The 72089-nt window shown below is 37.1% G+C and overlaps 2 protein-coding genes across 2 annotated transcripts; one reads left to right on the top strand and one right to left on the bottom strand.

Moving 5' to 3' along the window:
- Positions 1 to 11328: 11328 nt before the first annotated feature.
- LOC136235771 (probable protein phosphatase 2C 27) lies at positions 11329 to 15597 on the top strand. Its single transcript, XM_066025780.1, has 4 exons — positions 11329 to 12098; positions 12314 to 12508; positions 13619 to 13824; positions 14705 to 15597. Exons 1-4 carry the CDS (start codon positions 11874 to 11876, stop codon positions 15261 to 15263), a joined length of 1185 nt encoding a protein of 394 aa, XP_065881852.1. The 5' UTR covers positions 11329 to 11873; the 3' UTR covers positions 15264 to 15597.
- Positions 15598 to 20668: 5071 nt separating this feature from the next.
- Positions 20669 to 28615, bottom strand: LOC136200778 (uncharacterized). The gene is made up of 9 exons (XM_065991220.1): positions 28456 to 28615; positions 28180 to 28206; positions 27975 to 28054; positions 27097 to 27169; positions 26722 to 26779; positions 26358 to 26409; positions 25875 to 25899; positions 25716 to 25804; positions 20669 to 21000 (listed from the first exon to the last, which is right to left on the bottom strand). Exons 1-9 carry the CDS (start codon positions 28558 to 28560, stop codon positions 20904 to 20906), a joined length of 606 nt encoding a protein of 201 aa, XP_065847292.1. The 5' UTR covers positions 28561 to 28615; the 3' UTR covers positions 20669 to 20903.
- Positions 28616 to 72089: the final 43474 nt, after the last annotated feature.

Below are 72089 nucleotides of genomic sequence, written 5' to 3' on the forward strand. Positions count from 1 at the left end.
GAATAGGTCCTGAAATGAACTTAGAATAGATTGCTCTGACTAAGAGAAACAATCTTATTCGCAAAACGACTGACAAAACTACTCTAACAGTATTAAAAGAAGAATAAAAACTTTTGCAATCATCTAACATAAGTTCATAGACTAGTCGAAAAGAATTTTATTAAAGATGCTCAGTGAATAATTGCATCTGATTCAACCATAACATTATCAAACATCTTACTCTTTAACTAATTAAGAGCCTCATATGAATCCTTATTATCTCATCTTCTTTGAGTAAAAAAAAAAAAAATTATAGCATAAGACAAAAACCACCATAGAAATCTCCATCGTTGTTATGAATATATATATATATATATATATATATATATATATATATATATATATATTTAAGTTGTGACAATGGACTTATTGTATGACATAACAAAACTACGTAGTTTTGATGATAATTAAAAAGGGCAAGGTGGCAAATTGGTAAATAAAATGAAAGAGATAATAGAGAAAATTGTTTTATTTTTTTTCTTTAAAATGCATTTTCCCAACTTTTCCAATCTCGTTTTTCAAAAAATTTTATACCGTTGGACTCGTCTTAATTAAACGGTCATTTTAAGATCCATGAAGCTCAAGTAAAAAAATTTCCGGTGAACGGAATCCGGGTGGGCGTTTTCCGGCGAGAAAAAAAGTACCCAGAAAATTCTCAAAAAATTCCAGAAAATGTAAACCATTATTCTAAGAAACTTTAATTCTTGGGTCGAAATGGTATTTTTTACGGTTTAGTCCCAATAAAACTTTTTCCTTAATTTTATCCATTTTACATGCTTCAACAATTTGTTGGGCCTATACCGTAAGAAATCCTGCTTCGACCCAAGAATTAAAGTTTCTTAGAATAATGTTTTACATTTTCTGGAATTGTTTGAGAATTTTCTGGGCACTTTGTTTCTCGCCAAAAAACGCCCACCCGGATTCCGTTCACCGGAATTTCTTTTACTTTAACTTCAGAGATCTTAAAATGACCGTCTAATTTAGAGGAGTCTAATAGTATAAATTTTTTTGAAAACCAAGGTTAGAAATATCAGGAAAATGTATTTTAAAGAAAAGAAATAAAACATTTTTCTGTTGGAACAATACAAGTATTATGTTGGAACAAATGGTAAACTGATTTGGAACAAATGGTACATTGATTTGGAACAATGTAAGTAGGACAAAAAAAACGTATCCAGAAAATTATCAAAAAATTCAAAAACATGTAAAACATCATTTTAAGAAACTTTAATTCTTGGCTCAAAGCGAAATTCCTTACAGTTTTGACCCAATAAATTGTTCAAGCATGTAAAATTGATAAAATTAAAGAACAAATTTTATTGGGACTAAACCGTAAGAAATCCCGCTTCGACTCAAGAATTAAAGTTTCTTAGAATAATGTTTTACATTTTTTTGAATTTTTAAGAATTTTCTGGGCACTTTTTTTCTCGCCAAAAAACGCACACCCGGATTCCGTTCACCAGAATTTTTTTACTTAAGCTTCAAGAATCTTAAAATGACTGTCTAATTTAGACGAGTCTAATAGTATAAAAAATTTCAAAAAACGAGTTTAGAAATGTCAGAAAAATGTATTTTAAAGAAAAGAAATAAAACAATTTTCTGTTGGAACAATATAAGTATTATGTTGGAACAAATGGTACACTGATTTGGAACAACGTAAGTAGGACAAAAAAACGTATCCAGAAAATTATCAAAAATTTCCAAAACATGTAAAACTTTATTTAAGAAACTTTAATTCTTGGCTTAAAGCGAGATTCCTTACATTTTTTACCCAACAAATTATTGAAGCATGTAAAATGGATAAAATTAAGGAAAACGTTTTATTGGGACTAAACCGTAAGAAATCTCGTTTCGACCCAAGAATTAAAGTTTCTTAGAATAATGTTTTACATTTTTTGGAATTTTTTGGGAATTTTCTGGACACTTTTTTGCTAGCCGGAAAACGCTCATCCGGATTCCGTTCACCGGATTTTTTTTTTACTTGAGCTTCATGGATCTTAAAATGACTGTTTAACTAAGACGAGTCCAACGGTATTAATTTTTTTGAAAAACGAGTTTGAAAAAGTTGGAAAAATGCATTTTAAAGAAAAAAAATAAAACAATTTTCTCTTTCCTTTTATTTACAAATTTGCCACCTTCCCCTGGTTAATTACACAATTGATCCTTGTCACACAATAAGGCTTGTCATATCATAAGAGATGTGTCACACCTGATCTCTCCTATATATATATATATGAGAGGGCTCTTGTGAGAACCCTTTCTTAGGTGAGGACACTCAAAACTACGTAGAGAACCCTTTCTTAGGTGAGGACACTTCCTTAGGTGAGAACACTCAAAACTATGTAGTTTTGAATAGAAAAATTAAACAAAAAACGCTGCTTCCTATGGGGATCGAACCAAGGACTCTGCATTTACACTCCACACTACTTACCACTAAGTCAATTGCTTTTCTTGTGTATTATGTTGCGCGCTGCTTAATATACTGCGACCCTTTTAGCTTCTATTGTTTAATATTTGATGCATGCACTTATTAATATCAATTAAATGTGCCTAATAATAAATTATTAATAAAAAAATAAATATGCATAATAATGAATTATTAATAGAAAAAAAATTCAAAAACATGCTCTAATTTCTTATTTATTTAATTCCTCTATATTTTTGTAATTTATATTTTAAAATATTAAGGACGATATTCTAAATATTGTTACATATATTCTAAACTTTATAATTTATGTTCTAAAAATTAAGTATAATGTTTTAAAAAAATAGTAAATATATGGATCATTTTTACATTTGTTCTATAATATAATTTATAACTCATATTCTAAATAACATGACGTATGTTCGAAAAAACATAACGCATGTTCTAAAGTTTATAGTTTGTGTTCCAAAAATTAAGTATAATGTTCTAAAAAAATCAGTAGATATCTCGATCGGTTTTTCATTTGTTCTATAATATAATTTATAACTCATGTTCGAAAAAACATAACACATGTTCTAAAAAACATAACGTATGTTCTAAAAAATATGTCGTACGTTCTAAACTTCATAGTTCGTGTTTTAAAAGTTAAAATATATGTTCTAACGTTTGTTTTAAAAAATATATAGTTTGTGTTTCAAAAATTAAGTATAATGTTCTAAAAAAAATCAGTAGATATCTCGATCGTTTTTTCATTTGTTCTATAATATAATTTATAACTCATGTTCGAAAAAACATAACACATGTTCTAAAAAACATAACGTATGTTCTAAAAAATATATCGTACGTTCTAAACTTCATAGTTCGTGTTTTAAAAGTTGAAATATATGTTCTAACGTTTGTTTTAAAAAATATATTTTCTTATATAAATAAAATATTAATATGAAATTTTATTAAAATATATAATATATTTCAACTTTTAAAACACGAACTATGAAGTTTAGAACGTACGATATATTTTTTAGAACATACGTTATGTTTTTTAGAACACGTGTTATGTTTTTTCGAACATGAATTATAAATTATATTATAGAACAAATGAAAAAACGATCCAGATATCTACTGATTTTTTTAGAACATTATACTAAATTTTTGGAACACAAACTATATATTTTTTAAAACAAACATTAGAACATATATTTTAACTTTTAAAACATGAACTATGAAGTTTAGAACGTACGACATATTTTTTAGAACATACGTTATGTTTTTTAGCATGAGTTATAAATTATATTATAGAACAAATGAAAAAACGATCGAGATATCTACTGATATTTTTAGAACATTATACTTAATTTTTGGCACACAAAATATAAACTTTAGAACATACGTTATATTTTTTAGAACATACGTTATGTTATTTAGAACATGAGTTATAAATTATATTATAGCACAAATGTAAAAATGGTCCATATATATTTTTTTTAAACATTATACTTAATTTTTAGAACCCAAATTATAAAATTTAGAACATATGTAACAATATTTAGAACATCGTCCTTAACATTTTAAAATATAAATTACAAGAATATAAATGAATTAAATAAATAAGAAATTAGAGCATGTTCTTAGATTTTTTTTTTATTAATAATTCATTATTATGCACATTTCTTTTTTTTTCTATTAATAATTTATTATTATGCATATTAAAAAAAAATAAGTGCATGCATCAAAATTAAACAATAGAAGCTAAAAGGGCAATGGTATATTAATCAGCGCGTAACATAAATTATAAGGAAAGCAATTGGCTTAGTGGTAAGTTGTGTAGAGTGTAAATTTAGGGTCTCAAGTTCAACCCCCCAAGTAGTAGTGTTTTTTTAAAAAAAAATTACCCAAAACTACGTAGTTTTGGGTGGTTCTCACCTAGGAAATGGTTCTCACAAGAGCCCTCTCATATATATATATATATAGAGGATAACATATGTTATCTTTAACTACTTCTATAGCTTGTGAGAAACAAGGTATCACCTATTTGATAACTAAGTTTACTTCTTCAAGTTGTTTAATTAATAAAATTTAGATATATAATTAAGAGGAATTAAATAAAAATGTTTTTATGGTTAATTTCAAATAAAACTAATGTAATTTTACGTTTTTTAAGATTGATAACCGTGGTTTTTTTTGTTACAAAACAAACCTTGTAGTTGACAACATTAGCCATTTTGAATTGACTTTGTCAAATTTTAAAATGAAAATTTCAAGAATTAAAGTTGTTTAATATCGTATTTATTATGATACCACTTTTTTTATTTTTCAAAATCATCATTTTTGTAGTTTTCTTTCTCTAAACATTAACTTTCTTTCTCCTAAAAAACTAACATATAAAAGACTTCAAACTTAAAAAGTTGAAAAATTAAAGTTGTTTAAAATATCATTTACGTTTTGAAAATTTTCATTTTGAAGTCGTTATTGGCCAAATTTGACAAAGTCAACCTAAAATAGTTAACGATGTCAATCACATAGTTTGTTTTGTAACAAAAAACACGGATATCGATTTGCAAAAATATGAACTATAGGAATTTTATTTGAAATTAACCCATGTTTTTATTAGTTAAGTTTGTCCTTTAAATGTTGGTTTAAATTCAAACCCAATTCTTTATAAATTAAGTGGATTGTTAAATACCGCCTCCAAATTATTTATCACCGTCTCCATTTACACTTTTTTTTTTTTTTCCTTCTCATGTTATCAAATATATACATCATGTCATTTGGAATTAGGGCTTAATACATTAGATACCTCTGAACTTATCAAAAAGGTTAATTGGTCCCCTGAACTTATATGGTATCTCATTAGTCTCCTAAACTTATTTAAAATATCATGATTAAGTCTCTAAATCTATAAAAACGCCATAAAAATGTGCAAAATAAAATTTTTATTTGCTTAAAGACTTAAAATCACGAATTAAACCTTTACATTTTAAGTTTTAAATTTTTTTACGGATTTAGAAAAATTACAATTTAGGTCACTTAAAACAAATTCAGGGGGCAAATGGATCACCATAAGCAAGTTCAGGGAGCCAATAGGTCATTTTAAACAAATTCAGGTGACCAATAGGTTATTTTAAGCAAGTTAGAGTGCTTTTGATGTATTAAGCCTTGAAATTACAATAAATTTATATTCTAATCAACTTTAATTCTAACTTTTTAGTTTTGGGTTATTTACGTATTGTTTGGTGATAAGAGAGCAAGTTAATAGTAGAGAAGCAAAGTTTTAAAAATGATGATTTTGAAAAATAAAAAATATGGTTCTATAATAATAAATGTAATACTAAACAATTTTAATTTTTGAATTTTTTTATTATAAGATCGTTATCACCGAAATTGACAATGTCAGTACAAAAATTATTAATTTTATAAATAACACAAGCACAGTATCTAATGTAAACATTATAGAGTTTTTTTTTAATTAATCTTAAACTGATTTGAAAAAAAATATCTAATGTAAACATCATAAATGTATTAGAATTCTCTTTTAATAACAACCAAATGACATTCAAAATAAATAAATAAAGTGGGGTTACAAATTTATTAGTAGGTAGAAAAAAGAAATATAGTATACAAAAGCCCTAATGTTTCTCCAGCCTCCTTAACTTGTCCAAATTGGTTATTTTATCCCTCAAACTCATCGAATGTTCTATTTACTCCATTAACTCCATAAAAATGGTATTTCTCACTCCTTTAACTTGTCCAAATTGGTTATTTTACCCATCCCCAACTCATCGAATGTCCTATTTACCCCCTTAACTCCATAAAAGTTGTATTTCTTACCCATTTAGAGTACAAAATTAATAGGACTTATTCAAATGAGTTTGAAAATATATTTTTCTATTATCAACTTTTTTATTTTGTCTTAATTTGATAATTATATTGATCTTTCATGTGTTTATTATAATAATATTGTATTACAATAATTAACAAGTTAAAGACATTATATGTAGGGATAAGGTACCAAAATAGGCCTATGGTTTTTGAGGAAGTATCGATTCAGGTTTCACGTACAAAATAGCACCAATATAGATTTAACGTTTAAAAAAGGGTATTAATTTAGGCCTCGATAATGAATTGTAGGGGGTGAGAAATACCATATTTGTGGAGTTAAGGGGGTAAATAGGATATTCTATGAGTTGAGGGGATAAATGGATAAGTTGAGGGAGTGAGAAATACCACTTTTATGAAGTTAAGGGGGTAAATAGGATATTCAATGAGTTGACGGGGTAAAATGACTAATTTGGACAAGTTAGGGGGGCTAGGGTGGCATTAGGCCTATACAAAAATAAATAAAAACAAGAATTAAAAGTTAATAGTGAAAAGGTGTCTCGCAATTCATTTAAAAGGTTAAACCGAAAAATCGGATAAACTATATATAAAAAAGGTTAGAGAATAAAGGAGTGATTCCAAAAATATTCAAGAATTGTAATAATAATAACTATAAGAGATGGGTCCATAATTTTTGTTGGTTATATAGATTCCGACTATTTGAACGGTTTTGGGAGCGAGTAAAATATATCGTTGAACTCCTGAAAACGTCGGCTAGCTTGTGGTAGTTTTTGTTTATTTTATCGAGTGAACTTTTCCGCGATTGGTACTACACTCTCGTGAGACTCCAACATTAGTGAAAGAGTAGATGATTAGGATTAATGACTTAGCGTAATGTGTATTTGATAATATATGATGGGTAAGATCAGGGGTGCAAATGAGCCTATCTAATTCACAAACTGTTCGAATTTGGCTCGGTTGAAGTTTGGATTGATTGGGTTCGGCATGAGTTCGAGATCGGCTCGAGCATTAATGAGCTCGAGTCTGAGCTTTCTTGGGTTCGGCTCGAAAGCTCGTGAGCAGGCTTGAAAGTTTTTAATAATATTATATATATATTATTGATTTTTATTTTTTAATTTAAATATATTTTAATATATTTTAATTTTGTAATTTTTTTATTAGTTTTTTTAATTAGTAACTTTGAACCTCGCATAAATGTTTGGTCCAAAACACAATTTGAAACTATATGGTTGTAGATTACATGTTAAATTCAAATTTAAATACATTATGTGTTTATTTAATCTTATTACTTTGTTTAAATTTGTCGTAGATTATATGTTATATTTGTTTTTTGGAGTTTAAAATTGGTATTCCTTTATTAGAAGGCTGATTTTAGATAATAAAATGTTAATTATGTACAATTAAATATATTCAAAACTATTAAAAAAAATTCAAAACGAGCCGCTCGATGAGCTTCGAGCTCGAACCGAACCTATATCGAACTTGAGCCGAGCTCCAAAATTCTAGACTCGGTGAGCTTCGAGCTCGAGCCAAACCCGATCTCCGAATTTTTCGAGTCGATCCAAACCTACCCCTATTCGTTCTTGGTTCAGCTCGTTTGCACCCACTGTTCCTTCGTGTGTTTTCTTTGATAAATACAACACCAAATATGATGCTATTATTTTTTCTTTTATTTCTCTACTAATCAAATAATCACGAACCGTTTTGCTTTTTATAATGTACGGAAAACTTAATTCAGAATTATCAACCTCTTACCTTCCAAGGTTATGTCTCACTTTCTTTTCGTTAAGAAAACAATCATTCTGTTTTAAGAATTTTAGATGTGATTAACTACAAACAACGTTGTAAAAAACACTAGGCGCTAGTCGGGCGGATAGGCACTCGATGATTAATCAGGGATTAGTCAGAGATCGATTAATCGAATTTGTATTTTTGTATTTTTTATTTATTAATCAATAAATTATTATAGAAATTCAATTAAAATATGTATTATACTATCAAAAAAAACAATAGTATAAAATTATTTAATATAGAAAAACATGTATATTTGGAACATATATCTTTAAAAATGTGAAAATATTAACATTTTAACAATAATGTCATTGAAACAACTCAAAAGTGAATTATAATAAAGAAAAAAATAAATTCACAATATAAAATGATTTTCTTTATCGTCGATTAGGCGGCACCTAGACGGTGTTGAGGCGGTCTAGGCGGAGCCCAAGCGGCTAAAAATTGCCTAGGAACAAAAAAAACGCCTAAAGGGACTAATCAGAAAAAACCGGGATGGATTCTCGATTTCGAGCGCCTAGATGGAGCCAAGGCGGCCTTCGTTTTGAACAGTGACCACAAAACAAAACGAACACAGAAAATATAAAGAACAGTAAATTGAAAATCAAAAGAACATAGTTAGACAAATCTGAGGCTTATATTAGCAGTCTTCTTAAAACAGATTTCGTCGCTATTAACGATCGTCTCTCAGGATACAACAAATTACGCAACCGAACTCTTACAATGTGTAGATTCATTATCACCGGAGCAGAAAAATAAACAACATAACATACAAAGAGTATAAATTATTCAAAGAATAATTTTTTCAACAACCGTCTTCTAGACTTTTAATTTTGACAGTTCTTTTCTGTATAGATAGAACTCATAAGAAACGTCTGTTTACGAATGAACACGACTGTTCATGGATAGACACGACTATTCACGAACTAACACAACTGTTCACAACGGACACGATTATTCACGAACGAACACGACTATTCACGAAAGGAAGTGTTTGTTGGTATTTAAATTAATTATATAATTTTATTTAATTTTTTCCAACACTTTTAAAACGTTAAATTTTATTTAATTTTACAAAGAGTATAAATTATTTAAAGAATAATTTTTTCAACAACAGTCTTCTAAACTCTTAATTTTGACAGTTCTATTCTGTATAAATAGTACGCAAAAGAAACGTTTGTCACGAATGAACACGACTGTTCATTGATAGACACGACTATTCACGAATGAACACAACTGTTCACAACGGACATGACTATTCACGAACACGACTATTCTTCGTGTTTGTTGATATTTAAATTAATTATATAATTTTATTTAATTTTTTCCAACATTTTAAAAACGTTAGAGTTAAATTTACTGTTTTACAAATTTACTGTTTTACAAATTGATTGAAACACATAATTTATTTTTTAAAATTTTCCTAATAATTATTTAAAAATAAATTTTCATTTCGAAATTATTAGTAATATTACTATTAGGTATGAAAAAGTTGAAAACCGTAAAAGGAAGAAAAACAATGTTTTTATCCTGCCGGTTTTGTATAGAAGCGAAAAACCGACTAACAGTAACAAACCGCTTACCTTAGCCGATTTTGACCAATCAATTAGCGACACGTATTCCGCGGGAATCCAATGCCGCCTTCTTTAACGGCCGTTAAGAAGCCAAACCAAACCTCCTACAAAAGGTAAACAAACGTGGACCGTCCAGATCACAGTTCAGAGATCCAACGAGTGGGAAGCAATGGCGGCACCTACAAAAGATCAACCAACCAAATACCACCACGTGTCGGTAGACTATCTTCATTTGGACAACAAGGAAGATCAAGGTTGAAATGCATTGGTCACTTAACTTATATATTTATCTCAATAAAATCACTTAATTGTAACTTTTATTTCAATTAGGTCACTCTACTGATTTCAATAGTTAAAAGACATCAAAATAGTAATGAGTGATACGTCAACATGAGATAACTCAAATCTGTGACCAAAATAAAACGTGACAGCCACGTGTCGGTTATTTTTATGGAAAAACTTAATTTTGTTTTTTTATAAAAATAACCAACATGTGATAGTCAGGTAACATATACGTAGATGTCATGTATCGTTTCGGTTAGAGATCTGAGTTGTCTCATATTGACGTGTCACTCAGATCATTATTTCAATACCTTTTAACTACCGAAATCGCCAGAGTGGTCTAATTAAGGCAAATCAAAATTGAATGATTTTATTGAGTTGAGACAAATTGAAATTAGGTGGGATAATATATAAAAATACTCTTAACGTTTCCAGCCATAAGCAATTTTATCTCTAACGTTTAAAATAGTGCAATTTTACCCCTAACGCTGGCAGTGAAAAACAAATTTATCCATAACGTTAACAAGTTAAATCAATTTCTTTCAAAAAAAAAACTACCGAAATCGCCAGAGTGATCTAATTAAGGCAAATCAAAATTGAATGATTTTATTGAGTTGAGACAAATTGAAATTAGGTGGGATAATATGTAAAAATATCCTTAACGTTTCCAGCCATAAGTAATTTTATCTCTAACGTTTAAAATAGTACAATTTTACCCCTAACGTTGGCAGTGAAAAACAAATTTATCCATAACGTTAACAAGTTAAATCAATTTCAAACATTATTATAAAATGTAGAACAATTTCAAACATTATTATAAAATGTAGATGTTTTGTTTCTTATTATGCACCAATTGTATCTGTGTTAATTAAAAAGAAAATTTATATTTTTTATAATTTAATAATAGAATTGAAAATTAAATTTTTTAAATTCGGCGAAATATTTGAATATTTTTTGTCCATCTCGTACAAAATACAATATAATTTTTTTTTAATTTTTTTCGTTTAATCATATATATATTTGTGATATGTTACAAATTAGTGATAAAATGATTCCATCTAAACGGTGGATGACAAGATTCATGATCGAGAAAAATAATTTAATGAATTATTTCTCAAATTGACCTAACTTGTCTCTTGGCTGTTAACGTTCGGAGTAAAATTGTACCATTTTAGACGTTACATGTAAAATTGCTTCTGACTGTAAACGTTAGAGATATTTTTGTACCTTATCTCAAATTAGGTAACCATTTTGAGATAAACATATATGTTGAGTGACCAATTGTGCATTTAACCGGAAGATCAACTGCATGACCTGTTATCGCCGGTAGCCAACCGAATTCGAACCAGTTAGTTTTCTCTTTCTTTCTCTCTCTTATCTTCCTCTGTTCTAAAACTACTTTTTGATTCTCTCTCTCTCTTTCTCTGAAGTATTCTTCTTCTCTTCTGTGTTTTTCTAGGTTTTCTTCTCTGATCTGATTGATTTCATAGATATATAAGCGAACCCCTAAATTATCATCTGAGAATTCCTTCAAAGTTCTTCCTTTTTTCTTCCCAATTTGTATTGAATTTCTGATTTCTGTTTTGATTCTCGTGGCATGTTTGGAACAATTTGGTACTTTTGGGGTAATTGATTTGATTTGGATAGTTTGTTAAGGAGAATAACTGTAGATTTTGGAGAATTTGAATTAGTAAGCGTGGGGTGATTATTTCTTTGATCCTGGAGTTGTTCAAAGTGTTTGAAGTGTTGGATTTGGGGTTTTCTGTGAAACTTTTGAGTTCTTTGCTTGCTTGTGTGATTTGAAGGAACTTTTGTTGTCCGAGTTTGGTGAATTTTTCTGATCCGTGAAGTTTATGGTGTTATAGATCAGTGATTTTGAAGAAACGGATTAAGTTGTTTGCTTCAAGGGTTTGCATAGAAGGTGTTTGATGTATGACCGGAAAGGGGATATGGCCGCTGGTATGGATTTTTCGCCTCCTTTTACTGGATTAGAAGCTGGATATAGTAAGGACAACAATGTATCTTCAATTGAAAATCAGAACGCCGAGAATTTGGATAATCTGAAACAGTCTGCAAATGGAAAACCTCCCCGACACCTCTCGGTTTTGCGGCAAAGTATGAGTTCTATGAGATTGCTTTCTGCTGCTGATCTGGTAAGTTTGTTCATCATTGATTCATTGTCCCTGGTGGTTGAATTTTGCATCTGAAACCCTATATTTGTTGGGATGAATTGTTGTTTGTTTCAATGATAACATAAGTAGAAAGTCAAATCTTTATAAATTTGGGAGAAAATTCACCAATTTTGATAATGAGAGATGGAAGTGCCTTTTTGATTGTTTGATTAACTGTTTATCTCAATCTTATACAGTCAGTGGATGTTGGGATTGTTGTGAATAAGTCGTCTTCTGATGAAAAATCGAATTTGGTACCAGTGTTCCGATCAGGGAGTTGTGCGGAAGGAGGGCCGAAACAGTTTATGGAGGATGAACATGTTTGCATAGATGATCTTATGGAACATCTTGGTTCAACTGCCAATTTTCCCACACCTGGTGCTTTCTATGGGGTGAGTATGTTCTATAGTTACCAAGTTCGATTTAGAGAGATTAATCGCTTGATACGAGTATCATAATCCATTTTAACACCTTTAACACCGAGGTGGAACGGCAATTAGTATAGAATTTATATGTCTGATTTCTTAAACGTTTTCTTTCAATCATATTATTTCATTATTGGAATACGTTACATTTTGTTTCTGAAAGAAAGTTGGAATACGTTACATTAGTACTTGATGATACTTATGAACTTCACTCTGAAAAAACCTAGGAAGCACCGAACTTCTAGGAGGTTAACACTCGGAGGCACAACAGCACGATTTAGAGAGATTACTCGCTTGATACAATAATTATTTTTGTTCCATTTATATCATATGTAGAGAGATATAACGGATCACAATATTGTCATTTTTGCTCCATTTATATCATATATAATCATGTGTAGTATATAGATCATTCGATAATCCATTTTGACACCTTTAACACCGAGGCAGAACGGCAATTAGTACAGCATTTATATGCCTGATTTCTTAAACATTTTCTTTCAATCATATTATTTCATTGTTGGTATACGTTACATTTTTTTTTTTTTTTTTGAAAGAAAGTTGGAATACCTTACATTAGTACTTGCAAAAACCTAGGAAGCACCGAACTTCTAGGAGGTTAACACTCGGAGACACACACCCGACACTCCAAAATAAGTGTTCCCTTTTTTTCTTTTCTTTGTTAATAGGGACACTTCTGGAACACTTTGGGTACACGGATTCTAAGTTAATTAAGTAGAATATAGGTTTTTTTAATAATCTTACAAAAAAGAGGGGTTAATGTATTAAAAAAAACCCTAATAAAAAAAAAAGAAATCCGAATCTAATGAAAAAAAATTAGCAGGCGCTCCTTTTTTGGTAGTTTAAATAGTTTGAAGTATTAAATGTTTCTTTTTGACTTTTTGACAAATTAATGATTTATTATGGATGTTATTTATAGGTTTATAATCAGTAGTGAATGTTATTTATGATATATATATATATATATATATATTAAAATGTTGTTTGCCGTACCGTACGAGTACCAGTGTCTGTGCTTCCTAGGGAAAAACTAATGGTTAATATATGTATGAACAGGTATTTGATGGGCATGGAGGTACAGATGCAGCTTCATTTGTTAGAAAAAATATTCTCAAGTTCATTGTTGAAGATTCTGATTTTCCGATTCGTGTCGAGAATGCGATTAGGAGTGCATTTGTGAAAGCTGATTATGCATTTGCAGACAATAGTGAACTTGATATTTCTTCAGGCACCACTGCACTTACAGCCCTTATATTTGGAAGGTAAAGCCTAGAAGTAGTTTTTCATTTCATTTTCTGACTTATGGTACTAGTGGAATTAGAGTTAAGACTCTAGGGGTAGCGATTTGTGTTAGTAGATCATGTTCGTACTATGTCGTGTCATGCGTCTATATGGTATAATTGAATACGTTTTACGCCTAACAAAGTGGAGCTATAAGTTCAGAATAAGAGGAAGAAAAAGATAAGGTAATAGAGATGGACTTGGAATGAGAGAGAAAAAGACATAGTTAAAACTAAAGGGGTGACAATTCGTGAAAGTGAGTTGTGTACAAGTCAACTCTAATCCAATCCCAAAAAAATCATGTTATATTAGTATCATTTTTTCGAGTTAGTAGATCGACCCTAACTCAACTCAAAAATTTGTATATCAATTTCGTGTCAACCCAACCTGTTTAATAAATTTGTGTTGGATTCGTGTTTGTGTTGTCGGGTTTTCTACACAATTTCCACCTCTTGAACCTCTGGACTAGTTTAACAGTACGAGGAAACAAGTTCTGGTACTTTAGTCTATCTCGCCTAGGAGTATGCGTTATTTGGTCAAAATCGAATTATCGAACCGAACTGACTTAATTCAGTTTTTCGGTTCAGAAGCGGTTATTACTGCTACATATATTTCTTTTCAGTTACCGATCATAATATTTCAGATCGGTTATATTTCAGTTTTCTATGCTATTCGGTTTGATTTTGCTGTTAATAGTTTTGATAATACAATATTCGGTTTTTTTGCTTTTGAACCGATGCATACCCCTAAATTTGTGCTATCTTTTTCAGGAGATCCTGTAATTAGAGTTTCATCCTGTAGAATTTGTCTAGTTTTCCTTTCGCATTGACGAGTTTACCTTAATCGATTTCATTTATACAGGAATTTGATAATTGCAAATGCTGGTGATTGTCGAGCAGTACTCGGACGGCGAGGTCGAGCTATCGAGATGTCAAAAGACCACAAACCCAATTGCACATCTGAAAGACTGAGAATTGAAAAACTTGGTGGAGTCATATATGATGGCTACCTTAACGGCCAATTATCCGTCGCACGAGCCTTGGGGGACTGGCACATGAAGGGACCGAAAGGTTCTGCATGCCCTTTGAGTGCAGAGCCGGAGTTACAAGAGACAAATCTTACAGAAGACGATGAGTACTTAATCCTAGGGTGCGACGGCCTGTGGGATGTAATGAGCAGTCAGTGTGCAGTGACAATCGCAAGGAAAGAACTGATGCTCCATAACGACCCCGAAAGATGCTCGAGGGAATTGGTCAGCGAGGCACTCAAGCGCAATACATGTGATAATGTAACAGTTATAGTCATTTGTTTCTCCGCAGATCCACCCCCTCGTATCGAGATACCGCAATCTAGAGTTCGGAGAAGCATATCAGCGGAAGGTCTGAATCTACTGAAGGGCGTGCTGGACAGTAACGCGTGAAAGTAGACGACTAATACGAGAGGAGAGGCGTTTACAGATGCATTCAAGATCATAGAGAAGAATTATTGATTGATTGGGACAACTTTATGGCGGGGCGATGATGATGATGATCGATCAAACTTGTTCCGGGATGATTCTTTTGAGTTTCGAAACCACCCATCCACCCTGTAAATCTGAAATCCGTTTTATGTTGTAACATTTGGATGAGTTCATTGTTCAACTATTTCTCCCAATGTACATATTCAGGAAAGGGGAAAATTCAGGAGCTTGCATTTCCATTTGCTGTTGTAATCAGTTGTTATTTACTGAATTAATGATAGCAGCAATTCTTTCATGTATATGAGTTTATTGTGTAAATTGCACCAATGGTCGCTAAACTTTACTTATTTTCACGGGAAACAAGGAGAAAGGAATAGAATGACCCTGAATTCCCTTAAATCAAAAGATGATGTAACATATGAAACTGAAATAAAATTAATCGTAAAAAATGCATAAACATTTTATTTTAAAGAGAACATAAGGATAAAAGAAGTAAAAGTAAATAAATATATCAATTAATCCTTACCCTTTCCTAAAACCCTCAAAACAAACGCCCCCTTAATTCTTACCCACTCCACCCCATATGATTCGAACCCGTGACCTCTATAGTTATAGACAAGCTTTCAACCAACAGGCTAAGAACTTCGCCACTTAAAAGTTTAATTGACATAATGTGAAAATGAGTAAAGTTCAACCGCCACCGATGTAATTTACTATTAGTTTCTTTCCGAAACATTCCTTGAATTACGAAAATATTATCTAAATGAATTTTAGATAATTTACAAAGTAAGTCTTCATAATTGCTTCACGTCGCTCTATTTTAGGGTAGAAACTTCTAAACCGCGATGATTGTTTTTACAAATCGATTAAATCACAAGCTTTATCTACTTTTAGCAAAAAAGCATCGTTAGGCTCATGATCTTTCATTTTTTGATCTTTTATTGGAATACATTAGGCCCATGATCATTTATTTTTGGTCTTATTAAGCCATTGATCACAGGTTTACAACACAAGATATTTGCATCATATTAACATGTCACATCCTAATTTACAAATTATACTTTATAGGCCTAATACATCGTTTACCCCTGAACTTGTCCAAAATAGTTGATTGGCCCTGAACTTTCAAAGTATCTTGATAGCTCCCTGAACTTACATAAAATGTTCAGTTAGCCTCCTGAACTTGCATAAAATGTAATCAATTAATTACTCGGTTGTAAAAAAAAAGTAAGTTAAATATGGAATATATGTTGCACAAATCTTAAAAAAATAAAACGATCAAGGTCGGGGTATGCGATTATAATATTAGAGAAGAAAATGTTTTATAGTTGAATAAGTAAGAAATTCTTTTTTAAACATGTTTTAATCTATTTTGTGAAGTATGTAATAACATTTTAAGACACGTGTAACATATCTTCCGCATTTGACTTACTTTTTTACGATCGAATGATATTCATTACATTTTACGCAAGTTCAGTGGGCTAACTGGATATTTTATGCAAGTTCGGGAGGCTATCGATACACTTTGAAAGTTCAGGAGCCCAATCAACCATTTGAACAAGTTCGGGGGACAAATGAAATATTAAGCCTACTTTATACATGTGTAAAATGCACCTTCAATTATTGAAGCCAAAGAATCTATTTCACGAAAAGTTTTCAGTTTCTTTTCTATAAAATTATTTAATTTCACGATTGATTTTAATAAAATTGATCAGGTGATCTAGCCGAGCGTTTGGGGTTTAAATACCCACTAGTTGTAGAAAAATGCTAAAAATTATATATAAACGGTGTATGAGATCTTAAATTTTTAGGTAAAAGCACCCACAAAAATATAAATTTAACATCTATAAATTACAAGAGACCACCACAAACACCCTCTATCAGCAGGGGCAGAGCCAGTTCAGGAGGCTCCAGTCTCCCGGCCGCCAGTTCCATCCTTAAGTAATATTGGATCGGTACGTAAGAGCGTCCGTAAATTTAGTTATGTAACCGTCTGTGTAATATAATTTTAGTGATTTAAGATGGTTGAGTTGGTTAAGAGATATGATTTAATGCAAAATATCGTGATTTAAAACCTCGTAAACCTCTATTTTTTTAAGGCTTTTATTTATTTATTTGAATTTTATTTTCTAAGTTATTATTATTAATTCTATATCCTCTTTATCTTAACCTTTTTCAACTATTTTTTTTCCTAAATAAATTTTTTAATTTTTTAGCATTCAACACACCAAAACAACGAAATTTTAGGGTGCTTGAGACCAAAATTTTTATGCTCCACCCTAACGGGCTGGACTTTGGAAATTTTTTCCAACTTCATAAATCTAACTTCGACACCTCCCGCAAAGCTAAAATTATCCCCTATATATCAATTCCTAACTTCACCACTGCCTATCAGTAAATCTTTGGATCCGTCACTCGGCAAATCTGTGTAGAAAAACACGAGAACATTGATGCAGAATATATTATGGTTTTTTTTAGAGTAATCTCCGGTTGCCTTTCTTGTTGAATTATTATTAGCTCAAAATTATTTCGATGTTGTTATATCTCCCTTGAATCCAAATTTTTATTTATTTTATTATTGAAAATTTTAGTTTAAATAATAATAATCATTTGTGATGGGAAAAATTATAATATAAATAATTATAAATATTTTAATAAGATTATTATAAATATTTTAGTGATCAACTTTTAATCATCATGAACATATCAATGAGAAGAGTTTTTATCATCATAAACACTTTAATGAGAGTAAAATGTATTCTCACTGTAAATTAATAATAAGGCAATTAAATTTTTTCTCATTAATATTTTTGTTAGGACCATTAGGTTCCTATAATGAAGATTGGGATAAATCACACTTATAGTTACTGAACATTACCAATTTTAGCATTGTGATCACTGAACTTCAATTTATAATGGTATGATCACTGAATTTTACACTTTTTAACATCAATAGCACTCAACTTTCACTAACTCCTCGAAATGACAATTAATAACTTCAAAATAAAAATATTTCTTTTACCATTTTAATGATGATTTTCTCTTTCATTAAAAGTTTTTTTAGTGCACCAGTTTGCCACACCACACATCTAAACACAAAAAAAAAAAAAAAAAAAAATCTAAAAACGACATTATTATTTACAGTACTTTTGTTTTTGAAAAAGAAAGTTTGCTTTCATAAAGAAGTGAACCCTGTAACCCTTAGATAAGGATTGTGTGCTTAACCGCTGCTACACTTATTAGATCATCCGTAGTAATTAGTTGTATAGTCCGTTGTCTTTTATGCAGCAATATTTCGATGAATTTTTATAGAGCTTTTCATCATCTCTACTTATAAAATTACAATTAAATCATATTACAAAACTTAATTCTCAATAAATGTCTTAAGGCTAATTCCTATTACTTTTGCCGTAACTGAAATGACTTTGTTAAAAATCAAATAAAAAATTCAACAATTTTTGTTGTAGGGACATAAAGTTTGGTGTCCTTTGAAAAACCAACCCTAAATTTTAGCCACTAGTGTAACTTACCTCTTTTTATATACTTGTAAATTATATCTTTCAACTTTGAGCAACCGCTGATTTTCAATATAACAATGGGTTAATACTTCAATACAATAATGGGTTGAATTTATCTAAAAATGTTAGATTCATCCTAATAGTTTTCTCAATTTATATAAAATGGTCTTGGTAGCTCCCTTAATTTGCTTTTAAGCAAATTTAGTTAAGAAGTCACTATTGTAAAAAAAATAAACTGCATACAAAATGTGTGTTACAGACACCTTAAAAAATTGACACGTAAGCAACATGTTAGACTTGAACTGACAAGTAAGAAAATAAAAAAGGGGTTTATTATTATTATTTTCACCGTGGAAACCCTAACTTTATGAATTATGTAATAACATTGTTTACTTTTAGTTGTGTTTTATTAATCTAGTACACCAAAATGAAGAGTTGTTGCAACTAAAGTAATAACATTGTTGACTTTTCGTTATGTTTTATTCGAGAGGGAAAATTGTTACAACTGGTTTTCACGGTGAAAAAAAAAATTAACCCATTTTCTGTTTCCTACGTGTCAGTTCGATTCCAACGAATCGTTTAAGTATCAATTCGTTTGAATTTTTCAAGATGCGTGAAACACAAATTCCACATTGCCTCTTACTTCTTTACAACAGAAAGATTGATTGACTATGTTTTAAGCAAGTTGAGAGAGCTATCGAAACACTTTGAAAATTTGGTATATCGGGAAGAAGTGTTGTTATAAATTATAATTGGAGCAAAAAAGGTCAAAATTTTTGCTCAAATAACGAGAGATATTGGATTTCATTGAGAGAAAAAAATCAATTAACCTTTTTTCATTTTCCTACGTGCGTCGCTTACGTATCTAATTGTTTGACTTTTGTAAGATGTGTGCAACACCTTTCATATATCATTTACTTCTATGTAACCAAAGTATTAATTAATTATGTTTTAAGTTGTTTTAAGCAAGTTCAAGAGCTATCAAGCATCCTGAAAGTTAAGGGGACATCAACATCTTTGGACAAGTCTACGTATTAAGCCTATAATAATAAGGCTTAATACCTTCCAAACCCCCTCAAGTTGTCCCAATACTGCAACTGACCTCCCGAACTTAGACTTGTGACAACTAACCTCCTCAAATTGCTTATTTGAAACAAATAACCCCTTAAATAGGTTATTTCGGGATTTTTTTTTTGCCCTTTTAGTTAATGTATTAGTAGATTGGTTAGATGTAGCAAGTGATATTTTGAAATCTTTTAGAGGGCGTTTAGTATTCTATTGGGATAGGAATAAGGATAAAGGTTGGGACAGAGATAAGGATAAATGGTTGGGATAAGGATAAAAATATGATAGTCGAGAATTATTATTCAATGTTTGGTATGTATGATAGAGATAGAGATAAAATAATACATTTTACTATTTTAACCTTATTTAAACTACATAACATTAATCTGAGAGATAAGACGGATTCCACCCTGAGTATAGGATTTGAGGGATAAGAGGCTTATCCCTCACCTGTCTCACTTTTCTATCTCTCAAACAAACACGGGATAACTTATCTCGTGTTTTTTATCCCTATCCCACCTCCTATATCCCTCCTAACAAACACCCCGTTATTTCTGATGTAATATTATGTTGGGTTTAGGAGTTATTTATTCTAATTTCTAAATAAGCAATTTGAGGAGTTATTTGTTCCAATTTAGCAATTTGAGGGTTATTTGTTCCAAATAAGCAAGTTGAGGGAGTTAGTTATCACAAGTCTAAGTTCGGGGTCAGTTGCAGTATTGGGACAACTTGAGGGAGCTCGAAAGATATTAAGCCTAATAATAAAAGTAGGAGCATATAATCTGAACAGGAGAAAGAAATATGATAGGAAACAGACAAGAGGCCGCAATTCTTGACAAAAGAAAGATGTTTGTATAGTCAATTGTTTTTATGCAATCAAACATTCTGACACTTACGCGTAGAAACAAAAAATTTATAGGTGTACCTTTCACAGGAGAAGACTATTAATTTCTAGTCATGGAAACTCCTCCTTTTCCAAGTTGATAAATATCTCCTTTTTTTAAGGCAAGAGTGTCTCTCAGAGTTCTCCATCTCTTTCGTCATCAGATTCCGAGTCTGAGTCATCCGAGTCTGACTCATCTGAGTCTTTCTTGCCATTTCCCTGATGAGTATCACTGCAAACAAAGATGTTCATTTTTTTAAAATGAAATCACAGTTCCTATCCAAGTTGTTTATAGGAGGGAAAGGAAACTAAATAAAGTTGCAGACATTTAGCCCTTGGAGGTAATGGAGGTAAACGAGGGGAAACGGACGACCTTCCATACATATTTTGATACGTGTAACACGGATCTACAATTATTATAAAAGGCTCCACTATTTTAATTATTAAGTGGGGTCACAATACATGTATCCAAATGTGAATTGAGAGTCCTCCAAGTGACATGGAAGACCGGGTGCTTAATATAAGAACTCGTAAATGAGAGAAATGAAAGGTTAAATATTACAATAACTTTGTTTCGGAGTTTTTTTAGAGAATAAATGAAGGTTAATGGATGTTAAATGTTTACTTCTTTAACGTCTAACCTCCAAATCGGGGGTTAATGGATGTAACAGAAGGTTCATTAAAAAAAATTATCTCTCCGGAGTAAATTTAACTTTTCTTCCCCAGTATATTTAAACGAAGTTAAACTTTTAACCTTATTTACATTCTATAAACTCTCAAACAAGGTTAATTTTTAACTTTCATTTCGAGGACTTCCCTTTCTTTTCCATCACCTCCTTTAACTCTCATCTTTATTAACCTCCAAAATCCCAGCCTTCATTTTTTTTTGCCGAAAAATATTTTTCTAATGTTCCAGTGTTTTTGCTTTATTTGGAAGGAGGTTGGAGGTGGTTAATGAAAGTAATGGAATATAAAATTTTAAATTAAACTTGTTTGGAAGTTTTTTTGTTGAGAGTAAATGAAATAGGAGTTAACATTTTACTCCCATTAACTCTAAACTTTAACCTCCAAAATGGGAGTTAATGGAAGTAATGAAAACTAACATTTTAACTCCTTTTTCCCTCCATAAACTCTCAAACAAGGTTAAATTTTAACCTTCATTTACATCACTTCCCTTCACCCTTCCATTACATCATCTAACTCTTAACTCCGTTAACCTCTCAACTCCTAAACAAAGGCTTAGGCAAATAAGTAAACGGGAAAAGAGTAAACGTTTTCCTAAGCTTTTGGAACCCTACTCCATACCTTATTACCCTTTTGAAAACATTAGCACTCACCACTTCTTTCCATTTTCCGATGTTGTAGGCAACACCGAAAAATATTTTATTTTTCTAACTCGCAAGTTGAAGTAGATTTTCCTTGGACTAATACAACTGTTGCCCGTTCAAAACTTAATCTGCCCCTAAACTTTTAAGAGTTTCAAATGACTCCTATTCTTATCCAATTGCATCCAATAACCATCTATTTCTCAATAGAATTTGTTGGATGCTGAAAATGGAAGACACATTCCGCCACGTATTAAAGTGCTCACCACATGTCAAAAACAAATGCCAAATAGACCAATAATTAGGAACTTTAAACGTTCACAAAAATAGAGAGTTATTGAACGTAATTAGACAAAAATAAAGAGCTTGTTTGGTTCATGGAATGGGTGAGGAATAGAATAGCTATTCCTAGAGAATAGAGACAGTTGGTTGAAATTTTTGGATGGAATGTGTATTCCATGTTTTTGTGGAATAGCTATTCTTTATTTTAACCTAGGAAATAAGTATTCCTAAGACTATATCTTTCTCATTTGCAAAATTACATTTGAATAATTGATGGTATTAGTTAAAAAATTTAAAAGAAAAAGCATTACATTTGAGGATAATGTTGTCTTTTGAATACAAAAATTATCTATTACATCTTATCTTATTCCGTCAAACAAACATAGGAATACTTATTCCTAAGGATATTTATTCTATTCTTTCCTATTCTATTCCTTGGGAATAAATATTCCATTTCATTCCATGAACCAAACGACACCAGAGAGTTATTGAATGCTATTGAACAAGAAGAGAGAGTTTTTGAATGCAATTGGATAAGAATATGAGCGTCATTTGAAACATTTAAAAGTTTAGAGGGCAGTTGAAATTTTAGGCCAAGTACAACATACAACACATGTATTATTAAGCCATTTTCCTTACTTCCTAATCCACTTCTACATGTTGTTTCATATGGTAAATTCCACCAACACTCACTTAAGTTTGAAGTTTGGGATCTGTTTCATTGTTACGGATTAGAATATATCCCTAAATTAGTTTTATTCTCATTAGGAGGAGACTATTTAACTAAATTAGTTTTTCCATTAGGAGTCTGATTTAGTTTAAGCTTCCTATTATGTCCTGAACTTGTCCTATTTAAAGGACAATGATTAAAAGATAGGCAGAATTTTATGGTTAACCTAGAGATTGTAGCTCTCCCTTAACGAGGTCCAAGGTTTCAGCCTCCTTTTGACGAGCTGAACGTTATTCAAAATAGGTGACCAATAAATAATAACAAAGATAAAAGGCAGCTGCTAAAGCAAGACTTGGCGCAACGGTAAACGTTGTTGTCGTGTGACCAAGAGGTCACGGGTTCGAATCTTAGGAGCGGCCTCTTGCCAAATAAATTGGCAGGGGCTTCCCCTAGTACACCCTTGTGGTGGGACCCCTCCCCGGACCCTCGCTCAGCGGGGACGTGTAGTGCGACCGGGCCGCCCTTTTTTTTTTATAAAAGGCAGCTGCTAAAGCAAGACTTTTCAGTTAACCGCTCTGTGACACGATCCTGATTCTGGCTAGGGAATATAACATTCATTATTTCAATAAAATCATTAAATTTCATATTTTATTATAAAATCAATGTGGGCCGATTTGTGTTTAAAAACTCACCTAAACTTGACATAGAAGACAGTTGAGTATATGCTACTGAGCGCCACATCCAACAAGGATGTAATTTTTTAGAATATTTTTGTGGCTGCCACCTTTCTGTCACGCTAACCGTAAAAGTCAGACATGGCTGATATGATGCTTAACTGGCATATAGTTTAGTGTCTTCGGTACCACACCAACTTTCTAGTGAGTTTTTATAACAAATTGGCCAGAATGATTATTGAAATAAAATCTGAAATTCAGTGATTATATTGAGTGATTTTATTGAAAGAAAATGAATTTAGTGACCATTGTAAAATGGACTCCAAACTTTGATGACCTTCAATCATTTTAACCTGTATAATATGAGTTCTTGTGTCCCTGAGACTTCTGAAATCTCCTCTTAATCTATCTATTAATGTGTTTTAAGTATTGGCGTAATCATGCAACTGTACGCTTATACTTTTTGACATAAAGTGTGTAGTGTTCTTCCAAACTAATACAACAACAACAACAGAGCCTTAGTCCCGAAATGATTCGGGGTCGGCTAACATGAACCATCATATAAAAACCGTGAAATCAAGTCGTGTCAGCGACACAAATTCGCTCCCTCCACTCCGTCCTATCCACTACCATATTTTCCTCAATTCCCAGTAAACTCATATCACTCTCGATCACCCTCCTCCAAGTTTGCTTAGGTCTTCCCCTACCCCTCACCACTACATCCCTTTGCCACTCTTCGGTTCTCCTAACCGGCGCATCAAGCGCTCTACGTCTCACATGGCCAAACCACCTTAGTCGATTTTCTCTCATTTTATTCTCAATAGATGTGACCCCTACTTTTGTCCTAATTATTTCATTACGCACCCGATCCTTTCTCGTATGACCACACATCCATCTCAACATACGCATCTCCGCCACCGACATCTTATGGATGTGGCAGTGTTTCACTGCCCAACACTCCGTACCATATAACAATGCTGGTCTAATTGCCGTCCGGTAGAATTTTCCCTTCAATCTATTAGGCATGCCGGGGTCACAAAGGAAACCCGTAGCACTCTTCCACTTCGACCAACCAGCTTTAATCCTATGAGCAACATCTCCATCTACTTCTCCATCCGTTTGGATAATAGATCCTAAATACCGGAAGCAATCCGAGGCCTGAACAACTCTCCCATCTAGGGTGATTGTCCCTGCCTCCCTACTCCTATGGCCGCCAAACTTACACTCCAAATATTCTGTCTTACTTCGGCTCAACTTAAAGCCTCTAGATTCTAGAGTTTGTCTCCATAGTTCCAACTTCCTCTCCACTCCTTTCGTCTCATCGACCAACACAATATCATCTGCAAACAACATGCACCATGGTATACCATCACAGTTGGATTCTAATTCTTCCAAACTAATCCAATATTAAAATTTATAGTCACACTCACAGTTGGATTCTAATTCTTCCAAATTAGGTCACAATGCATCATCACTTGGTGAACCTTTAAAGCTAAGTCTGGTATCAGCATACACTGCTAAAATTCCATTCTCATAAACAGAAACATGGAACCTTGTACGAGAGAATCGATGCCTGTGATCCTCTAATACTTCTCGAGGAGAAAAGCACCTTTTAGGCCCCTGATCTTTCAATTTAATACATTGAACCCTTAATCAATTATAATTATACATATTAAGCCCCCAAGTATCAAAAAAGTTCTGTGAACATCAAGGGAGTTACTCATTTCACGTGTCTGAAACAACATTTTTTAGTTTTTTTTATAGCTATAAGGTGACATGTAAAAAACTGCTTTTCAAACTGTTAAAAAATGCAATTTCAATTTCAGATAAAATGAATAACGATCTTTTAACTGGGTTTTACATTCACAGTCACAGCTAACTTTCATTGTAACCAAGGGCTTAATGTGTGTGGTCATAATTGATCGAAGGTTAATGTGTCAAATTGAGAGATTAGGGCTTAATCAACAAAAATCGAAAAGATTAGGATGCTTTTTACCTTGATTTGCAATGCTTGCTCAAATCCTGACATAGAACTTTGCTCACACCTCCTACATTAACAGAACCTTTCTTTATCAAATCAGCCAACTGCAACATAGATTGATGTCAGTAACAGTATATATTCAGCTTTCTATGTGCAGTGACTGAAAAAACTCACCTCATCTTCAGTTTCCTCCAGTAACCTGTTCCATTTAAACAATATGAGTTAAACTTAGTAACCTATGGTCTTAATTGCTTTAACACCCTTTGAACAGAAAGTAACTAGGATAAAATACATCCATGACCCCTGAACTATAGAGCTATTAACATTATGACCCCTAAACTTTATTTAGTGACATAACAATCCTTGAACTTTAAAAAAAAGATGATCCGGAAATAAGTATTTGACCATAATTTATGGTGACATAGATAAAAATGAGCCAATGATGTAGTCAAACTAAGTCCAAATCATCGTTTTATTAATTTTTTAAACGGATTTCTTTGATTTGGACTTTAATGTTACAATAATGTAAAGTTCAAGGACTTTTATGTCACGAAATGAAATTTAGGAGCCATGGATGTACTTTACCTAATGTAAATATATTAAGTTATATAATGACTTGAAATATGACAATAATTGAAAACCATTCACACATCCCACCTTCCACAATAAGATGACATCGCTTTTGAATGTGCTCGGGCTTCTTGCTTATCTATTACAAGATATAAACAAAAAATGGTTACACAACTAAGCAAGCCTAAAATGAAGAAGTTTAAAGAACAAGAAACTCTCAATAAACTTCTGGGAGTTAAGAAAGGCATTTTACAAAGTCAAAAGGACATCATCAATTATGGAGAAAAAAATATGATACCAGAAAACTATAATTTATCCATAAAAAAACATCAAGCTACATATATAGAGTAAAACGACTGACTAGGCATTAGCTCAAGACTTTAAAGCACATTAGCCTAAATAAAAAGAACAGATGGTTAAGTGTAGCTAACTATCACAAGAAAGCACATACTAGCAGTAAGATTGTCCCAGTTATCCACTTTGACCCACGAGCTTCTAGTTGAATCTACCTGCAAAGATGAAAAGATGAATCTTGAACGAGCAGCATATTAAAATCTAGACAGAATATGTAAAGTTTCCATCTGTAGGTGAACATTTTAGATGTGAATGGGAATTCTCAATTCTATATTGGATTGGAAGCATGCCTACCAAAGCTGCTAAAAATTCAATCCAATTTTTAAAAGATGCTGATGATATATATTCCAAAGCAAAAGACAATATGATGAGTTCAAACTTTTTAAAACATGTCATTCCTTAAAAATGGATGAAGAAAATGTCTGACAAAAGGAAAACCTTGAAAACAAAAGCACTCTGAAGTAGAATTTACCTTTTGAAGGGTATATTCTTGCATTTTGTCACAAAGCCCATCCAAAAGTTCAACAACTCTCAGGTCACTGACTCTGAAAATTTGCATAATTAGAATAGGAATAGATGTTATTACAGAATCTAAACACAATTCAGAATATTCATTTCAAAAGAAACCACAGAAAGTTATGTACCGATGGGATTTGAGTAAAGTGCAGCTTTCTTAGATGTCCTATCTACATAAAAAAATGGAAGTAAATTTTGATTTTCTAAGTTAATTTTGATTTTCTTAGATGTCCTATCTAGTCCGCTATTTTAGTATAGGTGAAATAGATATGAGTTAGACTGTGCAAAACCATTTTCTGATGTAATTGTAATCTACTGTTCCCAGCCCTTGTTTGAAATCACAACTTAGTCCTCCATTGTATATCGTGCAGTTTGTTCAAGTTCATGTATGGGATAGGGTAAAGATAAAAGAGTAACCTAAACAAGCATCATCCTTCAATTGTACAGTAAGCCATAGACCAGTTTAAACTTTGGGTATTCAAATTTCAAGCAACAGTTGATGATATTCTACAGAGAGTGAGATTTCTCAGAGCAAAGCAATAAGTGATCTATCAGAAAATATGTATACCAAAGACTGAACGTTTTTCATTAGGAGGGAAACATTTATTAACACAGCTACAAGCCCAATGGTAACAAGAAGATCAAATGACTTTGTCTTGACATTGCCAGGAAGAAATCCTTTTTCCTAATAGAAAAAGCCACGTCCTATACTGCAGCATATGCAGTTTTTCAAATTTCCGGGCACTGAAAGGAAAGCACATTGCTTATTTAAAAACAAAACAGTATCCTATCCTCTTTTTCTCCGGAAGCTGACAGGAAATATTGAAGTAATACCTGTAATCGATTACCTTTCCTTCACGCTGACCTTTAGAATTTAAGCGATTTCTCATGTCCAAATGATTTCTCGGTTTTTCCTACATATAAAGTCGCAAATTATAAAAAACATAACTAACTCAAAAACAAAACTGCGACCGAAAATCACATCAGAAAGCTAAACAAAGATTCAATAAAGGCGCTGAAAGAACAGAAAAATCCTTACATTAGAAAGACCGCGCTCTAACTCCTCCTGCATAGCATTTTCCACAAGAATCGTATCAGATTCCGCAATTCAAAGCATTTAGCAACTAAATTTGATTACTAAAACACTTTTTATTCCACGATCAAATTAGAAAATTGCGAGATTATACAAATAAAGTTATAAGATCTGAAGCTATGATCAGGAGAAGACTCTTCAATGCAAACTAAATTGCAATAGAAAATGCGAGAGATAGAATAGACCGTGATGGACTTAGAGAAACTCAGACATAGTACTTACTGCAACCGCATAGCACGCAGCGCACTTGTCGTCGATGGCCGAAACGACTGTGAACGTCAAGACGGCGAATGCGGTCAGAATCCACACGGCACATGACTCCGCCATTGTCTTCTTCTTCTTCTTCTCTTCAGTTTTTCCTTCAGTGAAGCTTTTGGTTTATGAAATTTGTTTGACGGCAAAATAGGCATTTCATTTCGGCCCAGCCGTAGTCCAGTAAGAATTTGGCCCAAACCTCTTCTTTAAGTCCAAATCATTAGGCCATGTAGAAGATAATGGCCCACCGGACTCCTTCGGCCTGATTTTGGAGTCGGAATGACAACTAGAGATGTAAATGGAGTAGGGATACGAGTTCTTATATTAAGCACCGGGTTTTCTATATCACTCGAAGAACCTTTAATTCACATTTGGATATGTGTATTGTGATCTCACGTAATAATTAAAATAGTGGGACCTCTTATAATATGTGTGGGTCCATGTTACACGTGTCAAAATATGTATGGGAGGTCCTCCATTTGACATGGAGAACCAGATGCTTCTAATAATTTGCCGCTCCTGACCTGATTCTCTATTTCCGTTCCTGTTTCTGTCCCCAAAATTTAAATGGAGAAAATTTTGTTCTCGTCTCGGTCTTCTGGGATCCTTATTCCCGGTTTCAATTTTTTTTAGTATATATAAAAAATTATTCTATTTTTTCGCTATTTGCTCAATTAATATATATTTATAAAAAAAATATTTTATATCCAACTAATATATATTTATATTAGAAATTATATTAAACTATATATATATATTTCTTAAAAAAATTATATATATATATATATATAAATTAAAAATACAATAAATTAAAATTTTAGTTTTGCTTTTAAAAATAGTGTTAATTAATTCGATACAACTCATCAAATATAATTTTATGTAACAAAAAAAATGTTTAACTAAGAAATAAAAATAAAATAAAGGTAATAAAAAGATGGGTAAAGTCCAAAAAAAATCATGTATTTTCACTTTTTTATCAAACTGGTATCTGAAAAAAAAAATTGTCTAAACAAGGATTATGAAAAACGATAATTATTTAGCTTGATACTTTAAAAATAACGGTTAATTACCTTAAAATGACAAATTTCAAGAATTAAAGTTTTTTAGTATCACATTTATTATTGAACCAATTTTTTTATTTCCCAAAATCATTATTTTCAGAGCTTTCTTTCTCTAAATATTCACTTTCTCTCTTAAATGACCTCAAATTAGAAAGTTGAAGAATTAAAGTTGCTTATAATATCATCAAGTCTTTGAATTTTTCAGTTTTGAGATCGTCTAACGTTCATTTTAATTTTGAGGTCCTTATTTTTTATAATGCAAAAAACCTCAGCCATTTTCTGGTCGCAAACGAAAATCACAGTCCTCGTCTGTACAATTTATTTTTTCGAATACCAGTTTGACAAAAAAAGTGAAAGCATATGATTTTTTTTGGACTTTACCCTAAAAAGATAAGTAAAATATATACAGTAGGGCAGGGCGGGTTAAGTCGGGTTTTTAAGACAAATCTCAAACATAATCTATTATATGTACGGATTTGAGCGACTTTGGATTGAGCGGGGCTATTTCTCAAATATACATATCTAACCTTAATCTATGAGAGGCGGGTTTAGACCGACTGTCTAACCTAGTGGTAGGATTGTAATCGAGCCGAGCTTTGTCCTGCTCAAGCTCGACTCATTATAAAATTAACGAGCTCAAGCCCGAATTGAGCTTTGACTTGCTCAAGCTTGGCTCAGCTCATTAGAAAATAAACGAGCCGAGCTTCGAGCTTGTTTCAAGCTCAAAATCCTCTTTGAACTTGGTTCATTAAGAAAATTATCTAACCATGAATTGTTTGTGAGTAAATCGTTAATTATATTTATGAAGTTTGCTCGCAAATAGTTCTTAAATTGTGTACATAAACAAGCTCACAAGCAAAGTTCGTAAATAAATAAACAAGATGCTTACAAATAGTTCATCTATTACTCATTTATTATGGTTGCGAACAAACTCATCCAATAGCAAATGAAATAATATTAAGTTTAGATATTTGTGAACTAACACAAAACTATATAGTTTTCTACAAAACGAAAATTTGTTCATAAATATTCCAATCGAGCTTGCTCACGAGCTTTGGCCTTCTCAAGCTCGGCTCGTTTATGAACCGAGCCAGTAAATTGTGCTTCCGATAACGTTTACAAATCGAGTCGAATCAAACCAAATTTTTATCGAATCGACGATTGAACTGCTCATGAGTGGCTCGGCTCATTTACAGCACTACGTAGCGGGCTCATGAACATGTGTATTCTCTAGTGATAACGATAAGATTACATATATAGTAATGTAATGGGCCATCTAAGCAAGTGAAGCATGTGTGTTTTCATGCCATAAATAATGAGGTCCCAAGTGAAGTGGTCCAAATACATCAAGTTTCCAAGTCATTACGCAATTAATATGTGAACTTTCTCATTACTTTTATTTTTCTTCCTTTTGTTTAAAGAAATTCTACAATATTTCTTATTTGCTCAAATATAATATTTAGGGAAAAGTAAAAAAAAATGTCGTACTTTGTCGGATTTACAAAAACAATCCTCGTAATTTAAAAGCCGGTAAATAGGAGTTTGTACTTTATGAATTTATGAATTTTGCAGTTAAATGATACGTGAGTCAATTTTTCAGTCAAACAATATTTGTAGTTTTTTTTTTACAATAAAAGAAGAAATTTATTGAGCACTTTTTAAAACTGATACAAGAAATGGAGGATATAAAGCACCTCAATCTCTGTAATTTGACATTGAATCAGTCACTCTAGCTAAAGTGTGAGCTACTAGATTTGCAGATCTCTTGACAAACCGAACACAATAGTTGTAATTTCTCTTATAAGAAATTTACAATCAGAAACAATAAGGTCTAACATAGAATTTGTTGGTCCCTTGTAATATGAGAATTAGTTCCTAAGGGGGGATTAAGGAACTATTTAAAAGAATTCTCTTAGAAGGCTGACTTGTTTCTTTTAACACTTAAGATTTTTCACTTAGTTGTTTAGCACGGTGATGTTGAGTGAGGTCAGAGGCAGCTTTAGTTAATCAAAGACTAAGGCTACTTCTAACATTGAGTCAAGAGATAGCACTAAACAGTCTATTCCTGAGCTCAACACCAAATCACACAACTCAATATATATATATCAGTTAAGCGTTTTACTAGGCACAATACAAAGCAAGCAGATAAGGGGTTAAAGGTTAGAGAATGTTACTCAACAGTTTTATCCTGGTTCGGCCTCCTGCCTACATCTAGTCCCCGGAATCCTTCCGAGCTTTAATCAACTACTGAGCTCTTTAGGGTAGAGCACAAACCTCTTACAATAGTCAGCGAGTATATAGAGTACCTTCCTCTATATCCTATACTCAACACTATTCTACCACTGAGTGCTAAAACCGAGCAACTCAGTATTGTTGAAACACCTTTCCACATGATTTTGATTTGACAAAATTATTTAAGTTAATCCATGATTAAAACAATTAAATTTAAGTGCTTTGATTTAATTGTACTAATGTGTTTGTTCAATGTTGAGTATAATCATAAATAAGAAAAGAAATAAAAAGTAAGACAAGACGAAGTCAGCATGAGTCACAGCACAAGCTGAGTAGAAGTGTGACTCAGCATAATAGAAGAAAAGTCTTCTTCATAACAAACGCTTGAAGACGAAGCTGACCGAAGAAGCTGAGTAAAACATGACACAGCCTCGCCAAAGATAAAAGATCAAAGGCAACGTCTATAATATCAAGCTGAGTGTTCGTCAGGACAGCGTGAATGATCCGTTTACTAAAAGACAAGATCCGACATGAGTCTGCGCCAATACAGAAGCTTTGGAATTACGCAAAGAGACAGTTTCGAGACGCATGGGTCAACTGGCATTTGGCTAAAAGACGAAACTGGCGCTAGAAGACGAACCCGGCAGGAAGAAGACAAGCCTGACGCCTGCTAAATTCAGACGATAGGATTGGCCTGCAAAACTGTATGCTGACCAGTGAATGACGCAAGAAGACCGTTTGAATTCAACGGATACATCCGAATTCAAATGATTGCAGCCTCAGAATTCACTATAAAAGGACAAGCTCTTCACTTGGAGCCATTACCGAAATACAAAAGAGAAAAGCATACATACAAGCACATACAAACAAGAAAAGCAAATACTTACACCCAAATCCTATTTCTGTGTAAAAGTCTAGATTGAATTTGTATTCATCTAAAGTGTTCTTCATCTAGAAAGAACAAATCTGTATCAATTGTAAGATTGAGAGAGTGGTGCTGAGTACTCGGTTTTAGTACTCAGCGGTAGAAAAAATCTGAGTGTTTGGTTATAGCGCTCAGTAGGGTTGAGTAGACGAATAGAGGACGGTACTCTTGCATACTCAATTGCTTGTAAACGGTTTGTGCTCTACCTTTAAAGAGCTCAATATTGGATTGAAAAAGCCCGAAAGGATTCTGGGGACTGGACGTAGGCGGTGAGGCCGAACCAGGATAAGTCTGCCGAGTAATTTCTAACTCCTTCTCTCAATATATATATGTATGTGTTGCTTGCCTAAATTACTTAGGATATAAATTGTATAAGCTGACACTGAGTAATCAGAGTGCTGAGTTGGAAGCTGACCTTAAGTGTTAATTCCCAACTCACAAGTAAAACGGTTCTAGTCAGTCTCTGACTAAAGCTGTCTTACATCTTGCTCAGCCTTGCTGACCTAAATTGAGTAAAGTAATTTAAAGAATTAAATTAAGTCATCATAGTTTAAAACGAAAAAGTTACATTAGTTCCTAACCCTCCCCCCCTTGGAACTAATTACACGGGACCAACAAGCAGGAGGATGTCACTTCCTTGGAAGCTGTCTAGTATCTTGGTTCAGCAAGAAGCAATCGTCAGTGGCCTTGTCAACAACTGAAGCTGAGTACATTGCTGCTGGAAGCTGTGTGGCCCAGGTCCTATGGATTAAGCAACAGCTGGAGGATTATGGAGTACAAACAAAAACAATCGAAGTCAAATGCGACAACAAGAGTGCTATTGACTTATCCAAAAATCCAATCCAACACAGCAGGATGAAGCATGTCAGCATCCGGCATCACTTCATTAGAGACCATGTACTCAAAGGTGAGATCAAGCTGACCTACGTACCAACCGATGAACAGCTTGCAGATATCTTTACGAAGCCTCTGACTCGTGAGCAATTTAACATACTAAGGGAAGCTATCGGTATGTCTAATCCTCTTCAATAAAATTCTATGTTTAGTTGAATGTTGAGTGATTATCATGCTGAGTGATTCGTGCCTAATTCGTAACTATTGCATGCTGAGCTAAAATGAATTACATAAAATCACCTTATGTTGAGTAGACATACATACTGAGTGGTTATCATAAGCTGAGTTACTAAGCACACAAATACTTCTTCTACGTAAAACTGAGCACTCAGAAAGTCGAAAACGTTTAGTATTCTAGATACTGAGTAAAACCAATTGCACAATAAATGCTAGCACGCGCATTAAATAGCCACCTAGGGCGATGTAAGCTCAATAATTAGAAAACACATGCGCCGAATGTGTCATAAATGTCAGAGATAACTGTCGATTGATCATCTCGATGTCAAACCGCCATTCCGACCTATCAGATCAACTCGGCACCTCTATAAATAGTGGACGAATTCCCACTAATCCCTCTTTACATCTAAAGTCTTTGGCATTCAATCTCTCTCTCTCTCTCTCTCTCTTAAATCCCAAATCCTCTCAAAAATCATGTCTGACGATTCTCAGAACATCTCTGATGCCGATTACGACGAAAATCGCTCCGATGAAAATCCTCCTTCCCCTGCTCAGCAGGACTATGAAGAGACTTCAACTGAGTCTTAAGGACATGGTCAGCATTGTTGAAACACCTTTCCACATGATTTTGATTTGACAAAATTATTTATGTAATTGATAAAAGTATTCTAAACACATTAAATTTAAATGCTTTGATTTATTCACACTAATGTGTTTGTTCAATGTTGAGTTAATTTGATTTATAAGACATTAAGATAAAAAGCCTAAAGGCCCATAAGAGGAAGTCAAGCCCAAGTCAACAGATCAAGACCTCACGGCCCAGGAAGACAAAAGGCAGTCGTTCTAAGCAAAGCACTAGCTCAGCATGAAGAAGGATCAAGAAGCCTTTTATCAATTGCTTCAAGATGAAGTTGCTGAGTTGAACGACAAGAAGTACAAGTCAGCGGGAGAACAGAACCAACTTGTAGACAAAGTATTTCTACTTTGGGTAAAGCTCAGAAGACGCAGTAAGCTGTCTGGAGGACTTTACCATAAATGGCGAAACATTATGTTCATCTGACGAAAAGCTATTGAGCACTGCCATAGACAGAAGATACAAGAATCTCATTGGCCAACGACACTGAGCACGTCTAGTATGAAAGCGACAGGAAGCCGTTTGCCTCCAACAGTTATTTCGAAATTCGAAATCACCGGTGCTTGAAGTGTCACTATAAATAGGCCTTTCAAATGCTTCATTCAATGCAGATCTTCAATCAAGTCGAAACGCTGACCAAATTCATACTTGAAGTTCTGTGAGAAAAGCAAAGCAAACCTTACACCAATTCCAATCTTTGTGTAAAAGTCTAGAGTGAATTCATTCATCTAAAGTGTCTTGGCAATTGTTGTTTAGGACAAACACTTATCATTTCTAGAAGAATAGAAAGGAGAAGCTGAGTACTCGGTCATAGTACTCAACGGTAGGTATAGGAGTGAGTAGAGGAATAGAGGAAGGTACTCTTGTATACTCAGCTTCTATTGTAAAAGGTTTCATGCTCTACCTTTAAAGAGCTCAGTAGAGGATTCAAAAAGCTCGGAATGAGTTTCGGGGACTGGACGTAGGTGGAGAGGCCGAACCAGGATATGTCTGCTGAGTAACATATTTCTAACCTTTAAACTCCTTTATATATTGCTTGCTATTAAAACTGACTAAGTAACGAACTCACGCTGAGTTGAGTGCACTAAGAAGCTGAGTTCAGGAATAGACTTGAGTGCTATCTCCTGACTCAAGGAAAGAAGCAGACTTAGTCACCAGTTGACTAAGTTTGTGTCTTAAATCTACTTAGCGCCGCTGTGTAAACCTTTTCTCAAAGAAAAGAAGTCAGCCTTAACGGATAAAATTTTAAATAGTTCCTATCCCCCCCTTGGAACTAACCTTGTCACGTTATACGGGACCAACAAGTGGTATCAGAGCTTAATAGCTCACTGAGCAAGATATAACTATCTTGAGCTGATCCCCATAATGGCTGAGAACAGCACTCGTTTCCTCCCAGGAAATCAGACAACTCAGATTCTTCCTGAGGGACTGTCCATTACTCGGCCTCCTCTGTTCTTCGGGTCTAACTACACCTTTTGGAAGAACAGAATGAAAAATTTCATTCAGGCAACAAATATGAGTGCATGGCTTTCTATAGTCCAAGGCTCATTTGTTCCTGTTAAACTATTGACGGCCAAACGATTGTCAAAGCTGAGGCTAAGTGGTCAGAAGATGACCTCAAGAAGCTATAAAATCATGCTTCGGCTATAAACATGCTTCACTGTGCGTTAGATGCTGCAGAGTACAATAAGATTTCAGGTTGTGAGTCGATCTGGAAGAAACTGGAGGTCACCTATGAAGGAACCAACAAAGTTAAGGAGTCCAAGGTGAACCAGCACATGAGGTTGTACGAGCTGTTTGAAATGAATTATGATGAAGGAATCTCTGAAATGAACTCAAGATTCACAAACATTATCAACGAGCTCAAAAGACTTGGCAAGATCTTTACTGAGGAAGAGCAAGTCAAGAAGATACTGAGGAGCCTTCCCAAAAGCTGGCAAGCCTAGAAAACTGCTGTTGAGGAAGCTCAAGACTTGACCACCTACAAGTATGATGAACTCATTGGATCTCTGCTGACCCATGAGATCTCAATGAAGAATTTTGAGGTGGAGGAGAAGTCTGAGGACAATAAGCAAAAGTCTCTTGGCATGAAAGCTGACTCCACTAACGGGAGCTCAACAGACGATGAAGAGATGGCCATGTTCACTAGAAAAATGAAAAGGCTGTTCAGAAAGAATGATAAGTATTCAAAGAAGTCTTACAAGAAGTTTGACAAGTACAAAGCTGAGTCCAGCGACAGCAAGTACAAGAAGGACAGCTCAAAGCCAATCACATGCTTTGAATGTCATCAAACTGGCCATATCAAATCAAGCTGTCCTACCTTGAAGAAGGAAAAGAAGAACAGCAAGAAGGCAATGGTGGCAACCTGGAGTGATAGTGATGAGTCATCATCATCAGGAGCTGATGCCACTGAGTCAGCAAAGATCTGCTTCATGGCAGATGAGCTTGCTGAGCCTTGTGTTTCTGAGCATGCTGACCCCTCCATTGGATCTGATGATGAGGCACACTCAACTGAGGTAATATCACTACCCCTGCTCAGAAATGAAATGGTAAATACCCTGAGTGACCTCTACACACTTATCAAAAAGTGTAACAAGAAGGTTAGAGCACTCAGCAGGCGATGTGACGAGATTGAAGAGGTCAAACTGAGTGACCTTCGATATCTTCTCCAAGACAACTCAACTTTGCATAGCAACGTAGAAACTATGCACAAGGCTGACTCTGAGGTCCAATCAGATTCTAAAAAACTGAGAAAGGATGTCACATCTATTCAGAATCAACTCAAGGTTCCGAATAAAAGAAATATTCCTCTGAACACTCAGTACCGATGTACTAGTCAGCAGAGATGGAATCCTCAGCGGAATGTCCAGTGTGACTTTTGTGGGAAGAAGGGACACACCACAAAGGTGTGCTGGTATGCTCAGCACTGGGGTGCTGACCAGTCAGTGAGATATCCCAAACGGAAGGTCAGTTGTGACTTCTGTGGGAAAAATGGACACACTGTCCAAGTGTGTCGTCATAAGATTAAATATGATGCTTTACCTGCTGAGCCTAACAAACAAGGACACAAAAAGACTTGGGTACCTAAAGATAACTAGTTATATTGCAGGTAAGCCTGAGGTGTGCTGAGAAGTAAAAAATGTGGTACATTGACAGCGCATGCTCGAGGCATATGACCGGTGATGAAACTCAGTTCATCACATTTGTGCGTAAACGAGGTGGAAGTGTAAGTTTCGGAGACAACAAAAAGGGTAAGATAGTAGGGTCAGGAACCATTGGTGGTAATCCTACTATTGAGTCAGTCTCCCTAGTCAGTGGACTTAAATATAACTTTCTCAGCTATGTGATAACGGGAGAAAAGTTATATTTGATAACACTTGATGTAAAATACTCGAGGGAAAAACAAATGAATTGATTTTAACTGCCCCTCGTATTGATAATGTCTTTATGATGAATTTGGAAAAGAAATTTTCAAAAAATATATGCTTAGTGTCAAAGGAAGAAAATTCATGGCTATGGCACAGGAGACTTGGTCATGTAAGCATGGACCTCCTGGCCAAATTAGCAAGAAAGCAATTAGTTGAGGGACTGCCAGAACTTAAGTTCGAAAAGGATCAATTATGCTATGCATGTCAGGCTGGAAAACAAACTAAAACATCTTTTCATAGTAAAAAACATTGTCTCAACCAAGCGTCCACTTGAGTTGCTACACTTGGATCTCTTCGGACCAATCCAGCCACTGAGCTTGGGAGGTAGGAGATTTTCCTTGGTCATTGTATATGACTTTTCTCGGTACACTTGGGTCATCTTGCTGAGTAGCAAGGATGAAACCTTTGAGACATTTTCAACATTAGTAAGAAAATTTGAAAATGATAAAGACCTAAAGTAAGCTCACATCCGAAGTGATAATGGTGGAGAATTCAAAAACCAACAGTTTGTTGAATTCTGTGAAGCCAGTGGCATTGACCATAATTTCTCTGCTCCTAGAACGCCTCAACAGAATGGGGTTGTTGAAAGGAAAAACAGAACCTTGGTTGAAATAGCCAGGACAATGCTGAGTGAGCATAGGCTTCCAAAGTACTTTTGGGGAGAAGCTGTCAACACAGCTTGCTACATACTTAATAGGGCTCTAGTCAGACCCATATTAAAGAAGACTCCCTACGAACTTTGGAAAGGACAAAAGCCCAACATTGGATACTTTCGTGCCTTCGGCTGTAAATGTTTTATTCTAAATACTAAAGACAGTCTTGCTAAGTTTGATTCAAAAGCTGATGAAGCTATCTTTTTAGGCTACTCAACAAACAGCAAAGCATACAGAGTTTTCAATAAACGAACTCAGGTCTTAGAAGAGTCAGTACACGTTGAGTTCGATGAAACTAACCCTGCAGGAAAAGACAAGCAGCTGACTGAGGATGATCCATACTCAGCACCCGATGACCAAGAAACAGCCGCTGAGTCATTACCTCAAGGGCTGACCAAAGGTAAAAGCGAAACTCAAATTGTTTTCACTGACCAATCTATACCTGCAGAGATTGTTGAAACACAACTAGCTCAAGACATCACTCTACCAAAAGAGATCAGAATACCAAGAGGACACTCAGAGAGTGCCATTCTTGATGCTGCTGAAAACACGCTGATGACAAGAAATCAACTCAGGAGATACCTCAGCAACATAGCATTCGTCTCAGTTCAGGAACCAAAGAACTTCACTGAAGCTGAGCACGATGAGTTCTGGATGAGTGCAATGCAAGAAGAACTTGATCAGTTCAGAAGAAATAAAGTATGGGACTTAGTGCCAAATCCAATAAGCCAGAAGACCATAGGAACAAGATGGGTCTTCCGCAACAAGCTGGATGAACAAGGGAACGTGGTCAGGAACAAAGCAAGACTTGTAGCTCAGGGCTACAGTCAGCAAGAAGGTATTGACTATGGTGAGACCTTCGCCCCAGTGGCAAGGCTAGAGGCTATAAGAATTTTATGTGCATATGCAAGTTATATGAACTTTAAATTGTTTCAAATGGATGTTAAGAGTGCATTCCTTAATGGAGTTATAAATGAGGAAGTCTATGTTAATCAGCCTCCAGGGTTTGAGGATCCCAAGTTCCCAAACCACGTCTATAAGCTCAAAAAGGCTCTGTATGGTCTCAAGCAAGCACCACGTGCTTGGTATGAGAGGCTGACCAGTTTCCTGCTGACTAGAAATTATGTCAGAGGTAAAGCTGATACAACCTTATTCATTAAGAGGAAGGGTAAAGATACCCTACTGGCTCAGATATATGTTGATGACATTATTTTTGGTGCCACTAATGAGTCCATATGCAAGGAATTTAGTAAGCAGATGCAGACTGAGTTTGAAATGTCAATGATGGGAGAACTCAACTTCTTCCTTGGACTTCAAATCAAACAAGGGAAAAATGGCATCTTCATCAGTCAAACTAAGTATGCTAAGGAGATATTGAAGAAGTATGAACTTGAGAACTGCAAGTCAATATCTACCCCTATGGGCACTAACACTGTCCTCTGCGCTGACGAAAATGGTAAGTCAGTAGACAGCAGATTGTACCGAGGTATGATTGGCTCTCTACTCTACTTAACTGCTAGTAGGCCGGACATTCAGTTCTCAGTATGTTATTGTGCTAGATATCAATCTAACCCTAAGGAATCTCATTACATAGCTGTAAAAAGAATCCTTAGATATTTGCAAGGCTCAGTGAATGCAGGTTTATGGTATCCCAATACTCATGATTTCACACTCATTGGATACACTGACGCTGACTACGGACGAGACAAACTTGAACGAAAAAGCACCTCATGAGGATGTCACTTCCTTGGAAGCTGTCTTGTGTCCTGGTTCAGTAAGAAGCAGGCGTCAGTAGCCCTGTCAACCACTGAAGCTGACTACATTGCTGCTGGAAGCTGTGTTGCTCAAGTCCTCTAGATTAAGCAATAGTTAGAAGATTATGGCGTTCAGACTAAGACAATTGAAGTCAAATGTGACAACAAGAGTGCCATTGACCTATCAAAGAACTCAATCCAGCACAGCAGGATGAAGCACGTCAGTATAAGACATCACTTCATCAGAGATCATGTACTTGATAGGGGTCAAAAACCCCTATCTTTGGGTACGGTTTTTAGGGTTATTTGGCTAATAAGCGAGCAATTCTCGCATTTAAATGCTTTTGTGTGAGTAAGTTAGGAATTGAGAACATTCTATTTACTTTTCATCGTTTAGGCTTGTTTTGTAATCAATTTAGGCAAATACGGCCGAAATAGCATGCGTATTAGAATTCCGTTATCTTTTGAAGCTAATTGGTCCGTCAAAAGTCGCACCAAATGAAGCGTTTGCTCAAAATAAGCGATTGACGGATCAATTTGGCTTTTGGACTAATGTTTTCCGGAGTTTTTATGCGTGTGCAGGTGTGAAGTCGGACGAAAAAGGTCGCAGAACTCATCGAGCTTGGATCGAGCGCGCTTTGGGCGAAAACGCTCGGCGAGCAGGGCCCTACGGGCCATTTCTGCTAGCCGAGCAGGCCTCTGGAGGCCTGCTCGCCGAGCAGGGCGCCAGGTGCCTGCTCGGCGAGCAGGCCACCAGGCGCCTGCTCGGTGGCCTGCTCGCTGAGCAGGGGGCTGCTCGGCGCGAGCAGCCCGGCGAGCAGCCCTGCTCGCCGAGCAGCCTTTCCTGCTCGGCGAGCAGCCCTGCGGGAATTGGTCAAAAAGACCAATTCCGCCCCCACGAAGCCACGCTCGGCCCCACGTCTTCCTACACCAACTAGGACACGAAAATAGGTCAAAACGAGGCCCGAGACGCATCTATAAATAGGGTTTTTCAATTGTAATTCAAGATCTTTCACTTTTGTAATTAGTTTAGCTTCCACCTTGAGAAATCCTCTCCACCTCCTCCATATCCTTCAAACCTCCATTGAAGATACCTTCGAAGCTCCGTTCACCGAGGATTGCTCAAGCTCCATCCTTAAATCCTAGAAAGACGCCTGCATTGGTAGACAGGTTCCCTGAAAGGGATTTTTCTTCTTTTACATTCTGTCTAGCCTCTGATACATGCTATGAATTCTAGGTTTATTGTAACTTCGTGACAATGTTTCCATCTTTGATATATATATTATAGTTCTTGTTCATTCAATTGTTTTGATGTTTCAATCTTTGTCTTACGCTTTGTCTGATTGGTTTAACTCATTCGATAATCCCAAAATTAGGTTGGCACATATTGCGAGCTGAATCTGACCTAGTCAGTGCCTATAGGATTGACAACCCTATAGAAGATTAAGCCCAAATTATTGAGCCTTAGAGCTAGTTTCGGCCTTACAAGGGAATCACGAACTAGGGACTTTAGGAGGATAGGTCGGGTTAATCGCCTTGGACACAAGTGACTTAGTTTCAATTCAATTGTTTAAACATCCTATTTTCATTATCATCGTATCCCTTCATGCTCATTCGGTTAATTGCATTGGTAAAAGATCAATTAGGGGTAAAGTAACTTAGTTAGGCGTAGAATAACTTAGCTAGAATTAGATAACCTAGTTAGAATTAGATAACTTAGCTAGGATTAGTATAATTCAACCTAGGAGTAGATTAATATAAACAAACCAACTCAAAACCCCCTAAGCCTAGATAACATCCGAGATCGAGTAGCTCAGTACTTGCAGAAATAAATCCTGTGGACGATAACCTGGACTTAAACCAGAAATTTATTACTTGATAACGACGGGGTACACTTATCCCTTAGTGAGTCCTCATCTCTAACCTTAGGTGGGGACGCATCAAGTTTTTGGCGCCGTTGTCGGGGATTTATTTCTTCTGCAATATCGAACCAAAGGTCGACTTGTTAGTTTAGGCATTCTTTGTGAATACTTTCCTTGTTAATATCATATATACTTGTTTATAATGATGATTCTTTTTTTTACGTATCTATACCATTTATACTTGTTCATATACACTTATTTATATATACTCATTTATGATAACCATCCTTGTTTATGCTTACGCTTGTGTGTATTCGTTTGTACGAACATGTAGCTATCAACTTCACCTATACGTGTCTGTATATGTTTACCCATACCATTCTTATACTTGTACAAAACTGTATGATTTGTATGATTCCCCTTCAGCTTTCATTTATTTCTGTATTTATCTTTTCTCAGCGTATGCCTACGAGATCAGCAAAAATACCGGTTGTCCCTCTTAACCCTGAACTTGAACGTACTCTTCGCAGGAGCAAACAGATTGGAAAGCTGAAGCAAGACGAGATCATCGAGCCTATCGAGCCCGTCAAGATGACTGACAATGAACGGAACAATGAGAACACCGGACCAGAGAGCGACACTCGTCTGATGAGTGAGATCCTGGCACCCCACCGACATCAGCATCTGTCAGGCATTGCTGCTCCAAACATTCCGGCAAACACATACGAAATCAAGTCTGGTATAATTCACTTGATCCAACAGACTGGATTGTTTGGAGGAGAAGCACATGAAAGCCCGAATGATCATCTGGATCGCTTCCTAATGTGCGCAGACACTGTAAGGACCAACGGGGTCCCCCAAGATGCTGCTAGACTGAAACTTTTCCCATTCTCTCTGACGGGGCAAGCTTTGGAATGGCTGAGAACACTGGAGCCTGGTTCAATCACAACATGGGCAGGGTTGGAGAAGGAATTCTTGTCCTACTACTTCCCTCCCTCGAAGACAGCAATGCTCAGGGGTGAGATCACATCCTTCCACCAACCCGAGCACGAGGCGCTCCACACATCTTGGACTCGATTCAGGAAAATGCTGCGCATGTGCCCTCATCATGACATACCTAAGCATCAGTTAGTGAGCGTCTTCTATCACGGACTGACACCCACAAACAGAGCCATTGTCGACTCCGCAGCGGGTGGAGATTTGTTTAGAAAGACAGCAGCAGAGGCATATGACATGATTAATGAGCTGGCCAGAAAGAGCGTACAGTGGCAAGAACAGAAGCTTGCCGGCCCCACTAGGCAGCGGGTATTTTCTATGGAAGAACAGGAACAAAATCCAGCTGTTGCAGATTTGAGTAGGAAGATGGATGTACTGTTGGCTACGCTTAGCCGACCTCCCACCTGCGTGCACTGTGGCGGCGACCACAATGGAAAGGATTGTCAAGCAGGTAGCCCTTTCGCTGGAGATGGGGTAGAGATGGTCAATTACGTTGGGGGGCAGCCAAGATACAATTAGAACTACAACAACGGTAACCCCAATAACTACAACTCCTACAACAACAATGGCAACTACAGGAGGCCTCAGCACCCGAACCTCTCTTACGGGAATTCAAATCAGAATGTGCTCCGACCTCCTAGCGGATTTGTTCAAGAGCATAGAGAGCAGGGGCTTGGCATGCCCCCATACCAACAGCAAAATCAAGGGCCAATGCAACACCCTAAGGAATCTGACGAAGTGATCACTCTTCTGAAGGAGATCTCAGCTAGGCTTGCCAACAACGAAGCCTTCTGTAAGGACTTGAGCAATCAGGTGGCTCAGATTAATAGGGACAGGCAGGAAAGGCCACAGGGTTCTCTCCCTAGCACAACGGAGAAGAACCCAAAGATCCTGAGAAAGGATTGAGTAAGGGGGAGAAATCGGGTTCTCCTCGGTTTTTAATCCAAAGTTTGAACAATTTGATTCTGCATTTTCTTTCCTTTTTGTTTTTATTGTTGCTTTCATTTCCTTTTATTATTTTGGTTAATTGAATTTTGATCTCGTTTTTTTTTACTGTCAAACTTTGTTTCCCCGCACTCTACCAAAAAAAAAGGGGGGGGGGGGGAAATTAATAAAATAAAAGAAAGAAAAGAGTGAGAAAAGAAAAAAAGGGGGGGATGACTCATCATCCCCTTCCCCACCTTCTTCTTCCCTTCTCTCTTCTTTCTTTTCTTTTTATCACATTTTTCTTCATTCTTCCCCTCTCCTTCTCTTTTGCTTCTTCAAAACCTAACCCCCCAAATTCTTCATTCCAACCCAAATTCAAGATATAAGGTATGAATCTTTACCTATTTTTGATTTCTAACATGTTTATAGGCTTAGATTTTAGCTTAGGGTGATAATTTTTGAGGTTCGAGAAAAACCTAAGTTTTGGTTTTTTCCCCTTTTCTCAAATTAGTGTCTTGTTTGCTTCTAAATTCTTGATTTCCTTGCAATTTGTGTTAACATAATGATTAATTTATAGTTTGTGTGTGATTTCTATTCTCAATTTGTGAATATTTGGAGAAATTGCTCAATTTGGGCAAAATCCCCATTTTAGCTCAAAGTTCAACTATTCAATTTATAGTTAGAAGCTTGTCAAAAAGGTTGTGAATTGCATTCTTTTTATGTTTTAGTCATTGGGTATCTTCAATTTTGAATGAATTTTGTGAATTTCGGGTAAAACACTTAGGGACCAAATGCTTAATGATTTAGTCCCTAAGTGCCTAAAGCTATGATTGTGCCTATGAATGATTTATTGAGGGTTTATGTTGAAGCTTGTAAATAATTTCTAACTCTTCCATTTTTGGTCTATTCCTCAGGAAATATGGGTCGGAAAGGAAAAGCTAAGATCATCGTCGAGAACGAAGCCGAATCGGAGGTCGAATTCGACGAGAGCCTCCAAGCTAAGTATGATCCACCCTTTGGCCTTATTGATGAACGTGAGGGACTTTTGTATGATAGGTTTTCCAAACAAGACCTTGCCACACATGTAATTGTCGATCAAGCCTATTTATCGAGTCTAGGGTTAAAAAAGGATTTCAATGAAATCATCAAATTCCACGACTGGTATAGACTAGCCACAACCCAGACTCCGGTTTATCACAATTTTACCATAGAATTCTTGACAACTTGGAAAAAGGAGCTACCCTTGGGCGGTGGGAAGCATTCCTTTAGGCTAAACGGTAAACCTTACCGCCTTGATGCTACCACGCTAGCAGCCCTAATGGGAGTTTATAATCACCCAGGGGCGATCTCAGACTTTGAGAAGCCTATAACAAAAGATATAGCTTGGGAACAACTCACAGGCATATCAGACTTTAACTCCCAGACTGCTAGCCCAATCGCTCTCCTAGACCCACTTCTCAATCTTGTCCACAAATTTGTGGCCCACAACTTATTGGGCAAAAATGAGAGCAATAAAGTCTCAAAGACGAAATTGCTCATATTATGGTGTGTGGCTAACCACAAACCCGTGGACAATATCAAGGCCATATTTGAAGGCTTCTCAAGCCAAACAAGTAGAAAACGTGGTTCCTTAGGTCTTGGACACCTAGTTACCAACCTACTTGAGAGCCAATTCAAGAATTTAGATAATCCCGAAATTGCTATTTATCCTACTCTGCTAAACTCCAAGTTTTTGGGGAAATCTACTTTTCAAGAAGTTTTAAACAGGAACCCAACTGGAGGAGCAAGCTCCAGCGGAGGAGGAAGAAAAAGAGCACGAGTTCCACAACAAAGAAGGGATGAAGAACCTGAGGAAGAAGAACCTGCGACGGCAGGAGACCAAAGGGAACACCAAGCGTCGGGGACGGAGGCCCAGTTCCAAGCCATCAACACCATAATGGCAGAAATGCGGGATCTGAACCTACGGACCTTTAACACTGTTCAACAGATGGACCAACGGTTCACCAACTTTGAACAAAATATGGACCGAAGGCTTTCGGGTCTTGAATACGTAGCGGCTGACTACTGCGAGCGCTACAACATGCCTTGGCCATATCCCCCGGCCGATCAGTAAGTTGTCTTTTCCACCCTAACTCTTTACACTCGTACTTCAAGATTTATGATGCAATGTTGGAACTTATTGCATATTTTTAGTGTGAGGAGGAGGGGTAGACAAACTTACAAAAATTGTATAAATTTTTAAATTTTTGTTGCGTCGTGTCTAGTTTAGGTTTGCGTTTTGGTGTTTTATTTTTTGCTTTATTTATGTTTTTGCATGTTTAGGACCTAAAACCGTGAACCTCCTTCGAATCTAAACTTCGTTATTTGTCTTTGAGGGCTGAAAACCGAATCTAAAATTGCATGACAACTAGTTTAGGCGTAAGACACAACTCTTGTATTTGTAAAAGCATGAGCTACAGTTTGCATTTAGACCCTACTTTTGAAGAAATGCTAAAATCATTACTTAGGTAGATAACTTAAGAATTGAAGGCATGTGATATTAAACTTGAGTTTGGGGAAAACTAGTAAACACAAAATTGAAACCCAAAGAATTGTGAGCTGAATTTGAGCCTAAGAGCGAACATCAAAAAGCTCTTTTTCTTGACATTTTTTGTGTGAATGCTTTGACTTGTGGAAGATTACAGATTTTGCACCTAATACTGTGTTGAACCTACATGCAATGATTTGGGATGATAAACGATGAATCAGCCTCATTAGAATTAACCCTTTTCTTTACCTTGTTTTTCTTTTTCATCCACTCTAGGAAGCCCCTTTGAGCCGACATTTTTGTAGTTTGTAGATTTTTCTTTCGTTCTAACCCGTTTTTGCGAACCACAACTTGGTTCGCCACTTAACCCTTGTTTTTGCAAAGCTCGAACTGAGCCTTTGTTTTCTTCTAGCGCTTTATCTTTGTTTATGGCATTACAGTAGCAAGCCAAAAGGCTAAGAAGTGAATGAGCATTACTATCCCAGAAAGAAAAAAAAGGGGGGGAAAAGAAAAACAGAAAAAGAAAAGAAAAGAGACGAACAAAAGGGAAGAACTCCATTCCCCAGTTCCTAAAAATCAAAAAAACGTCTCAAGAGAGCATCCCAAAAACAAAAATAATAAGGGATGAATAAAAAGCTCAGTCACTTCATGATTGCTAAAGCCATTTTAACTCCGTTTTTGTAGCGCTAGAACATTTAACCCTTGTTGTACCTTTAACCCTCTAACCACATTACAACCCCAATTAGAGGCTATTTTTGATATCATCGGAGTCATATAGCATAGTAGAGGAACTCGGATGAACGTGCAAAATCAACGTAATCCTAAGCAAGAACATAAGCCGAGAGTAAACACCTTAGCCACCAAAAATTGTGTGAATGAGTGAACTACCTATGGTGAGGTGTTTTACTTAGCGATCCCCTCAAGCTCGTTTAATTGAACATGTGTCCATTTGCTTAAAACTATAACCCATGATAATTGAAATGCGGCTTTTGGATATCGTGTCTCTACTTTGTACTTCCGAATGCATGTAATTACAGATGCTCGAAATTATGTCAAGCACCTAGTCAAACTGGGAAGTTTTCTAGCTTGCTTGTGATGGCGGGTTTAGTTTTTTTAGTTTACTTGGGGACAAGTAAAGTTTTAAGTGCGAGGAGGTTTGATAGGGGTCAAAAAACCCTATCTTTGGGTACGATTTTAGGACGGTTTTTAGGGTTATTTGGCTAATAAGCGAGCAATTCTCGCATTTAAATGCTTTTGTATGAGTAAGTTAGGAATTGAGAACATTCTATTTACTTTTCGTCGTTTAGGCTTGTTTTGTAATCAATTTAGGCAAATACGGCCGAAATAGCATGCGTATTAGAATTCCGTTATCTTTTGAAGCTAATTGGTCCGTCAAAAGTCGCACCAAACGAAGCGTTTGCTCAAAATAAGCGATTGACGGATCAATTTGGCTTTTGGACTAATGTTTTCCGGAGTTTTTATGCGTGTGCAGGTGTGAAGTCGGACGAAAAAGGTCGCGGAACTCATCGAGCTTGGATCGAGCGCGCTTCGGGCAAAAACGCTCGGCGAGCAGGGCCCTACGGGCCATTTCTGCTCGCCGAGCAGGGCGCCAGGCGCCTGCTCGGCGAGCATAAGCCTGCTCGCCGAGCAGGCCACCAGGCGCCTGCTCGGCGAGCAGGGGGCTGCTCGGCACGAGCAGCCCTGCTCGCCGAGCAGCCCTGCTCGCCGAGCAGCCTTTCCTACTCGGCGAGCAGCCCTGCGGGAATTGGTCAAAAAGACCAATTCCGCCCCCACGAAGCCACGCTCGGCCCCACGTTTTCCTACACCAACTAGGACACGAAAATAGGTCAAAACGAGGCCCGAGACGCATCTATAAATAGGGTTTTTCAATTGTAATTCAAGATCTTTCACTTTTGTAATTAGTTTAGCTTCCACCTTGAGAAATCCTCTCCACCTCCTCCATATCCTTCAAACCTCCATTGAAGATACCTTCGAAGCTCCGTTCACCGAGGATTGCTCAAGCTCCATCCTTAAATCCTAGAAAGACGCCTGCATTGGTAGACAGGTTCCCTGAAAGGGATTTTTCTTCTTTTACATTCTGTCTAGCCTCTGATACATGCTATGAATTCTAGGTTTATTGTAACTTCGTGACAATGTTTCCATCTTTGATATATATATTATAGTTCTTGTTCATTCAATTGTTTTGATGTTTCAATCTTTGTCTTACGCTTTGTCTGATTGGTTTAACTCATTCGATAATCCCAAAATTAGGTTGGCACATATTGCGAGCTGAATCTGACCTAGTCAGTGCCTATAGGATTGACAACCCTATAGAAGATTAAGCCCAAATTACTGAGCCTTAGAGCTAGTTTCGGCCTTACAAGGGAATCACGAACTAGGGACTTTAGGAGGATAGGTCGGGTTAATCGCCTTGGACACAAGTGACTTAGTTTCAATTCAATTGTTTAAACATCCTATTTTCATTATCATCGTATCCCTTCATGCTCATTCGGTTAATTGCATTGGTAAAAGATCAATTAGGGGTAAAGTAACTTAGTTAGGCGTAGAATAACTTAGCTAGAATTAGATAACCTAGTTAGAATTAGATAACTTAGCTAGGATTAGTATAATTCAACCTAGGAGTAGATTAATATAAACAAACAAACTCAAAACCCCCTAAGCCTAGATAACATCCGAGATCGAGTAGCTCGGTACTTGCAGAAATAAATCCTGTGGACGATAACCTGGACTTAAACCAGAAATTTATTACTTGATAACGACGGGGTACACTTATCCCTTAGTGAGTCCTCATCTCTAACCTTAGGTGGGGATGCATCAGTACTCAAGGGAGAGATCAAGCTGACCTATGTCCCAACGGATGAGCAGCTTGCCGATATCTTCACAAAGCCACTGGCTCGTAAGCAATTCAACATACTTAGAGAAGCCATTGGTATGTTTAATCCTCTTCAATAAATTCCAAGTATAATATGTGATATATGCATGCTGAGTTGACTACCATGCTGGGTGATTTATGCTAAATCAATGTCTATTACATGCTGAGTAGATATACACGCTGAGTGGTTATCTCAAGCTGAGTTACTAAGCACACTAATAATTCCTTTGCGTAGAACTAACTACTCAGAACATTAAACGTTTAGAATTCTTAACACTGAGTAAAGATCCGTTGCAAAATTTAATGCGAAACACGCAAATTAAATAGCCACCTAGGATGACGTAAGCGCAATAATTAGAAAATACATGCGCCGAATGTGTCATAAATGCCAGAATCTTTGTCGATTGAGTATCTCGAGGTCAAACGCTCACCTCAACGCCTCAGACCTCAGATCAACTCGACACCTCTATAAATAGTGGACGAATTCCCACTCTTACCTCTTTACGCTTAGAAATTTCTGGTATTCAAATACTCTCTTCTCTAAAAATTCCCAAACTTCTCAAACTTCTCTAAGGATCATGTCTAACGATTCTCAGAATGTCTCCGGTGCCGGTTACGATGAAAACCGCTCCGATGAAAATCCTCCATCTCCTGCTCAGCAGGAATATAGCGAGACTCCCACCAAGTCTCAAGAAACAAGTCAGCGTGACCACTCTAAGGTCACTACCCCGAGGAAGAAAACCCAGGCTGACCAAGCTACCTCTTCGAAAGGGAAACAGAAGCAGGATAAGGGAAAGAAACCGAGGGAATGTACCTACTCTCTGGTTTACGAGAGTGTGAGGGGGTATAAGGTTGACCACTCTCGCTGGTTCTCGAAGGGATTTATGGAAGCTGAGCAACCCTTCTGTGAGTGGATCTCAAAAAACGGCTGGACTGAGCTGTTCTCGACTCGAGAAGCCACCTATCCTGAGTTAGTGAAGGAGTTCTACGCTAACCTCAAAGCCGCTGATGATGAATGGGAATACATGGTCACCAAGGTTAAAGGGAAAGATATCTTCATCAACCCTTCTTACCTTGCCTCACTACTAAAACTGAAAAACGAAGGAGCAAAACTTCGCAGATCAGTTGACCAAGATAAAATTGAGTATCCCGCTGAGTTTTGTAAACCTCCTGGTCATGTAGGGGAAATCTCGAGTACCTCCATGGGTCAACATCAAAAGATGACCCACTACATACTGACCAATTTCCTCTTTCCAAAGGTCAACTCTACCAACTCAGCGTCAAACTTTGAGCAGTGCTTTATCTGGCACATGCTGACCTATAAGCCGATCAACATGCCAGTCTTTATAATCGGTGGGTTTCAAAGAAGTACTGGAACCCTTAGGTTAGGCTCCATTATTACCAGAATCCTCAAAGATCACCGGGTGAGCTTGGTTGAGGAAATCCACACCTGGGGTACATAAATTACTGCAGCTGCATTGTTTGGTTTATTCTATAATCAACCAATTGTGCCCAAGAAAGGAAAAGGGGCCGCTGTTCAGGAAACCGAAGGGATGCAGACCAGAGAAGGAAAGAAAAAGAGGAAAACTCAAGCTGACAAGTGATAGGGGCGTTTCGTCCCTATCTTTTAGCGTGATTTACGGTTTAATTTTAGATGAAATAAATAAGTTTAATTGCAAAAAATAGAGTGTTTTAATAAAATAATAAAATAAAAATAAATTCCGTACTTTCGGTTAATTTTTCTTATTTTTGATTAATTTAAAAAATAAAACGTCAAGCTAACTCGGCTCTCGAGAATTGTATTTCAGGTACGAGCAAGGAGCGAAAATCCACCTTCACGCGGGGTGTGGAACACTTGGTCAGAAATAATTGTTCAATCCACAGGCACCACGTGGGATCTACTCATCGATACGCGGGGCGTATCAACCTCCACGCGAGGCGTGTGACATGTGTCAGAAATGATAAGCCTAATCTTGAAAGTCAGACTGCATGGTCTCCCAGAGTCAACTGCTCCTACGCGGGGCGTGTAAGGAAGTTCTTCGACCTAAAAGACTCAGAGACTTATTTACGCGAGGCGTGCTTCAGCTACGCGGTGCGTAAAAGACCCAATTCAAGCAATAAAATCTCAGAAACTCAACCACGCGAGGCGCACCCCAGTCTACGCGGGGCGTGGTTGAGACAACAAGATCTGGATTTGGTCCACATGCAAGAGATTTCTGACGGAATGGGCAAATACGCGGGGCGTACTCCACCATACGCGAGGCGTATCATGGGAAATCTGCAGAAAATCATGTTCCTCCATACTTGTATCTTGTGAAATTACAACTCTACCCTAGCTTGATGTGTATAAATAGGAGTGACTAGCACTCATTTAGTACACCTTTTGATATACAATTGTTGCTATAGTTTAAGTTCTTGTTATATAGTTTGAGATTTTATTTTATTTAGCAAAACTCTATCATCTTGAGAGCTTGTTCGTTAATTCCGGCATTCCATCGAAGTTCCATTCCATCTCCGTTCACCAAGCTCGAAAGCTCCACCTCCAAGTCCTAAGAGACGGCCTTGAGTCCGGTTAGCTAGTTCCGAGGGTGGATTCTTCCCTTTTTACTTGCTAATTAGCTTGTACTCTTCCTATGTACTAGGCTTGGTTGTATTTCATATTTACATTCTCCATATTTATAATTTATTATTCATAATCTCTTTGTCTATATATGTGTTGATGTTCGCTACTTGTTTTGATACTCGTAATTGATTATTGTGTAGGAGAACGCGATTTCCGACACCATTCGGGCTATCTTTAGGGATTCATATAGGTGTTGCCTTACCGGAAGTGACGCTTCGGAAACCGTAGGAATTGACAAACCACGGAACTTACGGGCCCTAATTTCTGGTCCCAAGCATTAGACACGCCTTGACTAGGAACCACGTAGTCTAAGTACTTCACGGGTCGGTCACACTACACGTAGTCGTCATTGCAAGAGTAAATCATTAACTGTATATATATTTGGAGTCATTGTTTGTCATATTTATAACTTATCGCCATCCGTATCATTTCGTAGAGTTTTTGTTATATAAATTGGTCTCACCCATAGTTAGGAGTAGTTTGTAGTTGTTCCCCGAATCAACTCAAAGTATTCACCGCTTAGATAACATATAAAACCGAGTCGTTTAATACTTGTAGTTATAAATCCCGTGGATTCGATACCCGGTCTTAACCGGATTATTACTTGATACGACGGGGTACACTTGCCACTAAGTAGTGGCGTCTAGTAGAGATAGAGCATTTAGAAAGATCACATCCATAGTCGTAACGCACTTATCATAATATACATTTCGTCGTTTTAAAGCTTTACCGGACACCCCATCAACAAGCAGGATAGAAAAAGGAAAGCTATCCAAAGCTCTTCCAAAGACGATGATGCACCACCGATGAAGGTTCGGTTTGTATCCAGAGGAACAAAGCCTCAAGTGGCACAAGGACAGGCTGAGCCTAAGTCGGTAGAAAACCTCAAAAGGCAAGCTGAGCCTGAGGAAGAAGAAGAAAAAGAGGACACTCCTGATGTGCAACCACTTAGGAAGAAGAAGAAAATCTCTTCTGGGTTAAGTCCCATCGACGTACCCCCACTTGGAGTTGTTATCTCTGAAGACTCTCATTTTGTGAGAAGTCAGGGCATTGTTCTTGAGAAGAACCCCACTGACCAACATGAAGAAGAACTGGGTGGTCAGTTTGATGCTGAGGAGACAGCAAATGTTGAGCAACATGAACCAATCAACACTGAGCTTGTTGACGAAGAAGCTGAGCCAACAGCAAATGATCATGCTGCTCAAAGGGCACCTTCACCTACTGACTCAATTGAGTCCATTCCTGCTGACCCCTCTCCTCAAAAGACTAAGAGATTAAGGAGACTTAAGAAGAAGGCACATAAATCTCCTGTCATTGACCTTATGGATGACTCACCTCTGCGGGATCCGATCACTGACCTTTCAGATATGCAGTTTAAGTTCTTCTCAAATCCCACTGAGTCTCCACCAGAGCAACAGGAAAAGCAAGCCTCTATTTCTCAGCCTAAGGAACATGCCGACTCAATTGCTCCTCTAAGCCAAGGTGATACCGAGCAAGTGCTCAAAGTTCCTGCTCCTCAACATGTTGAGCTAGCTAAGGAAATACCTGCTCAGGTCAGTGCTGAAACACCTCAACCTCCTCAAACCAGTCAGCTTCAACCTTACTATGAGCAAGTAGATAATTATGCCGATCATCCTCTTCCACAACCACAAGTGCAGAATATCAACTAGTCAGCTCCTGCTGGCAATCTAAACTCAAGTCCAGCCCCTGATTATGCTGGTACTTCAAATAATGAACTGAACCAAACACCTCCTCCATCCGGTTCCACTCATACTCTGGCATTTGGGCCAAACATTGATGGATCCTACAACTACTTGCATGCCACTGAGTCTGGTCGAAGAATAATTGACTCAGCTCAAGCTCTACTCCAGGACCTCCATCAAACCAATGCCGACGCCGCTGGGTCAGTTCCTGTTGAGCCAACTCAACTTTCGTCTGTCACTCAGCTTCTCACAGAAATTAAAGCTCTTAAAGATCTTCTGAGTGTCATGACTTCATTCCAGTCTCAACAGCCCAAGCAGGAATCGATAACAAAGCTGGCCCAACTCCAGCTGATAATGGTCAATCACATGAAATCTCTTCAGGGTCAACTTCAAAACCTGTCAGCTACGAACTCCTTGTATGCAACTTCTGCTGAAGTTCATCAACTCTTCAACCAGCTTCAATCTGAGCAAGCAAGAACCAATGAGCAACTCTCTTCCTCCTCCCAATGCTCCATTGAGCAAATTAGTGAGACTTTCCGTCTACTCAACTTGAGTAAGGAAGAGATGGAAACTGACCAACTCAAGACGAATGAAATTCTGAAGTATTCTCAAGTCACTTTCAACCATGTGCGCCACTCGAATGCTCAACGTCAGTATTATAACTCGGCTCTGCTTAAGATGTTTCATCAAGCTTTTGCCATGCTGACTAACAGTATTACCTGGGTTGGGAAGTCTCAAGAATACATCCTGAGTATGCTCAGTGCCTCGGCTATCAGGGTTCTCCGTGAAATCTTGGATGATGGTATTCCTGTTTTTGATGGTATAAATGAAAGCACGTGCAAGCTTAAGGCATTCTCTGTGCGGTTAACTCGTGCTGCCCTCAACGATACCTTCATTCCTCCTCCTCCCGATGGTGGCAAAACGGGGGAGAAAGAACAAGCTCAAAGAACTCAGCAAACAGGAGAAGCATCTGGAAGTCAGCAGAAATCAAAGGGAAAAGCCAAAGAGCATTCTGCTCAAGTCAGCAAGAAAAAATAGCTTGACTAGGATTGCTTGACTTAGATTTTAAAACCTGTAGTCTTTTCCTTATGTATTTTGCTGTCCTGGCCATTAATACAAAACTATGCATGCATCTACCTTCTTCAAAACTGACTAATCTTATGTGATGCTTACTTATGTTTTGTGCTGAATATTTAACGTATCTTCATTGAATCAACTGTGTTATGTGCTTACATTGCTTCATGATTGTCTGCTGTGTTGATCTATAAGTTGACCTCTTTTATATGTCTTCTTAAACTCATTGAACAAAGATATACTCAGCGTACTCTGTTATCTAAATCTTCCGCTCATCTTAACTGAGTTAAATAGAATATGTTCCATGAACTGACCTATTTCTGAAAACTGACCTTATACTTACTTGATTAAACCTTGAAATGATTAAAGTAAAACTAAGTCAGTAGCTCAACCCTTACGGGGGAGTATCTTGAGTAAAACAAGGTCAACTATCATGGGGGAGCTCAACACTGAGTTCCTTACTGAATATTTTTGCCAACATCAAAATGGGGGAGTTTGTTGAAACACCTTTCCACATGATTTTGATTTGACAAAATTATTTATGTAATTGATAAAAGTATTCTAAACACATTAAATTTAAATGCTTTGATTTATTCACACTAATGTGTTTGTTCAATGTTGAGTTAATTTGATTTATAAGACATTAAGATAAAAAGCCTAAAGGCCCATAAGAGAAAGCCAAGCCCAAGTCAACAGATCAAGGCCTCACGGCCCAGGAAGACAAAACGCAGTCGTTCTACGCAAAGCACTAGCTCAACATGAAGAAGGATCGAGAAGCCTTCTATCAATTGCTTCAAGATGAAGCTGCTGAGTTGAACGACAAGAAGTACAAGTCAGGGGGAGAACAGAACCAACTTGTAGACAAAGTATTTCTACTTTGGGTAAAGCTCAGAAGACGCAGTAAGCTGTCTAGAGGACTTTACTATAAATGGCGAAACATTCTGTTCATCTGACAAAAAGCTGCTGAGCACTGCCATAGACAGAAGATACAAGAATCTCATTGGCCAACGACACTGAGCACGTCCAGTATGAAAGCGACAGGAAGCCGTTTGCCTCCAACGGTTATTTCGAAATTCGAAATCACCGGTGCTTGAAGTGTCACTATAAATAGGCCTTTCAAATGCTTCATTCGATGCAGATCTTCAATCAAGTCGAAACGCTGACCAAATTCATACTTGAAGTTCTGTGAGAAAAGCAAAGCAAACCTTACACCAATTCCAATCTTTGTGTAAAAGTCTAGAGTGAATTCATTCATCTAAAGTGTCTTAGCAATTGTTGTTTAGGACAAACACTTATCATTTCTAGAAGAATAGAAAGGAGAAGCTGAGTACTCGGTTATAGTACTCAGCGGTAGGTATAAGAGTGAGTAGAGGAATAGAGGAAGGTACTCTTGTATACTCAGCTTCTATTGTAAAAGGTTTCGTGCTCTACCTTTAAAGAGCTCAGTAGAGGATTCAAAAAGCTCGGAACGAGTTCCGGGGACTGGACGTAGGCGGAGAGGCCGAACCAGGATATGTCTGCTGAGTAACATATTTCTAACCTTTAAACTCCTTTATATATTGCTTGCTATTAAAACTGACTAAGTAACGAACTCACGCTGAGTTGAGTGCACTAAGAAGCTGAGTTCAGGAATAGACTTGAGTGCTATCTCCTGACTCAAGGAAAGAAGCAGACTTAGTCACCAGTTGACTAAGCTTGTGTCTTAAATCTACTTAGCGTCGCTGTGTAAAACTTTTCTCAAAGAAAAGAAGTCAGCCTTAACGGACAAAATTTTAAATAGTTCCTATCCCCCCCCTTGGAACTAACCTTGTCACGTTATACGGGACCAACAAGCATGACCAATCTAAGGCTATCACTCCTAGCAAAAACCCTAAAGCTAACCAAGCAACACCTTCGAGAAAGAAGAAGGAGAAGAACAAACAACCTAAAGAGAAGATATTCATTCCTGTATATAACAGCGTAAAGAACTGTGAGGTACTTCGTTGCCGTTGGTTCTCCCCAAGCTTTGTAACGGCTGAGAAACCTTTTTGTGAGTGGATCTCCAAAAACGTCTGGACCGAACTCTTCTCTCTCCCCGGTAACACCTTTCCACAGTTGGTAAGAGAATTTTACGCAAATCTCAGAGTTGACGAGGACAATGCTGACCACTTAGTGACCAATGTCAAGGACAAGGACATCATCATCACTCTGTCCTATCTCGCTAAACTATTAAAGCTGACTGCCAAGGGTTCAGAACTCAGGACCACGAATGATTACTCGAAAATTGACTATCCCGTTGAGTTCTGCAAACCAAAGGACCACAAAGGGGAAATAGCCAGCACTTGCATGGGTCAGCCTCAGAAAATGGCTCATTACATCCTGACTAACTTCATATTCCCCAAGGTCAACTCCTCCTCATCAGCGTCTAATTTTGAGCAGTGCTTTATCTGGCACATGCTGAATTATATCCCACTCAACATGCCCATCTTTCTTATCGGCGCATTCCAATGAATTACTGGGAAACTCAGGATGGGCTCCCTCATTACAAAAATTCTTCAGGACCACCAGGTGAGCACCGTCGAAGAAATTGAGATTTGGGGTACAGAAATCACAGCGGCACTGCTGTTCGGCTTAACCTATAACCAACCCATTAAGTCCAAGAAAGGAAAGGGGGCAGCTGTTGAAGAAGAAAATGAAGAAGGGGATAATATGGTTGAAGCATCACAGGATGCGCTGACCAAGAAAGGGAAGAAAGTAGTTGAAGAAAAAGAGCCCGCTGACCATACTAGGCAAGATAAGAAGCGGAAGGCTGACCAATCCGTAAGAGATATTAACACAGCGCCGAAAAAGATTCGGATTATTTCTAGTGCCAAGAAAGCCGTTGAGCAAGCTCAAGGGGAATCTAAGAAAAGGCAAGTTGAGCCTGAGGAAGAAAGTGAGAAAACCCCTGAAATGCCTCTGAAGAGGAAGAAACACTCTGGGTTGACGCCGATAGAAGCTAACCCACTTGACTTCGTGGTTACTCCTGAATCACACTTTGTGCAGAGTCAAGAAATTGACCTTGAGAAGACTCCTACTGACCAGGAGGAAGAACTGGGTGATATTGGAGGTCAGCCTCAAGCTGACAAGACAGGATCAGCTGAGCCAAATGTGGATGTTGCTGCTGAGCAAATTGAGAACCATGCTGAGCAACCATTGCAGGACAAGGTTGTTGAAGGCCTTGATGCCGACCTTGGTCCTAATTCTGCCTCTGAGTCTTTTGACTCCATTGCTGCTGATCCCGCCTCTCAAACAAATAAGGACAGCTCAGGCAAGCGGCTCAAACGTAAGGCTTTGAAACCATGATTTATCGACCTCATGGATGAATCGCCACTAAGGGATCCAATCACCGACCTCACCAAACTCCAGTTTCAATTCTTCTCAACTGTCACTGAGCCAACTCCGGACCAATTAAAGGAAAAACAAGCCTCTGTTTCTCAAGCTGAGGAACAAGCCGACCCCAAAGCTCCTTATGGTCCTATTTCTACCGAGCAAGTGCTCGAAGTTCCTACTGCTCAAGATAATGCGTTAGCAAAGGAAACTCCTGCTCAAGTCAGTTCTGAACTGCCTCAACCTTCAAAATCTACTCCACTTCAGACTGATATTGGGCAGGTCAATATCTCTGCTGATCCACCTCTTCCTACTCCAACAAAGCAGAATGAAAACCAGTCAGCTCCTGATGTTGACCTGGCTAAAAGGGCAGCTGCTGACCAAGCTGGCACCTCTACTTCTCAGCATCAAACACCTCCTCTATCTGGTGCTGATAAGATTCCGGCCTCTGAACCATAAACTGATGAATCCTATGCTTATTTAAATGCTTCTGAGTCTGGCAGGAAGATTATCGACTCAGCTCAAGCATTACTTCAGGACATTCATCAAACTCAAGCTGATGCTGCTGGGTCTGTTCATGTCGATCCAACACAAATTTCGTCTGTCACTCAGCTTCTAACAGAAATCAAAGGTCTCAAAGACTTGATGAGTGTCATGACCTCTTTTGCTTCTCAACAGCCCAAGCAAGAGTCAATAATAAAGCTTGTCGAACTCCAGCTGATGATGGTGAATCATATGAATGCCATCCAAGGTCAACTCAATGCCTTATCAGCTGTGAACTCAACATATGCCACCTCTACTGAGGTTAATCAACATTTCTCCTAGCTGACCTCTGAGCTGACTGGAGCTCGTGAACTTATCTCCTCCTCCTCCCAGTGTTCCATTGAATAGATTGGTGAAGCCATTCGCCTACTCAACCTCAATAAACAGGAAATGGACACTGACCTAGTGAAGACCAATGAGATTCTGCAATGCACTCAATCTACCCTTAAGCAGGTTCGGCATACAAACATTCAACGTCAACAATATGACACTGCCCTGCTCAGGATGTATCATCAATCATATGCCAAAATGACAGAATCTATAACTTGGATCGGGAAATCTCAAGAGTATCTCTTAAGTATGCTCAGTGCCAACATTAAGATCCCCGCTTCCACTATGTCCGATGGTATGGAAGTCTTCAACGGTCTTCAGGAAAGTACGAGTCAGCTCCAAATGTACTCATCCAAACTGTCTCGTGCTGTTCAATAAGGAACTTTCTATCCTCCTCCTCCCACTCCCGATGCTGGCAAAACGGGGGAGAAAGAACGCGCTGCTGGAACTCAGCAGAAAATGGGGGAGATGACTCAGCAGAAGCATGGTTCAACTTCTGCTGACCCAAGTAATCCAAGTCAGCAACAAAGAACTATCAAGGGCAAGGGAAAATCCCATCAAGTTCAAGTCAATATAAAGAGATAAATTAGAAATAGTCTTAGACTTGTAACTTTATATGTGGCATGTTCTGTTTTGTTGTACTGACTATCTATATAAGCATTTGTTTATCCAAACTGACCTGTCTATATGCGATGCTTACCTGTTATGCTTATATGCTGATCTGTCATACTTAACTAATCATTGAACAAAGTAAATCTTGTGAACATAAGAAAAATACAAGTAAAATATACTCAACACACATAACTCTGATACCTATATGATAACTCTGATACCTATGTGCAATACTGAGTAATAACTATATGTTCCAAATATTGACCATCTTCTGAAAGCTGACCTAGGCTTGTCTGAATTAGATCTTGGAAGGTCTAGAATTAAACTAAGTCAGTAAAGGCATGTCTTATTTTCACTTGATTAAATCTTAGAAGGTTTAGAGTTAATTTAAGTCAATAGATGCAACCCTTACGGGGGAGTAACTTCAGAAGAATAAAAGATAAATCAATCATGGGGAACTTCAATGCTGAGTTCCATAATTAAATATTTTTGCCAACATCAAAATGGGGGAGTTTGTTGAAACACCTTTCCACATGATTTTGATTTGACAAAATTATTTAAGTTAATCCATGATTAAGACAATTAAATTTAAGTGCTTTGATTTAATTGTACTAATGTGTTTGTTCAATGTTGAGTATAATCATAAATAAGAAAAGAAATAAAAAGTAAGACAGGACGAAGTCAGCATGAGTCACAGCACAAGCTGAGTAGAAGTGTGACTCAGCATAATAGAAGAAAAGTCTTCTTCATAACAAACGCTTGAAGACGAAGCTGACCGAAGAAGCTGAGTAAAACGTGACACAGCCTCGCCAAAGATAAAAGATCAAAGGCAACGTCTATAATATCAAGCTGAGTGTTCGTCAGGACAGCGTGAATGATCCGTTTACTAAAAGACAAGATCCGACATGAGTCTGCGCCAATATAGAAGCTTTGGAATTATGCAAGGAGACAGTTTCGAGACACATGGGTCAACTGGCATTTGGCTAAAAGACGAAACTGGCGCTAGAAGACAAACCTGGCAGGAAGAAGACAAGCCTGACGCCTGCTAAATTCAGACGAAAGGATTGGCCTGCAAAACTGTATGCTGACCAGTGAATGATGCAAGAAGACCGTTTGAATTCAACGGATACATCCGAATTAAAATGATTGCAGCCTCAGAATTCACTATAAAAGAACAAGCTCTTCACTTGGAGCCATTGCCGAAATACAAAAGAGAAAAGCATACATACAAGCACATACAAACAAGAAAAGCAAATACTTACACCCAAATCCTATTTCTGTGTAAAAGTCTAGATTGAATTTGTATTCATCTAAAGTGTTCTTCATCTAGAAAGAACAAATCTGTATCAATTGTAAGATTGAGAGAGCGGTGCTGAGTACTCGGTTTTAGTACTCAGCAGTAGAGAAAATCTGAGTGTTTGGTTATAGCGCTCAGTAGGGTTGAGTAGACGAATAGAGGACGGTACTCTTGCATACTCAATTGCTTGTAAACGGTTTGTGCTATACCTTTAAAGAGCTCAATATTGGATTGAAAAAGCCTGGAAGGATTCTGGGGACTGGACGTAGGCGGTGAGGCCGAACCAGGATAAGTCTGCCGAGTAATTTCTAACTCCTTCTCTCAATATATATATATGTATATGTTGCTTGCCTAAATTAATCAGGATATAAATTGTATAAGCTGACACTGAGTAATCAGAGTGCTGAGTTGGAAGCTGACCTTAAGTGTTAATTCCCAACTCACAAGTAAAACGGTTCTAGCCAGTCTCTGACTAAAGCTGTCTTACATCTTGCTCAGCCTTGATGACCTAAATTGAGTAAAGTAATTTAAAGAATTAAATTAAGTCAGCATAGTTTAAAACGAAAAAGTTACATTAGTTCCTAACCCCCTCTTGTAACTAATTACACGGGACCAACAAGTATCTCCTAACAATCTTTTTAATTGATAAAGGATTTTGTTCTAAATACACAGAACACTTTGAATGGTCTAAAGTCTAATCTTTTACACAAAAAATAGGAATTGGTGTAAGATTGCTTTGCTTTGCTTTGCTTTGGCACAGAACTTCAAGTAGGAATTTGGTCAGCGTTTCGACTTGGTGAAGATCTGCATCGAATGAAGCAAATGAAGGGCCTATTTATAGTGACACTTGAGCCTTCAGTGATTTCGAATTTCGAAATAACCGTTGGAGGGAAACGGCTCTGCTATCCCTTTCACTCCTTAGTGCTCAGTGTCTTCGTCCAATAAGAACGTTGCCTTTTCTGTGTTGATCAGTGCTCAGATGCTTTTGGTCAATAAGCGTCAGGTTGTCTCTCCATTTATGGCAAAGTCTCCTAGACAACTTTCTGTTGCGACTGAACTTTTCCTTAATTGGATTAGCTTTGTCTCTAAGTTGGTTGAGTCAACTTTCGCGTTGTCTGTTGAACTCAGCAGCTTCATTGTGAAGGAGATATCCAATCTTCTGGATCCTTCTTCTTGCTGGGCTGAGTTGTTGCAACAGGCCTTGATCTGATTTGACTTTGTGTTGGGCCTTGACTTTACTTAATGGACTTTGGGCCTTTGTCTTAATGTCTTTCAACACTTATGGATTAAATATTTAAACAACACTTGAACAAACACATTAGTAACAATTAAATTAAGGCATCTAAATTTAATGTGTTGGAATATTTTCTCATAGGGATTTAATTCTAATTTGAATAATTTTTTCAAATCAAAATCATTGTGGAAATGTGTTTCAACAGAATTCACATTCTCTTTATCGTTGATAGTATTAACTAAAAGTTAAGAATTTGATTTCATAACGACATTTTGAAATCCATTATCCTTCAACCAGCTCAAAGCTTCCTGGATACTGAGGCCCTCAGCGATAAGCACATTAGACGTAAAAGGCGGACTACCATTTCGAGCGTGAATAAAACCAGCAGAGTCTCTTAAACAAAACCATAACTAACTCGTTGAGAAAGCGAAAAAAGACCAGTGTCAATATTGCACTTAAACGAGCCATAAAGAGGTAGAAACCATTTAATTGGAGAAGCTAGAGAGGACCCTGAAGGAGACAATGACGAATGGTAGAGAGACCAGTGAGAAAGAAGAGCAGTCGTCGAGCTAAAAATCACATCCGCCGATGAGGAATGATTGCATCAGACCGCCTTATTTCTATTTCGTCAAATCCCCCAACAGAGAACAACCGTCATTGTAAAATCAGAGACATTTTTATGTTCCAAAATATAAGACTAGAAATCCACCATATTATATAAAAGATGACTCATGTCGCCTATGGATGAAAAACTCCACACATATTTAGCAATCGAGCAAGCTACATAAACACCACACAAAGGATAAACCTCAAAAATAGAAACATGAGGTCATTTTAGAGCGGTCCTCGTAGGAAGACACGAAGAAACTGACCACCAAATGAGATCCTTAACTTGAAGGGACTGCAATTTTCCATATTTTTTTTCACAAACCAAACTTAGCTCCACCTTGTTGTTGAACTTGATTGAAGAGAAGCTTATATCCCTCTTCAACAATGTAACACTCTTTTTCATCTCCTAGCCAATACCAATCATATGTACTAACATGTCTACTCAAAGGTAGTTGAAGGATCAGATTAGTAAAAAGTTGAAGAATTAAAGTTATTTAAAATATTATTTAATTCTTGAAAATTTTCATTTTGAGGTCGTTATCGGTAAAATTTGGACAAATATTTTTTTTTTGCTAACAATAGGTACCAATCTGCAAAAAAATATGAAACTATAGGGTTTTATTTGAAATTAATCCAAAAATAAATAAAAATACTTTTTATATAGTAATAAAAATACCATTGATTGTCACAAGAACTTAACAGTATAATTTTAAATATTTTATTTTGTAAAAGAAACATACCATATATCCAAGGTTGTAAAAGACGCGAGACGCTAGACATGACCTTAGAGGATTAATTAGAGATTAGTCTGTGATTAATCAGATTTGTATTTTTATATTTTCAATTTGTTAATCAATAAATTATTATATAAATTCAATTAAAATATGCATATACTATTTAAAAATAATAATATAAAATTATTTATTATAAAAAACATTTATATTCGTAACATATATCTTAAAAAACGTGTAAACATTAATCTTTCAACAACAATATAAGTAAAACAACTCAAAAGTGTTATAATAAAACAAAAAAAAATCACAATAAAAAAAATTGTTCATCGTTGCTTAGGCGGCGTCCATACGGCCTAGACGGAGTTCAAACGACTAAAATTTCCTAGAAAAAAAAAACAGTTAGAGAAACTAATCGAAGAAAATCAGGACGAGTCTTAATTTCAAGCACCTAAACGATCTAAACGACCTTATTTTTTGGGTAATTAATTTATTAGTCCTTATATTTTGACTAATAGAATCTTCATGAGAGTCTAACGACAGAGACTAAACAGTTCATCAAGAAAAATGTTAGGGATTAAACAGTTCATCGAGAAAAAGGTTAAGGACCTTACCTTGTGTTTTTGAAAATATAAGGACTAAACAATGTGTTTTATCAAAATATAGGAACTAATAAATTAATTACCCTATTTTTTTTAACAGTTCACGTACCTTTATTTATAAATTTTTAAACTATAAACCTTTATTTACGACTAGGCAAACCGTAATATTGTTTTTTGGGTTAGACTATGCTAAATAAATCTTACTTTGTTTTTACTTTGCCCGAAATATTATTATTATTATGATTAATAATAACACCTATTTTGACTAAAAAAAGGTGGGTAAATTTAGGTCAACATCCGAACAACTCCTCCATATTCTCGGGCGGGTATTTCGCTCCATCCCATGTACCAAAATCCAAAACGACGTCGCTTGAACTCACTGAGGCCACCAGCGACAGCCGCACGATTCTGTGGGGCCACATGGGTCCACAATCTTTAACTCGTCCTCGAAGTATGAGCTTTCATTATCAACGGCTCTGATCATCATTCAACACCATAACACTTGGAGGTTGCACCGTACCAAATGGAATTCTTGTCTTTTATTTTTTTTATAGGATATATAAACACACTTATTATTGCCAACCAACAACAATTTTATTCCCATAGGATAATAAATAAAGGTAATAATTAATTTCTCTCAATTAAAAAATAAAAATAAAGGTAATAATTTAAATTACATTGTCAAAATAAGACCATTTCTTATATGTTTTAGACTAAATAATTTGTTAGTCCATATATTTTTACCTAACACGCTGTTTAATCCTGATATATTAATAATATATTATCTAATTCTTAATTTTTGTTCTATTCAATAATTTGGTCTTTTAAATATGATTTTTTTTTGAAACAAGATTAAATTCATTCCTTAAATCGAATCAGCAACAATAGTTTCCTACAACCAAGCCGGAGCAGAAAAAGAAACAAACTCGCTAGCATTGGACAGGGCATGTCGTGCAACAACATGAGCGCCCCTGTTCGCTAGGCGTGGAGAGAAAGACACTTTATAATCGTGTCGACTACTTAATAAAGCCTTACAATCCTAAATAATTGACCCATAAACAGACAAGTCTGGATCAACCGAATTGACACTATTAACTACAATCAAAGAGTCACTTTCAAACAAGACATTAATACAATTAAGATAGACACACCAATGCAATGCCTCACGTAGAGCTAATGCTTCAGCTTCCCTAATATCATCAACAATAGGGATTATGCGACTACGACAAGCCATGAAGGATCCATCTGAAGATCTAAGTAAAGCTCCCACCCCACTTTGAGATTCAGCTTTAAAGGTAGCCGCGTCACAATTGCATTTGACGAAGCCTAAAGGGGGGCGAGACCAGCTAATATGTCGTACCTGTGGCATTGTCGTCCGCGCCGTATGCTCAAGCCGATGGGCAACAGTGTTAGCATTGGCGTTGGCGTCGATGATGATGGAAGTGGGCAGCCTTCGTTGCGCAGCAAGGCGGACGGTGACTGGTTGGCCCGCCTGAGGATTTAGACTTGGGCGATTCTGTGCGATGCTGACATCTGATTGGGCCACTGAGGGCGTGGACCGGTGACGGGCAGCAGCAGGGAGGTTCTTCATCTGGGACTGGCGCCAGGCAGCAAGGTAGTTATCCGCAAGAGAGATAGCCGTTTCTGGTAGTTGGATTTTGCTCTCCCAGACTATCTGATTCCTTTGATTCCAAATGACCCAAAGCGTCATTGCCATCTTGGTTATGGTTTCCTGATCATTGGACAAGAGTACCTGCAAAATAGAACCCGTTAGATAATCAGGTTGGAATACATTCGTATTGATCCCGGATAGGTTCCAACATTCTTGGGCGTATACACAATCCACAAAGAGATGATGGTCATGCTCAGTATCAGAGTGACAGAAGGGGCACTGCGTTGGGATTGACAACCCCCTCCCTGCCAATCTATGTCTAGTGGCCACACAGCCTGAGGCCAACTTCCACACAAACATTCTAACTTTTGGGGGAACATGCATCTTCCAAATTCTACTCCACCCATCATCCTGATTCACATCACCATATCCATCACAAAGCGCTCTATACCCTGATTTACTTGTGTACATGCCATTTTTGGTGAAATTCCACATTGGTCCATCTTCTACTTCTCTGGTTGGTAAAACCATCCTACACACAATTTTGGCATCTGCCTCGGTCAACAACTCTTCCACCTTCCCTCTATCCCAGATTTTCCTACCTTGAATAAACAGGTCAGCCACTTTTGTATCATCATGCTCCATAACAACATCCCCCTGGATCCTAAAAGGTGCCACAGTATTCACCCATGGGACTTTCCACACATATATTGACTTACCATCTCCAATTCTCCATCTAACTCCTAGTCTCAGTACCTCAATGGCTCTCCAAACACTCCCCCAAACAAAACTAGGATTATTGCCCAATTTGGAGGAAAGAAAAGGGTCTCTATGGAAATATTTAGCTTTGAACATTCTACCCACTAAAGAATTTGGAGTAACCATCAACTTCCAGGCCTGTTTACCTAATAAGGCTAGATTGAATTTTTGGAGGTTCCTAAAACCCAAACCCCCCTCTTTCTTATCCCTGCTAAGCCTATCCCAACTTTGCCAATGAATCGATCTCCTGCCCCCTGGTTTCATACCCCACCAAAAGGAATTCATTATCTTCTCCAAATCCAGGCAGAGGGATTTAGGTAATTTAAACACACTCATACAAAAAGTTGACAGAGCCTGAGCAACCGCCTTAATTAGCACTTCCTTACCCGCTGCAGAAAGGAATCTAAATGACCACGCACTTAACCTCTTCCTGAGTCTATCTTTAAGGAAACTAAAAATTGCTACTTTGGACTTCCCAATAAGTGAAGGGAGACCCAAATAGCGACCAGTATCCAGAGGATGAAAGACCTGAAGAGAGTTACATACCTCATTTCGCAGATCCAGGCCAACATTCGGACTAAAGAAAATTCTAGATTTTTACAGGTTGATAGCCTGACCAGAAGCAGCCTCATACTCGGATAAAATCATCCCAATTTTGTTACATTCATCCATAGAAGCCCTGAAGAATAGGAAGCTGTCATCTGCAAAAAACAAGTGTGTAATAGTTGGCGCACCCCTAGCAATGAGGCACCCATGGAGGGAACCCTCATTCGCTACGCTTGTAATCAGGTTAGATAAGACTTCAGCACACAGTATAAATAGGTACGACGACAGAGGATCGCCTTGTCTCAGGCCCCTACCAGGGTTAATCGGGCCCACAAATGTACCATTAATCGACACAGAGTACTCCACAGTAGAAATGCATAACATGATCCAATCAATCCACTGCCCAGGAAAGCCTAATTTTTGCATAACAAGTCTCAGGAAGGTCTAATCAACCCTATCATAGGCCTTGCTAATGTCCAATTTTAGGGCCACCTCACCAATTCTACCCCTATTCTTTCTCTTCATAAAGTGTAAAGACTCAAAGGCCACCATAATGCTGTCAGAGATAGACCTGCCAGGGACAAAAGCTGATTGAGACTCAGACACCAGGAAAGGTAAGACAATCTTAAGCCTATTGGCCAGGACCTTGGCAATCAATTTATAAAGCACATTGCACAGGGAAATAGGGCGAAAATCCTTCATACAATCAGGCCTATCAATTTTAGGGATAAGAACAATTATTGTGTCATTTAGATGTGGGGGAAATTCCTTTCGGGCCAGATAGCCCTTGCATGCATTAACAATCTCGGGGCCGATGAGGTCCCAAAAATGTTGAAAGAAGCCCGGATTTAGCCCATCAGGGCCAGGGGATTTATCAGGGTGCATTTGAAACATGGCAATCTTGAATTCTTCAGAAGTAAAAGGGGAGCACAGGTCAGCCTGCATTTCAGGCGTAACAAGAGGGACAAGGGTATCCACGGCATCATAACATGGGCTAATAGGACCAGCAAACAGATCAGAGAAATAAGCTTTAGCAATAATCCCCATATCATAAACTCCTTCTACTACCAGGCCGTTCATATCCTTAAGGTGGCGAATGGTGTTCCTCTGCTTTCTAGCTTTGACACAGGCATGGAAAAACTTAGTATTTTGGTCCCCCTCCTGTAGCCAGAAATTCTTAGCCCTTTGTTGCCAATATCTAGCTTCACAATCAAGAAGGGAATTCAACTCACTCTTGGCCTGAAGAAAACTGACCACATCAGCCGGAACATTGCTATCCACAAGCCTATCCAACTTCTTCTTGCATCCCTCAATTTGCTTTCTAAACCTCAACCGATACTTCTTTCCCCATTGTTCCATACTGCTGGCACAGGCAGCCAGCTTTGTAGCAAGGTTATGACAGTTACTGCTTAGCCAACAAGACCTCACCAATACTTTGAACTCAGGATCTAAAAGCCACTCTTGTTCAAAATGAAAGTGGTTACGCCTCACATTACTAACCGGATTATCAAACTCTAAAAAAATGGGTGCGTGGTCAGAATAAGCTGAGATTAGAGTCCGAAGCCGATGTGTTGGGAATCTGTCCGCCCAAGCACTAGTGACCATAGCCCTATCCAACCTCTCCCTGACCCACAATCTAGAACCCCGACTCCTTTCCCACGTAAATTGACTGCCCTGTGTAGGGAGATCAATCAAAAGATTCTCTTCCACCGCCTTCTAGAACCGGCGCATCAGCCCCTGAGGGTAGCCTGGACCCCCAACCTTCTCTGAGTCAGATAGAATGCAGTTAAAATCCCCAATAACCAGCAAAGGGAGAATCGAGCATGAACACAGTTGAGTCAGGAGACTCCAGGACCACACATGATTCGCTCAGTTAGAATGACCATAGAAACCTACCAACCTCCAATCCCCCTTCTCAGCATCATGCATCTGAACTTCAATATGATGATCCGAGAAAGAAACCACTGAAGCCATGTCAGACTTCCTCCAAAGTAGGGCAATACCCCCACTCCTACCCCTACAATCGACTGCAAAAGAACCTTCAAATCCAAACTTCCTCCTTAACCCATCAATAGAGGAATTAGTAACCAAAGTTTCAATCAAGAAGACCAAATCCGGCTTACTTGTCTTAACAAGCTCACCGAAAGAACGAACTGCCCGAGAGTTCCCCAACCCCCGGCAGTTCCAGCTCAGGCAATTCATAATCCTCGGCGGACCTGCTCCCCAGGTCGCACCGTTTCTGTGTCAAGAGAAAGGGTAGAATCTACCTGAGATGTAGAAACTGTCCCCTTCGGAATGTTCAGACTCAATTCGGATCCATTGCCCTGCAGCTTGCTCACGATTGCTTGCACAGAAATCGAATCCGGGCCCGCACGTCTGTGTTTGCGGTCATCTGCCAGTTCTAACCCCTCCTCATCACTATCCACTGCCATATTGTCTACCTCACCCTCCCGTGTACTCTGCATGCTCGCACACCCACTCCCCACTACTTTCTTGCCTTTCCGTTTCTCACTTAACTGTCCCGCAGGAGTATTTTCCTTTCCTGCCTCCTTTTCTACGTTTGACTTCCCTGTTATCGGAGATTTAGTACCTGTGATATCTTTAGTACTCCCACTACCTTGTAATGAGATCATACCCTGGCTCCCCGGCTCTCTCAGCCACTTCACATTCAAGACATCCCCTACCCTTCGAGTGGGGGCCTTCAACCAATCTCCCTATTCCCGTGTAATCTCCTCAGGCTTTAACATGAAAATTTTCTCACAAAATCTATCAGTGTGTCCCAGCAACCCACAAATGTAACAAAAAGTACCCAACCTCTCATACTTGAAAGATATATAAGCCCACTCCTCCTTACCCTTCCTAATCTTCTTCATCCTCTTCAAGGGTTTTCTCACAACAATTGAGATTCTTAGACGCATAAACAGCCGTCTCAAGGCAGCATTATTATTAGGGTCATACTCAAGATACTTGCCAATAAAATCCCCAATTTGTCTACCTACACCTTCAGACATAGAGCCTATGGGTAAATCATATATTTGAACCCAAAAGTCTGCAGTATTCAGTTCAACCAACTCAGGGGAAGGCTCATCCTTCCAAACAGCAAGCACAAGCAAGTGATTATCAAATGACCATGGCCCCCCAGCCATAACACGAGACAGATCAACTGCATGATAGAATTCAAATACATACTTATTTGCTGACAGTTCAGAAATTGCTACCCCCCTTCTAGGTCTCCAAATGGTTGCCATTCTGGCCTTCATGGCGACCGTATTTATTGTTCGATCCGAAAGAAACCGGCCAACCAGGGTTAGCCCACTGTTTTTAGCAATAGGATTGGAGGAAGGACCACTGAGGTCAAGGGCCTCCTCCTCCCCGTCAGAAAGGGACAGGTTATTTATGGCTTTCTCCACCCCAGCCATATCAAAATAGGGATTCAGGAAAATACAGCAACAACTAGGAGGCAATAAGATTCGCAAATTCACAGTGCAAAGACCCCCAATTAGGACAACAGGTAACAGGGAGAAATCTAACAACCCAGCAAATAATCAAGAAAGAACCACAATCTTCAGCAATATACTATCCACAAACTTAGCAGAAAACCAGAACCAGAAGTCCAAATGCACCAATCCAACCAGACCAAGTCACAAGCAATACCAGGAGAATTAGGAAAGCAGAAAACTTACCAAATCCACCCCAATCAGGTGCAAGCGGCGCCGGATTTCTGATCAGTCACCCAAGGAACTGAGAGAAGCACGAAGCGATTCGATCTTACGATGACTGCCGGAGACAGAACCGATGCGGAACGGAAATGTCACAAGAGAGCGACGAAGAACAGAGGAGGAGCAGTAGCAAAGCAGCAGGGGCAAACTCTCACAGCGCCGGCGGCGGAGGAGGGACAACCGGACTCGCGGCGGTGCAGGTTCGCGGCGGCGAGGGCGGCAGGAGATTATATGGTGGTGGCGGCGGAACTGTTTGGAATTTGGGTATCGCGATTGGTTTCTTGTGAGGGCGTCATCAAGATTTTAGCGTTTGTTTTTAAATATGATTAAATTATTTAATAATTCAAATATAGGAAAGACTAAATTGTTGAATAGAACAAAAATTAAAAACTAAACAATGTATTATTAAAATATGAGGACTAAATAGTATGTTAGGTAAAAATATAGAGATTAATAAATACATATGTTTTATATGATACAAATGAAAATAAATGATGACGAGTAATATGAACAATCTTCTCGAACCTCCTTTCTTAGGCTGAAATAGGAATAACAGCTGATTAGTGAAGAGTCGTCGTTCGACGAATAAGACTATTGACAACTATTGTTTTTACATACCTTTTGTGGATTATATATCTTATCTATTTATAGTGGATGTCAAGGGTAACTATCGTCATTCTAGGAATGTGCCCTAATGAGTTATTAGATAGGTGTCAACATTCGGTTGGTTCTGCCATGTTCAGATTGCGACGATGTTAGATGGTGCACCCTGCCATGTAGCATACGTGCTGCCAGGTGTCCCTGTCTCATTGCGCCTGAGGCTTTCGGGCCTCTAAAGTGTCAGGTGGCGCACAATGTCTTGTACCTTTTGTCCTTTGCACAAATGTTTATAATCTTGATCCAACGATTGCTCTTCCTCAACCGTACAACTAACGAGATGAATGGTGGAGATTCCTCAATGTGGCTGAAGGGTGTCGTTCGCATCTTTAAAAAATATTCTCTTTCCTAGATTAGATGGTCCATACGAGTCTTTCGAATCTAAAAGGTGACATTGATCTACATATAAATGTAAATGATATTTCTATACAATATTCCTTAAGGTATCAATAAATAAAATAATCTTATCGATATGACAAAAAGTTGTCTTTAATTATATCAATTTCTAAAAATTGAGAGTATAAGATTATTGAAGTGAGCGATTTTAAACATTAATTAAAAAAAACTCAAATATTTTGGAAAGTTTAGACGTTTGAAATTGAAAATTCGTTCTTGATTTTTTTTTTATGATTAGGCACG

The sequence above is a fragment of the Euphorbia lathyris genome, chromosome 7 (genome assembly GCF_963576675.1).
Source record: "Euphorbia lathyris chromosome 7, ddEupLath1.1, whole genome shotgun sequence".
NCBI classification, from domain to species: domain Eukaryota; kingdom Viridiplantae; phylum Streptophyta; class Magnoliopsida; order Malpighiales; family Euphorbiaceae; genus Euphorbia; species Euphorbia lathyris.

What these genes read in the sequence shown, in the direction of transcription:
- LOC136235771 (XM_066025780.1), top strand. Translation starts at nt 11,874, where the DNA reads ATGTATGACCGGAAAGGGGATATGGCCGCTGGTATGGATTTTTCGCCT. An exon ending in TGCTTTCTGCTGCTGATCTG is followed by an intron (nt 12,099 to 12,313) that starts GTAAGTTTGTTC and finishes AATCTTATACAG; the next exon opens with TCAGTGGATGTTGGGATTGT. An exon ending in ACAGCCCTTATATTTGGAAG is followed by an intron (nt 13,825 to 14,704) that starts GTAAAGCCTAGA and finishes TCATTTATACAG; the next exon opens with GAATTTGATAATTGCAAATG.
- LOC136200778 (XM_065991220.1), bottom strand. Translation starts at nt 28,560, where the DNA reads ATGGCGGAGTCATGTGCCGTGTGGATTCTGACCGCATTCGCCGTCTTG. An exon ending in CTGCGTGCTATGCGGTTGCA is followed by an intron (nt 28,207 to 28,455) that starts GTAAGTACTATG and finishes AATGCTATGCAG; the next exon opens with GAGGAGTTAGAGCGCGGTCT. An exon ending in ATGTCATCTTATTGTGGAAG is followed by an intron (nt 25,900 to 26,357) that starts GTGGGATGTGTG and finishes TAAATGGAACAG; the next exon opens with GTTACTGGAGGAAACTGAAG.